Source organism: Triticum aestivum, chromosome 6A (assembly GCF_018294505.1).
Source record: "Triticum aestivum cultivar Chinese Spring chromosome 6A, IWGSC CS RefSeq v2.1, whole genome shotgun sequence".
Taxonomy (NCBI): domain Eukaryota; kingdom Viridiplantae; phylum Streptophyta; class Magnoliopsida; order Poales; family Poaceae; genus Triticum; species Triticum aestivum.
Window position 1 is genome coordinate 29,726,279 of NC_057809.1, and position 72,089 is coordinate 29,798,367.

At 44.8% G+C, this 72,089-nt stretch overlaps 2 protein-coding genes and 1 pseudogene across 2 annotated transcripts; all 3 read right to left on the reverse strand.

Annotated features, from left to right (window-relative positions):
* Positions 1–16,482: 16,482 nt before the first annotated feature.
* On the reverse strand, positions 16,483–32,348 carry LOC123129360 (disease resistance protein RGA2-like; annotated as a pseudogene).
* Positions 32,349–41,827: 9,479 nt separating this feature from the next.
* On the reverse strand, positions 41,828–49,337 carry LOC123131811 (disease resistance protein RGA2). The gene is made up of 8 exons (XM_044551493.1): positions 48,818–49,337; positions 48,609–48,730; positions 48,360–48,443; positions 47,101–48,156; positions 44,166–46,293; positions 42,781–43,797; positions 42,589–42,688; positions 41,828–42,223 (listed from the first exon to the last, which is right to left on the reverse strand). The coding sequence occupies exons 4-6, from the start codon at positions 48,139–48,141 to the stop codon at positions 43,352–43,354; spliced, it is 3,615 nt and encodes a 1,204-aa protein (XP_044407428.1). The 5' UTR covers positions 48,142–48,156; positions 48,360–48,443; positions 48,609–48,730; positions 48,818–49,337; the 3' UTR covers positions 41,828–42,223; positions 42,589–42,688; positions 42,781–43,351.
* Positions 49,338–58,832: 9,495 nt separating this feature from the next.
* On the reverse strand, positions 58,833–68,916 carry LOC123131812 (putative disease resistance protein RGA4). The gene is made up of 6 exons (XM_044551494.1): positions 68,524–68,916; positions 67,261–68,316; positions 63,845–65,990; positions 59,675–60,688; positions 59,493–59,582; positions 58,833–59,161 (listed from the first exon to the last, which is right to left on the reverse strand). The coding sequence occupies exons 2-5, from the start codon at positions 68,299–68,301 to the stop codon at positions 59,497–59,499; spliced, it is 4,287 nt and encodes a 1,428-aa protein (XP_044407429.1). The 5' UTR covers positions 68,302–68,316; positions 68,524–68,916; the 3' UTR covers positions 58,833–59,161; positions 59,493–59,496.
* Between the last annotated feature and the right edge of the window lie 3,173 nt (positions 68,917–72,089).

Sequence of the window (72,089 nt, forward strand, 5' to 3'; positions counted from 1 at the left end):
ACAAAATGGAAAACGCAGAAAAAAAAACATCCCTGAAAAACGGCGCAGTCTTTCGCTCCAGTGAACAGTCAACCATTGTTCACTCAAAATGGTAGCTCCTTGGTTAGGGTAAACTCTGTTTTTCCACAGATTTTGAGACTTTAAAAAATCCTGGAATTTAAAAAAGAGATTTTTTTCTAAAATGTTAACCAACATGATTTTTTATTTCCAAAAACTATTTAATTTTTTAATATTCGTGAACTTATAAAAACGTATATTTTAAAATTGTTCGCAAATATGAAAAAGTGTTCACGAATTAAAAAATTACTCGCGAAGTTGATTGAATACGTTCACAAACATGAAAAGAAGTTATTGAATTTTCAAAGTTCATGATTTTCAGTATTGTTCCTGAATTAAAATGGGGAAAAAATATACAAGGAGACGAAAAAAACAGGAGATTTTTTATATAAAAAATGGTTAAGACAAACTAAGAAAACGCAACAAAAGGGATAAAAGAAAAAACCAGGCAGAATCTTTCAGAATCTTCCCGAAGCCGGGAAAACCTATCCCATACATGGACCGGCCCATTACAGCCAGGGGTGCGTGTTTTGTACAGAAAGTACCCTATTTTATGCAACGGCGGGAAATAGGAATTTTTTCCGTTAGTTGCACTATTTTAAAAATGGAAACTCGGGTTGCACATTTCTGAAAAATGTGTGAGCCGACCAAAAAAACATGAACATATATAGCTCTTGATTGATCCAAATTTACAAAAAAGAACGCTTTCTATTGTAACCAGAAATAATATTTTTTTTTGCGGGGGACCAGAAATAATATTTGCTGAGGCTATGTACGAAAACTGAAGAATACCAAAAAAGGACGAAGAAAATTAACCTATTGGGAATATTGGCTTAAGCCATGAGACATGGCTGCTGGCGTTCTGGTAATCCTTTTTACCCCATGGAATTATATTTTTAAAATAATTATTAGTTTAGTAGAAAGTGGGACCGACTTACTTGCGTATTTCCAAACCTTATTACATTTTTAGTATGATGCTTCTTCGATTTCTTGGATTCTCATAATTTGGGTTGAACATTTTGATAGGGGTAAAGGTATCATTGAGCAATTGTGAACTAATTTCTGAAAGTACATTTTGATAGGGGTAAAGGTATCATTGAGCAATGTACCTTCGATTTTATTTTCTACAGTTAAATGTAGAATTTGCATAGTAAAAGGTATCAAGGTGATGCATATATTCTGAAATGTACTCTTATTTATCTAGCATAGTCTTGGTTTGAGTTTGATGAATTACAGCTCGATCCTGAGTAGGATGGTTCTTTTCTCCTGCTCTAAGCTTATTTCTGAAATTGTTGTTTTGTACGGATTACCTGGAGCAATTATAATTCTGTTGTGTTGTTTGTTGAGAGATTGTAAGGGGATTATTGATGAATTCTTATGATTGTATCCGGCCCGCTACTGAAGATCTTAAGAAGAAAGGAATTGATTTCTTCCTGTGGTTCAAGCCTGACAAGTAACCTACCAAGTTTCTCTGCCAAGCAAAACCAAGTTTTTTTTTTTGCTCAACAACCATGCATTTAGACTGACAATACATTTCCAAGCCCTTTGAGTCAAGGACACTAAAGTCGAACTTTACAGAAAAAGGAGTATCCGAAATTGAAGTCTGCAAAGAGCTTCACTCACTCGATTCCTTTTGCTTTAATCAAATGTTTTATCCCAAATTAATGCCTGCAAAGGGCATTGTTTGCATAGTGTCTGCCCGTCGTACTCGGAAAAATATGACTGGCATCTGGCAATTTTGTCAATCATGAATAATAGCAGAATTTCTGGAGATCAAGAATTTGTCACTATACCGAAAGATAAATGTGCCGGCGCTGTCCTGCCATCTTCTTTTAACACAACAGGTTTTGTTTCTCCTCTAGTCCTATGAGGTGAATAGAAGCTTGTGGTTACGAACGACCAGCATCTTTGTTTTGCATATTGGGCATATTACGAACGTGCTTGGATGTAAACTCAACAAAGCAAAATTGTCGCAACTCCTCTCGAGTGAGTTCCTCCTAGAGTTTTGATTTCTCAAGTCAAAGCATGCAAACCGACAAGGCAGCCAAGGAAGAAACAAAGACAGATGACTCTGTGTTATTGAAGTTTTATGGTAATTTCTTTACCATTTTTTCTATCAATTGATTCTGTAGTAAACACTGTTAAAAGGTCCTCGTTTCTTCTGAAAACACTGTTAACGCAACTCAACCCATGGAAAAGGAAAACAACGAATGGAATTTACTGCTACAGTTTAACACTGTTCTCCTTGAGTGCACATGATTCAGATTGGGATTTCCATTTTCGTAACTGGTAAATTGCTAATCACTGTTCGCCTTGTGCAGTCCATCCGTATGTAGTAGTATCTCTTGCCAATTACCAGATGCATGATGCGGTGCGATTCTCTGACTCCTCCCTGAGTTCCTTCCTCCTAGATTTTGACTTGTCAAGTCAAAGCCAGCAAGCTCCTCCTGTCTCCAACCAATCAACCACTAAAACCCTTAAAGTTGAGAAATGCCAGTTTTTGGTACTTTTAAAGATTGAAAAACAGGGGCAAAGACTAGAACCCTCAAACCAATTCTTAAATTTAAGGGTTGGTTTGAGGGTTCTAGTCTTTGCCTCAACCCCAACCTTTAAATCTATCATTTGACATCTCACAATCTATGACTACAAGAACACAATCAACCTCTAAACAAACTATCAAATGACAATCATTGATCATGGTTTAATAGTTTACATCACAAAATCATCATCTTTCCCCTCTCATCGGCACCATCACCAAAAAGTTGCACCTCGGCGCCATCTCCTAGACCACATGCGGGCTCCATCAAGCATCTCCATAGGCGCCGGCGGAGTCGTCCACACCGCCATCGCCACAACTACTCATCGGAGTGTCACCTCGAAAAGTAGAGGACGCACCACGGAACATCCTCTTCCTCTCCGCGATGTCCTCCTTGTAGTCGTTCCACCATTGCAATTGGTCTTCATCCATGTCCTTCTTGGACATCATCATGTGCTCCTTCTCTTCCACCATGAGTTCTTTCCATACCTTTGCCTCTTTGAGCTTGATCATCCTCTCCTCCAAGTCGGCCTTGCGCTTTGCTTCTTCACGCTTTGTTTCAACTTGTGCAAGCTTGACCTTTTTCTTCTTCTCGGTGATAAGAAGCTTCGTCTCCAATGTCTTCGTTATCAATTCCTCTCTTGCCTTCATCATGTGCTCCATCTTCTCCCTTGGGCTTGACGCCTCTCCTTCCATCTTCACCCTTAGCTTGCCCTTCTTGGTTCCCTCGGGTTTGCCCAAGTTCCTCTCCTCCTCATCTTCACTATCATCCATCCTAAGCATTGCCGGCTTCTTGGGTGTGGTCTCTTGATCCCTCAACTTCCACTTGTCAAAGGTTTGAAGAATTGCCCAAACATGCTTAAATGGGAATGGCTTGCCCTTGGAAGCGGCCATCTCCTTGTACCTCATGTCGACAATTGTCTCCTATCAACCACACACAATCACATAAGAACCCACCAATAGCATAGTACACACACATAATCAAAATAGTGAAGAGATATGTACTCACATAGTCACTCTCCACGGTTCCACTAGGTGGTGCATCCCTCACTTGGTCCATGGCCGCACTCCAACGAGCACAAGCGGGCTTCATCAACTCCCACCGGCCTTGAAGCGACCGGTAAGTGCGAGAGATGAACCCACTATTCTTTGGCTTGATCCTACAATAGTTGTCCTCGATCCTTTGCCAATACCGTTTACCGGTTTGATCGGTGCCGGTGCTTGCATCCATCCCCACAGCTGCCCAAGCACGAACCAAGAGGATATCTTCCGCCTCGGTGTAGTTTGTCGACTGCGCGTGTGGGCGGGAAGCGGCGGTGAATGCCTCCTCCCCTATCTCGGCCACCTCCTCCTCGTCATCCCCTTCATCCTCCTCATCTTCCTCCAAGTCGTCACCAACCCTAAAGGGTTCTAGAGGCGGAGCCCCGAGGTCCACCTCCGCGTTTCGGAGGAGGTCCATGAACGAGGATGGGGTTGCCATTTCCTCGAACACCTCGTGCACGGCGGGAGGAAGTTCGGCGACGACGGCGGCCGGGGCCGCGGCCGGGGCCGCGGGCTTCTTCCGCGGCTTCTTCACGGCCGGGGACGAGCCGACCACCTTGGAGGAAGCCCCTCGCTGCCCACGGGCTCTACTATACTTGCTCTAAGAAAGAGCACAAAGATGAACCTGTGTGTTTTACTACTACCACTAGAGTTCTGCCAACATCAAGGTAATTTTCTTCACCTTTTTTTCTCTCTTATTACCAGTTACCTCTCTGGAAGTCTGGAGTTTGAACTGCCGCACTGTCTTCTAGTTATTTTAATATATTTTTTGCATCAGTGAGTACATCAGCAGTCCTTGCATTGAATAAGATTCCTGGCCAAACATACACCTGTCATAAAGACACAGAGGACACTGGTAGAAAAAGAGGCTTCCGTCCAGCCCCATTAGTCGCGAAACGGTAGGAACCGCGACTAATGAAGTCTTTAGTCGCGGTTCGGCAGACGAACCGCGACCAAAGGCCTGGGCCCAGGGCGCTCGGTGGCCAGCTGGTGCACGTGAGGGGCTTTAGTCGCGGTTGGCCAGGCCAACCGCGACTAAAGGTGCCCAAAGGCCTTTAGTCGCGGTTGGCCAGGCCAACCGCGACTAAAGCTCCTCCCCTATATATACCAGTTCAGCACACTCACTTAGCCATTTGGTGCCACTTCTCTTCGCAAGCTTCACAAGGGGGTGTAGGTTTGCTTTTGGTTCCTATTATGCACACAAGGTGTTTGATGAAATGCCCCAAGAGCGTGAAACAAATATGATATGAAGTGTTGGAGCCACACTTGAGGTTCCTCATTTATTTTTTCCTCCTCGATCGCGGTTAGCAACTTGAACCTTTCATGCATGTGTGTCATTGATAAAATATGCATGTGTGTTGTTCATTGTTTAATTTCTATTGTTTATAGCTAGTTAGTTTAACAAATGCATGATGGTTAATTATATATTTTATATTATAATAATGCAGATGAATCGGCAATGGATGTACGGTAACCGACTCTCCCGCGAGTTCACTACGGGTTTGAAAGATTTCCTCGTAGTGGCTAATGCGAACAAGCAGAAGGGTTTTGTTATCTGTCCATGTGTTGACTGTAAGAATCAGAAGGGTTACTCTTCCTCAAGAGAAGTTCACCTGCACCTGCTTCGGCACGGTTTCATGCCAAGCTATAATTGTTGGACCAAGCATGGAGAAAGAGGGGTTATAATGGAAGAAGATGAAGAAGGGGATGATTTCATCGATGAAAGCTATCTTGCTCATTTCGGTGATACTTTCATGGAGGATGCTGAAGGTGAAGGGGAAGGTGAAGGGGAAGGTGAAGGTGAAGAAGAGGCACGTGATGAGACCGTTGATGATCTTGGTCGGACCATTGCTGATGCACGGAGACGCTGCGAAACTGAAAAGGAGAGGGAGAATTTGGATCGCATGTTAGAGGATCACAGAAAGTCGTTGTACCCCGGATGCGATGATGGTCTGAAAAAGCTGGGCTGCACACTGGATTTGCTGAAATGGAAGGCACAGGCAGGTGTAGCTGACTCGGCATTTGAAAACTTGCTGAAAATGTTGAAGAATATGTTTCCAAAGAATAACGAGTTGCCCGCCAGTACGTACGAAGCAAAGAAGGTTGTCTGCCCTCTAGGTTTAGAGGTTCTGAAGATACATGCATGCATCAACGACTGCATCCTCTACCGCGGTGAATACGAGAATTTGAATGAATGCCCGGTATGCACTGCATTGCGTTATAAGATCAGAGGCGATGACCCTGGTGACGATGTTGAGGGCGAGAAACCCAGGAAGAGGGTTCCCGCCAAGGTGATGTGGTATGCTCCTATAATACCACGGTTGAAACGTCTGTTCAGGAACAAAGAGCATGCCAAGTTGTTGCGATGGCACAAAGAGGACCGTAAGTCGGACGGGGAGTTGAGACACACCGCAGATGGAACGCAATGGAGAAAGATCGACAGAGAGTTCAAAGATTTTGCAGCTGACGCAAGGAACATAAGATTTGGTCTAAGTACAGATGGCATGAATCCTTTTGGCGAGCAGAGCTCCAGCCATAGCACCTGGCCCGTGACTCTATGCATCTACAACCTTCCTCCTTGGTTGTGCATGAAGCGAAAGTTCATTATGATGCCAGTGCTCATCCAAGGTCCGAAGCAACCCGGCAACGACATCGATGTGTACCTAAGGCCATTAGTTGATGAACTTTTACAGCTGTGGGGCAGACCTGGTGTCCGTGTGTGGGATGAGCACAAAGAAGAGGAATTTGACCTACGAGCGTTGCTTTTCGTAACCATCAACGATTGGCCTGCTCTTAGTAACCTTTCGGGACTGTCAAATAAGGGATACAATGCATGCACGCACTGCTTACATGAGACTGAAAGTGTACATTTGCCAAATTGTAAGAAGAACGTGTACCTTGGGCATCGTCGATTTCTTCCGAAAATTCATCCAGTAAGAAAGAAAGGCAAGCATTACAACGGCAAGGCAGATCACCGGCCGAAGCCTGCGGAACGCACTGGTGCTGAGGTATTTGATATGGTCAAGGATTTGAAAGTCATCTTTGGAAAGGGTCCTGGCGGACAATCAGTTCCGAAGGGAGCTGACGGGCACGCAGCCATGTGGAAGAAGAAATCTATATTCTGGGAGCTAGAATATTGGAAAGTCCTAGAAGTCCGCTCTGCAATCGACGTGATGCACGTTACGAAGAATATTTGCGTGAACCTCCTAAGCTTCTTGGGCGTGTATGGGAAGACAAATGATACAAAGGAAGCACGGCAGGACCAGCAACGTTTGAAAGACCCTGATGACCGTCATCCGGAATGGTTTCAAGGTCGTGCCAGCTACGCTCTGACCAAAGAAGAGAAGGTCATCTTTTTTGAATGCCTGAGCAGTATGAAGGTCCCGTCTGGATTCTCGTCCAATATAAAGGGAATAATAAACATGGCGGAGAAAAAGTTCCAAAACCTGAAGTCTCACGACTGCCACGTGATTATGACGCAATTGCTTCCGATTGCTTTGAGGGGGCTCCTGCCGGAAAATGTTCGAGTAGCCATTGTGAAGCTATGTGCATTCCTCAATGCAATCTCTCAGAAGGTAATCAATCCAGAAGTTCTACCACGGTTACAGAACGATGTGATCCAATGTCTTGTCAGTTTCGAGTTGGTGTTCCCGCCATCCTTCTTCAATATTATGACGCACCTCCTGGTTCACCTAGTCGAAGAGATTTTCATTCTCGGTCCTGTATTTCTACACAATATGTTCCCCTTCGAGAGGTTCATGGGAGTATTAAAGAAATATGTTCGTAACCGTGCTAGGCCAGAAGGAAGCATCGCCAAGGGCTATGGAAATGAGGAGGTAATTGAGTTTTGTGTTGACTTTGTTCCTGACCTTAAGCCGATTGGTCTTCCTCGATCGCGGCACGAGGGGAGACTAAGTGGAAAAGGCACGATCGGAAGGAAATCAACGATATGTATGGACGGCCATTCTCTGACTGAAGCACACCACACTGTACTGACCAATTCCAGCTTGGTGGCTCCGTACTTTGAGAAACACAAGAATATTTTACGCTCGGACAACCCGGGGAAGCCTGAATCCTGGATTAGGAAGGCCCACATGGAGACTTTCGGCAGTTGGTTGAGAAAACATTTAATGAATGACAATGATGTTGTAGATCAGCTGTACATGTTGGCCAAGACACCATCTTCGACTATAACGACTTTCCAAGGGTACGAGATAAATGGGAATACATTTTACACGATCGCCCAAGATAAAAAGAGCACCAACCAAAACAGTGGTGTCCGCTTTGATGCAGCAACCGAGAATGGGCAAAAGGTCACATATTATGGTTACATAGAGGAGATATGGGAACTTGACTATGGACCCTCCTTTAAGGTCCCTTTGTTCCGGTGCAAATGGTTCAAGCTAACAGGAGGTGGGGTAAAGGTGGACCAGCAATACGGAATGACAATGGTGGATTTCAACAATCTTGGTTACCTTGACGAACCATTCGTCCTAGCGAAAGATGTCGCTCAGGTTTTCTATGTGAAGGACATGAGTAGCAAACCGAGGAAACGGAAAGATAAGAAAACGATCAGTACATCATGCGATGATCCAAAGCGCCACATTGTTCTTTCAGGGAAAAGAAACATCGTGGGAGTGGAGGACAAGACAGACATGTCAGAAGATTATAATATGTTCGCTGAAATTCCGCCCTTCAAAGTGAACACCGACCCAAGCATTAAGTTAAATGATGAGGATGCTCCATGGATACGGCACAATCGTAAGCAAGCAGGGACACAAGGGAAGAAATGATGTGTAATAATTTATTGTACCAAACTTTGTTGAATGGATCATGTGAATTATATTACCCGTGATGTGTTTGGTGTCCATTTTCGAATGATTCGAGATACCACTGATGATACATGAAATTTGGAGTGATTTAGTCATACTCCTGCCTAGGCGTATAATATGCATACTCGTAGTCTTCATAGCCGCCGTCGTCGTCGCTGCTGTCGTCGCCTTCTAAGTTGCCGCCGTCGTCGTCGCTGCTGTCGTCGCTGTCGTCGGGCGGCGCTCGTGGCTCGAACTGAGGGTAGCGCAGGCGGGGGATATCGCCGTCCGTGATGTAGTCCATGACGCTCTGCAGAGTCCGGCCGTACCACCATAGCCGACGGCCGGCCTCGTGGAAGTTCCCAGGAGGCAGACCGTCCTCCTCATACCTGGCGAGCGCCCTCTCACGCCGATTGATGAAGAAGGCGTCCCAAGTATGCTGGTTATCGGGATGCCAGCGGGGATTCATCCGCTGCTCCGGCGTGAGGTCGAGGTAGTAGTGGTTCGTGATGGCCGCCCGGCGCGCAGTACCCTGAGGGACGGGAGGGACCGGCACGCCGCCGGCGCTTAGGCTCCAGCCGGTGGGGACGCGGTAGCCCGGTGGACAAGGGTAGTTCGAGGCGCAAAGCTCCTCCACCTGCTGGTAGGTTAGAGTGGGTGCGGTGGAAGCCATGAGAGAGTGATGAGAGATTGTAGAGATGTGATAATGCTGGGCAAGCCGGGCTACATATATGTAGTGAGAAATGGCGGGAAAAATGGGAGCGGGAAGACAGGAGGCGGGAAGAAAGTGGCGGGAAGAAAGAGGCGGGAAGACAGTGAAGAAATGGCGGGAAGAAGAGGAATCCAGAGCTGGTCATCTAACCTTTAGTCCCGGCTGGTTGGTGCAACCGGGACTAAATGTGGTTTTTTTGTGTCATCTGAGAAAACTGTCGGTGGGATAAGGACATAGGCGGGAAAGAACTGGCGGGAAGATAGAGGCGTGAAGAAATGGCGGGAAGATAGAGGCGTGAAGAAATGGCGGGAAGACATAGGCGGGAAAGAACTGGCGGGAAGACTGGCCGGGAAGAACTTGTGGGAAGACAGAGGCGGCCGGGAAGAACTTCTCTGAATTTTTTAACATATTGAATTGAATTAGTTCTATTTTTCTGAATTTTTTGATATATTATTTGTATTTTTAAAATATTGAATTGAATTAGTTCTATTTTTCTTAATTTTTTGATATATTATTTGTATTTTTAGAATTTTGAAATGAATTAGTTTTATTTTTCTGAATTTTTTGATATAATATTTGTGTTTTTAACATATTGAATTGAATTAGTTCTATTTTTCTGAATTTTTTGATATATTATTTGTATTTTTAAAATATTGAATTGAATTAGTTTTATTTTTCTTAATTTTTTGATATATTATTTGTATTTTTAGAATATTGAAATGAATTAGTTCTATTTTTCTGAATTTTTTGATATATTATTTGTATTTTTAAAATTTTGAATTGAATTAGTTTTATTTTTTTGAAAAATACCTTTAGTCGCGGTTGGTCTGGCGAGCCGCGACTAAAGGGTAACCTTTAGTCGCGGCTCGCCTCGCCAACCGCGACTAAAGGAAAACCTTTAGTCGCGGCTCGCCTCCCCAACCGCGACTAAAGGTCGTTGCGCGCGGGAAAAAAAACCCTTTAGTCGCGGTTGGCGAGGCGAGCCGCGACTAAAGGTTACCCTTTAGTCGCGGGTCGCCTCCCCAACCGCGACTAAAGGGGGGGGGGGGGCTATAAATACAATGGCCCGACGCCTCCATATCGTCTTCTCCGATTCTCTACCGCCCTCGCTCGACGCCGCCCGCGTCGCCGTCGCCCTCGACGCCGCCCGCCGTCGCCGTCGCCCTCGCCCTCGCTCGACGCCGCCCTCGACGCCGCCCGTCGCCGTCGTCGCCGTCGCGCCCTCGCCCTCGCTCGACGCCGCGCGCCCTTGCCGTCGACGCCCCTCCGGTTGGTGGCCTCCCTCGCCCACCGCCCGCGCCGCCTCGCTCGCCCACCGCCCGCGCCGCCTCGCTCGCCCGCCCAACGCCGCCGGCCTGCCACGGGAGAGGCTCACCGGAGCCCTCGCGCCCTCCGGTGAAGTGCCCCCCTGGCCCACTTTGACCACTGTTGACTGGGACTAAAATCAGAATATTAGAAAATGAACCAAAACTTTGAAAATTAATAGAAAATAAACCGTAACTCGGATGGGAAAACTCTGTACATGAAAGTTGCTCAGAACGACGAGACGAATCCGGATACGCAGCCCGTTCGTCCATCACGCATCCCTAGCATAGCGAACACGCAACTTTCCCCCTCCGACCCATCTGTCTGAAAACGCGAAACACCGGGAATACTTTCCCGGATGTTTCCCCCCTTCACCGGTACCACGTCGTACCGCGTTATGGTACACCTAGCAAATAAAAAACTTGCCATGATGAATTACTAAAATTTGCCATGGTTCATACAAAAATGTGTAAACCGTCTCCCACCCCTTCCTCGCCCCCTCCTTTTGCCACCGCCCTTTCGCCACCGCCACCGCCACCGCCCCCCTTCTTCACTTAATTAATTTGTTTTTACTACATGTTTTCAGGACTGACATAATGGCGGATGATAGAGCTGACCCGATTATGGACAACTATGATCCGGACGGTGAAGCACATATGTTCGGCATCATAAACGGCGATATTCTATATGTGCCGACCGGACAAGAAGAAGATGATGTCTCTTCTTATCTGAACCTTGACGGTGAAGATGAAGGGCGCCGTCAGCAAGATGATGCCGAACAAACGTCGATAAACGACGATCTTCAAATGGAAGTAGCAACCACCTCCGGCGCCGAGGTATATATATACATTGAGCCTCTGGTGATACAAACTAACTGATTTGAATAAATATGTGTGTACTAACGCGCGCGACTCTCTTTCTTATTTTAGCCCTCGGCCGGATCGTCGAAACAATCAAGTACGTCGTCAAAGCGTGGCGCAACCAAGACGATGAAACAAGGAGAAACATGCACCATCGAGGTTGTCGACAGTGCAACCGGCAGGCCGCTGGAGCCCCGCAAGAACGCCACCAAGTTTGTCAACCAATGCGGAGCCGTTGTTAGAGACAACGTCTCGATCACCGTCCAGGAGTGGAATGAGCCAAAGAAGGCACGAATTGCTGGTTTCACTTTTGTCGATAAGAGAACAAAAAAAGATTGCTTCAAGAAGCTTATGGAACATTTCGTTCTACCTCCGGAATACAACAAATTCGATGAGGAGGGTAACAAGATTGAGGAAAACAAGGAGAGGAGGAGGCTAGTCAAACAGTTCGCTCTTCATAAGATGGCCGACGCATTCCGGAAATTCAAGCAAAATCTAGCCCGTGACTTTGTCAAGCAGAACAAGACTCCGGATTTCAAAGGACAATATGAGAAACTGAAACATGATTGGCCAGAATTTGTGAAACAAAAGAAATCGGAGCAGTTCATTGAAATATCGAAAAAAATAAGGAAAATGCGGCTAAGAAGGAGTACAATCATATTATGGGGCCAGGAGGGTATCGCCTTTGGGTGCCTAGGTGGGAGAAGATGGAGAACGAGCTGAGGGCGCGAGGAATCGGTCCAGGTACGGAGGGATGGGACCCAAGGGCCAAAAGCTGGTGGTACGGGCATGGGGGAACGCTGAACCCGGAGACAGGGGAGTGTGTTTACCGGGGCAAAATAATTAAACCCACCCAAGCCCTTATTGACGCAATGAGGGATGCTCAAGAGGGGAAGATCAAGTTCAACAGAGAGAACGACGCGCTGACAAAAGCCCTCGGGAATCCTGAACACGGAGGACGTGTACGAGGCATGGGGCACATTCCGTGGAAAATAGGGTTCCCCCAGAACGATGACCCGTACGGTTACAGAAGCCGTAAGAGAAAGATAGATCGGGAAGCAGATGTTGTGGCGCGGTTGGCATCGGAAATGGATGTGATGAAGAAAACCGTGAGTGTACTAGTAGCCGAAAGAGATGCAGCTCGGGCGCAGCATGAAGATCATCCAGCGGATCTCGGAAGCCAGCAGCGGAGAAGCAGCGTGGCTTCCACGGAGGCCCCACCGGCTGGTGCAGATGCACCGACGATCGAAATTACTGCACCGGAGCCTCTGGTGGTGGAAATTACTTCACCGGAGCCTCCTCGCTACCCCGTGGACGATATAAAGGAGATGAAAGAATGTCATCTGTATTATCCTATGGGGAACATGTCCATGAAGGTAGCCATCGGCAGTGCTTTACCATGTTTACCTGGAGCACTCCACCACAACAACCCCATTCAAGATGGCTATGCTCGTGTCACGGTGGAGGACGTAGTCCAAGGGTTTGAGGACATGGAGATTGACATTGCTACACCTGAAGGGGAGAAAAGACCTGGAGATGTCAAGCGCCATTTCATTCTATGGCAAAAGAAGTTTATCAAGTTTCCAGGCGAGGCGCCAAGGACAACAAGTCCACCCCCTACGATGGTGGTGGTGGCGGTGGCGGTGGTGGTGGTGGCGGTTCACCTACACCTCCGTCACGTCAGCCGACGCCCCTCAGTCCACAACGTCCGGCGGGTGATCAGACGCCGCCCCCCAGTCCTCGTCCGGCGGGTGATCAGACGCCGCCCCCCAATCCACCTCCGGCAAAGAAGCAGAAGCAGTCCTGGATTATTAACCCGGACCCTTATGTACCTAAGACCACAAAGGTACCGGAGCCATCACTGAAGCCTCTCCCCACAAGGCCTTGGGAACGTACTGCCGAGGAAACTGCCGCGGCCGCGGCTGCTGATCATGACAAATGGAAGGCGGACTGCAAGAAGAAAAGAGAGCCCGAGCCCAAGCCAGTATTTTCTGATGAGCAAAAGAAGTGGGCTAAGTCATTTTTGAGCACACCGTCCCAAGCCGCGAAGAATCTGCCTGACGACTATGCACGTGAACTTCGTAGGCAGGCACTCATGTTGAAGGAGAAGAAAGAGCGGGCGGAGAACCAGGAGAACAAAGCCTTGGAGGAGGCCGAGAAAACGGAATTAGAAAGTAAAAAAAGCGGGAAACGAGTTGCCCAGCTCGGGGAACAAAGTAAACAATCGATTGCCCCGCTTATAGTGAAAGCCGCCGGTCCGGATGACCCCGATATCATAGCAGCTGCGGCAGCACATGGATTGACTGTAACGAGTGCCAGAGAACAAGCGGCCAACTTAGGTATTACTCTTCGTGAACTGTTAGGCCTTGATGAGGCGCCAGTGAAGGAGGTAGTAATTACATATGTGAAGAATGGGCCTCTCGTCGAGCCTGCGCAGGAAAAGGATCTACCTCCACAAATGAAAGGTCTGCTGAAATGGTACAAGGGTTACATAAAAATAAGAACGCCAAAGAATATATTTATGCGGAAGTTAGATATGAGCATCACTTCAAACATTACTATGTACAAATTCATCTGAGTGAATTGTTCCAGCTTTTCAATCTGCGCGAGCTCGACAAATCTATCATCAGTTGCTACGTTCTGTAAGTGATTTATTTCTACCCCATCTCGTTCATATTGCCTGCACTATATATATGTCCTAACTATATTGTTGTGTCCGCTATTATACATGCAGAATGAAGATTAAGGAATGCAGAGTAAGGAACATCCATGATGTTGGGTTCATTGACCCACACATCGTTAATGAATATGTGTTGGAGCATCACCCCGCCGACATGGAGGCAGACCTGTGGCAGTTTCTTACAAAGCAGGAACTCAAAAGTGATATTCTATTTCCTTACCATTTTGGGTGAGTGTTTCTGTCTTGAGCACATTCTCTTTTGTTTACTCCATGCATGGTATGTGGCCGGCTAATCGATGAGTTATGCATGACGTACTGTGCATGTATCGTGGCCGCAGGTTCCACTGGATTCTGCTAGTAATTAAAGTTGACACCTCAGAATGTCTCGTCCACGACTCTCTGAATAAGGATCCAAAGCTTTGGGGTGGCATGAGAAGAATGCTGCAGAAGTAATTATTTTCATTCATTTGCGCTCTATATCGATCGGCCTATTTCGTTCATTTCCTAATATCAAGTAACTAATAACTCTCTTGTTCATTTAATTTTCTTTGCCTCGTAGGGTTTGGAGACGGTTCGTAGATACAAAGGTCGGTGAATTCAAAAAAGAGCTAGAATTCAAAAGGTCAAAGCCTAAGAATGCTGGGGATATTCAGCCAGCGGGGACCAATCTATGTGGATATTATGTCTGTGAGATGATCCGGAGATACACCTCTGAGCGGGTTCCGAGTGATACCAATGCTCAGAGGAATAACCTCCGGATGATGCTTAGTCCAGAAGCTCGCTTCCGACCACTTCAAGAGGAACTAGCTGGATGGTTCAGCAGGGAAGTCCTCCATCGTAAAGGAGAACACCATTACGAGGACGTAGAACTTTATATGCATTAAATTATGTATGGAAACTTGTTCAAAATTGTATATGGTCATCCGATGATATTGAATATATATTGTATATTCCTCTTGAATTCTTTTTGGTTCTAATTTCAAATTTGTTTGAAATTGTACATTCATATGCATGTATGTAGTACCGTAGAATATGTGAAACTCCTTCAAAATTAAAATAAAGCACAAAAGAAATAAAACAATACAAATTAAACAGAAAACAGGTTTAGGGGGGGGGGGGAGGGGGCTAAAACCCTAAACCTGTGGCGGCCTTTAGTCGCGGTTGGCCAGAAGAACCGCGACTAAAGATCCTCCGCCCCGACGGCCGCCTGGCGCCCACGTGGACGGGCCTTTAGTCGCGGTTCTTAAGCAACCGCGACTAAAGTGGGGGTCCTTTAGTCGCGCCTATTTGATCGCGGTTGCGCAACCGCAACTAATGGCAGTTGCGAACCGCGACCAAAGGCCCTTTTTCCAGCAGTGGGACTCCCTGCCATTATGTTTGCAAATTCTTCAGTTTGCATCAACTGATGGATGGGGCCGCCATACTGCCGGTTTTTTTAACACATGAGAGTACAGACCACATGACAACACTTGTCTTCGCCAAATAGATGCAAGACCTAAATTAAAAAGAAAAATAAACTCATGCATCAGCATCAGAATAGTCTTTGGCTGCTCTGAGTTCATGCATTCAAATGTTCCAACCAGTAGGATCCATCTCGGCTGCCCTTCCATCTGATCAAATCAGTGTTTTAATCGTATCAGCTATGCAATCAAATTCTAACCGACACTGTGACATGAATAGAACGAACCAAGAAGCAGAGAACTGTAATAACAAGACTTGGGGCAGAGTGTTAGCGATAGTACCTAGAATGAAGATGTGGCAGAAAGAATTTTTTTTTTTACATAATGATGATCTCTCTCCCTCAATTGTTGTCTTTATATCCCCTTAGCCCGATGCCGCAACTCCATGGTCCTCCTCTGCATCCACCGTGCCGACTAAACAGATGAAGGATGTCTGCAGCTCAGTGTCAGTAGGAAACAGAACCTTCTTCCCAGCTGTTCATAGATCATGGATCGTGGGAGCACACATTGATAAGCTCATGCGTAATTGCGTATTTCCCATTTGCGGTGCATTTGGGACATGCTGCCACATGCTTCTATTCGTGTAGTGTATACTGATGAAGATAACCAAACGAAACAAACTCGAGGCAACATTCCCTGTTTCTACAGTAGCTGCCTTCACGTTTACCACACAAGAATGCCTGCCATTAACACACGGGAACCCCCTTCTGTTATGTTTGCAAATTCTTCAGTCTGCACCCAACTGATGGATGGAAAGCACAGATAATCTCCTTAGCGGCTACGCTGTATGCGTCGTGATTTTCTCGACACATAAAATGCTTACTCCACATACATAAAGTACAGACTACACACATAACACTAGGCTTTGCCAAGCAGACATATCACCAAAATAAACAAAATAAACAATGTTGAACTTCAGTTCATGCTGCAGCAACAAAGTAGTCTCTGGCTCCATTGCCAGGGCAGCTCGGCGTCCATGCTTTAAAAAACCTCCATTCCAGCAGAACGATGAAGGCTCCCCTACCATCTGATCACATAAAGGTTTCATAATTAGTTGTACATATATACGACCGTGCACCAGGATGTAATACAGCACCAGTCTACTAAATGAAGCATCGATTTCAAAGCAGTTGCCAGTATGATCGAGAGGAAATACATGAGATTATCAGTTAATATATAGCTACTGATGTTTGCGTAGCACGTTGCTAGTAGTTGTAACAAAAGAACAGACCACGGAGAGAACTGTGATATTATTGCTTCATTAAAAAAACTCGAAGCAGAGAATGATAGCTGTGGTACCTAGAAACAAGATGTGGCAGAAAGAAATATTTCTTAGATAATGTTATCCTGGTCATCATCATGTCTCTCTTCCTCTGATGTTCCTGTCTGTGCTTTTTTTCTTCCTTGTCTTCATCGCCTGAGCCTGTTGCAGCGACTTCAAGGTCGTTCTCCATATCCACCTGGCCAACTTAACAGATGAGGGATGGAAACAACAAGAGGACATAATTATGACAAATTAGTGGACAGGAAAATCAAATTAATAAATTAAGATGAGGGGCAGTTGTGTTAATTCACCTACTGATTCGGATGACATGATTTTCAAGAAGTACAGTGAAAGCATATCCCTCGCCCTGACAGCATCCTCATTTGCTAACTGACGCACTTCCCCATAATAATCCGGCTCCTCAACGCTTGGCATGGCCCCATCATCCTCCATATCTATGACTATGTTATGCAAGTAGCAGCAGGCATGGATTGTGGCAACCAGACTGTCCGGACTGACAGGGCACGACGTCTCTCCCTGCAGGTACTTCCATGTGTCTTTGAACCTTGTCAACGCCTTCTGAGCGCAGGTTGTGGCTGCGTTGTGTCTCCTATTGAACTCCGCCTTGGAGTCTGAGAGGTCTTCTTCATGGTAAGGTGTGAGTAGCCAGGGGAGAAGAGGGTATCCTGCATCACCAACTATATATTCCCCGACTTCTGATCCATCTACTGCAACCTTCAGCTTGCCGCCATTCAGCCAGGCACCCTTCTCGCACTCCTTGAACAAATAAGATTCATGCAAAATGCTTGACTGGTTCATGCTGCTTACTCGTCCCCACCAAATGGCCCTGAACCTCATCTCTGGATCAATGACGAGTTGTACTAGGATGCTGTCATTCTTCTCATGGTCCAAGTTTGGTCCAAATGGGATGTGAGTTGTACATATAACACCACAGCAGTTATGCATATTGTGGATCTTGTCAAACATGGATTTGATGTTGTCCATTTTACTGGAGTCTGGCCAGCGCCCATGGTTCTTTGCTCTCTTGTACACAGCATCAACGAACCTCTCACTTACCAACAAGACAGTTGACTCACTCACACTGACAGAGGATCCTATGGTCTCAGGTGGCTCACTAGAGTACAACCTTTTCAGAGCAATGGCTACTCGGTCTTCTAAAGATAGTAACCTCCCGTCATCAAAGGTGTAGCTGTTCATAACTTCCAATGATGGCACATAAACCAAGCTGCAGATGTAGCTAAATGTTTTTCTTGACATTTTGAAGACATACTCAAATCGATCTGCATCCTCGAAAGAGGTTAAGGTTCCTGCATGAGAAAAAATGATAAAAGTGGATGACGGACTAAAGCTTGCAAGTCAAGAACCCAACTGTGACAGAGTTAACACAGTGAGATGAAATAACGTATGAGTAGTAGGGAACAAGTGTGAACAACAGTAACTACGCAAATGATGGACTCGCCAAATCAGAAAATAGCATTGGTCAACAAAACGATAAAAAGCCAGCCATCTATTTCTAAAGAGAAAAAGCTAGTAATACATCTATGCAAACATTACTAGCATGTTATTGTTGTCCTACTTTAGAAGGGTGTATTCAAAAGGAATAGTTGGCAACATATTCAAACTCCAGCATACTGACAAAATGTACAAAACAAACAGAATAGTTCAAATAACCAGAATAGATAGACAAACTAAGATGAGCGAGCAATGTGAAATTACCTCTGGACATGAAAGAACGGCTGACATTTGTCTCCAAATTGTAGGGATCAACTATGTACAAGACATACCATTTCCTTGAATTACCTCCTTCGCGTGCATATGCCTTGACATGCTCAACATGGCTGCACTTGTCCCACTCAGGGCCAGATTGTCCCGCAGCTATGGAAACGAGCAGTGCTAGACTGCAGTATAGCTCCAAATGCCTGGGGTTTATACCTCCCATGTATTTTGGGATTGTTTCCATGTCGTTATACGCAAGAACGAACCTATGGAGTGCAGGAATGCCCTCCAACACCTTCAGCTTTGGGCAGTTTTCAATGGTAAGCTTCTGCAGTCTTAGAAGATTAGTGATCATCTCCAGGTCAAGGTTTTCATCCAGTTCCAGGTCAACCAGAGATGGAAAGTTCTCTAGAGAGATGAGACTGTGGACATGGTATATGCATAATTTATTCAAAGCCCTTGCCTGGGAGGCAAGGCCAGGGGGAAGACACTTCAATTTGCAGCGTTGTAGCATAAGTTTCTGCAAGACAGGAAAGGCTTGCATTTGCTCCTCCCACTCCCACTCCTCCCATTCCACCATTCTCACTAAATTCATGTTATGCAATCTCGGAAATGCAGCCACCATCTGGGAAGGACAGGGACCGTAGTGATGGTAGGACTGTATGAATTCAGGTCCAATACGCTTGATGGCTGGAGCACGATCGATCTGAATGATCTCCAAATAAGGGAGCTGACACAAGCCATCAGGAAGTTGTGTGCAGCAAGCCAGGTCAGTAATGAACAAAATCCTCAAGCTCTTGAGGGGCATAATTGATGATGACATCATCCACCTTGGGAGCCATCGGCCAAAATATCCTCTTTTTTTTAGAACGAAGGCTTCAGAGGAGCCCGGCTTTGAATTAACAAAGCCATCAACCGGCCAGGATAACAATGCAAGATTACAACCACACACCACATAAAGAAAAAGAACAGAAAAACGGTGAAAGGTACAGAGGCGCCGGGGGACAGCTCACAATGTTCACATACAACAAGCTAGAGATAAGACAAAGAGCAAATGCTTGGAGATGCCAGCGACCTCTTGCACGCACAGAGCCAAGGAGGAGGCGACAGCCGGCTCAGGAGAGGGAAACAACGACAAAACAAGGCATGCCGTTGCCAATAACTCCAGGACTTGGAGAAGACGCAGCCTACCAGATCCATCATCAAAGAAGGCCCCTGCCTCCTCGCCCGGCTCGAGGGCGCCGCATCGTTGAATGATGGGCGTGTTCACCCTAGAACCTAGATGGCTGGTATCGAAGGAAGCCACAGGAGCGGAACCAGGCAATCCCCGCTTGCCGCCGTCAACTCACCTAGAGCAACCAAACGCCAAAGACTAGAGCTCTGGCACGAAAGAGGGTGAGCAGCCAGGATGAACACGCCCTCCGCCCACACCGCAACAAAGCCCACATCCCATCCTTGTTCCCAAAACCAGCGCCTTCAAGAAGGTTACGGCCCCAGAGGCGTCGCCGCCATACAACAGAGTTGAGGTGTTAACCCGGGAGACAAGGGGGACGGGGGTGGGGAACAGGACCTGACCGACGCCTCCAGGAAGGTGAGCGGCGCCCGTGGGTGTCGCCGCCGTTGCAGCCGGCAAGGCTGGCACGGTTTCCCCCGGTCCTGCATCCCGGCACCCGCTCCCACCCAACGAAAACCGGAGCCGCACGACGGAGCAGGCCGGATCTGGGGGATGAGCTCGCTGGAGAGGTGTAGGAGTGGAGATGGCCAGATCTGACGCCGCCGAGGCCGACGCCGCCACAGCGCCCTGGCCCGCGTCCTCCGGTGGATTCGCCGTCCGCACGGCCGAGATCCGCCGGCCCGCGCCCGCGCCACCAGATGCCGAAAGCTGGGGCGCCTCACCAGCCGGGGCCGCCGCCCCGGAACCCAGGGCCCCCCGCGAGCGAGGCGGGGCAGCGAGGGCCCCGCCGCCACCTTCATCAGCAGCGCGCGGGCTTGCCCGGCGGCTGCTTCAGGCGGCGGCAAGGGGAGATCTAGGAGGGGAGGGAGACAACGTGGCTAGGGTTTCGCCCCTCGGGCCGCCCGAGCGGGGCAACGCGAGGGAGGGGGGGGGGGGCTCGCGTGCCGCCAAAATATCCTTTGATCTCAAGAACTTCTAACCTGGGCAGAGGGCAGAGCTCATCGAACACCTTCTCGATTTATTGTTGCTCTTTATCGGAGACACCATCTTCCTCTTTAATCAGCCCATCATCTCCCAATATGCTAGCACAATCTAAGGTTAGGTTGGTAAGATGCACCTTGTCACCAAGCTTTGCCTTTGCTGCAGACGAGGAAGCAGTTATATTCTCCAATCTGTCCAATTCAAGATGATTGAACTGAGAAAGAGAACCCAACTCTTCCAAACTACACCAATCACCATCCACATGGGCTGGAAACCCAACTAATACCCTCAAGTTCGTTAGAGCATGGAACCCCCTAGGTATGCCTTCTATGCTTGTTCCACTGAAGTTAAGGTACCTTAGCTGCGCTAACTTTACAAAGCTACGGGGAACTTTAACAAATTGCTCACATCCTGTAAGGCTAATGTACTGCAAGAATTTCATCTTTCCAATGCTATCAGGTAGACTTGATATATCAGTGTTTCCTAAGGACAAGTACCTCAGGTGCTTGAGTTCATGCAAGGATTCAAGCAAAGCTACAACATTTGCAGAATCTATATCTAAAGTTCGTAGACATGGAAAATGAACCAACGAATCACTAGGCTTGATATCTATATAACCAACTGACATTAGTACCCTCAATGTCTTTTGTGCTTGCAGAGAACTCCAGTTTAACCTATCTGATTCCAATGCTTTGCTTTCTAGAGATAACCGAAGAAAATCATGTGCACTAAGTTTACCAACAATACTAGTTTCTCCACTATGAGCTGCTAGTGCCTCATCCCTAGCAACAAATTGAGAAAATGAGCGAACAACATCATGCATGTTGCAAACAACTTGATCAACATAATTTGTATTTGGCTCTATAAGATTCCTCAGTATCAGCTCCTTATAGTACTTACTTCCTAGTTCTTCCAAGTCATCGGAAGTTCCGTGAAGAAATCCTTCACTAAGCCACATGCCAGTGATTTCATTGCAACAAAACACTGTGGTTTTGGGGAGAAGGGAGTAGTGTAGAAAGCATTGTTTGGAACAAGAAGGTAAATCTTCATAGCTTAAATATACTGCATAGTTCACCTCTTCGGGCAGTCCAGACATCGACCATATAGAATCATTCAGAACCATCTCCCACTCACGGTGTTTTCTGTCCTTCTGACACAAGACTCCTCCCATTACTTTGACAGCAAGAGGCAAACCATCACATTTTGCTACAATTTGCACTCCAATATCCCTGAGCATATCAATGTCACGGTCATCAATCTCACTTGATAATATCTGCAAGCAGTTGAACTGATAGTCAATAAGGAGTGATTTCCTTGAGAGAGAAAATAGCTGCTTATTAACTGGTAGTGTCAATTAAATATTAGTAAATAATAGGCTAGTGGAGAAAAGAGAGCCATGAAAGATCGGTTAATGTACACTATCAAGTGAATGAACTGCTAAGCAGGGATGTTGCTGCCAACTGGGTGCCTAGCATGTGAGTGACTATAATCATAACATGCTCAACCAGACAAGATGTTAAGTTTCTCACTCTTGTAGCACAAGATGCTTAGTTCAATCTCTCATCTCAGAAACTACACAGATTCATTCTCCGGAAAACAGAGTCGTATTTTTTTTCAAAAAGGAGGAATACCCCCGGCCTCTGCATCTCTTGATGCACACAGCCATTTATTAAAAAAGTATCTCAAAGGTTCCAAACAGAGGTCTCAAAATAAACAAAGGTCATACTAAGCAAAGAAAAGCCACAAGCGGCCAAAAATAAAAATCACAACCGGCGCCAGAAAGACTAGGAGACTAAACGTCTATCTTATTATTGGACCGCCATCCAAACCGGTTGTAAGTATCCCGTGCAACCATCTCCCATCGGCTGCACCCAATATCCATATGCTCCCTGTGGTCCGCACGATTGAGTAATGACCACGTACGGATCCAAGTAGACGCTCTGAAGATGACCTGCAAAAAGTTGGTAATAGTTTGTCTATTAAAGGCAACGTCATTGCGACAATTCCATAAAGACCAAAGTAATGCACATGCTCCCACTCGGATATGTGCCGCGGACTTTGGCTCAACTCCAGCCAACCAGTTATCAAACAAATGTGATATCGTGAGAGGTGGAGTTATGTTAAATGTAGCATGAATAGTTCTCCAAAGCAGTTTAGCAAGTGGACAATTGATAAATAGATGTTCTATTGTTTCATCCTGATCACAAAAGCAACATCTTTTACTTCCTTCCCACTTACGCTTAACTAAGTTATCTTTAGTAAGAATGACACCCTTATGCACAAACCACATAAAAACTTTTATCTTCAAGGGCACCTTAACTTTCCAAATATGAACCGTCCTCGGGATAGTCCCGGTATTAATCAAATCCTTGTACATGGATTTAACCGAGAAGACACCTGAGCTGGAAAGCTTCCATTGCATAGTGTTTGGTACATCCGAAAGGTTAACCTCCATTAACCTACGCACAAGATGTATCCACCTAGTCCAACGGTCACCAATAACAGACCGTCTAAACTGTATGTTGAGCGGAATAGTACCCAACACTATAGCAATGGAAACCTCTTTCAGTTGCGCAATGTTGTATAGGGATGGATACTGTAAGGCCAGTGGCGAATCTCCTAACCAAGTATCCTCCCAAAATCGAGTATCTCGTCCATTCCTGACGATCAATTTAATCCTGTTGAAGAAAGCCACTTTCGTCCTCATAATCCCTTTCCAGAATGGTGAGTCAATCGCTTTTGCCGTAACCTGGGCTAATGTTTTGGCAGAGAGATATTTGTTACGCAATAGCTGAGCCCAAACTCCATCTCTTTCTATGGATAGCCGGTATAGCCATTTGCTGAGTAAGCACCTATTTTTCACCTCCAAGTTTTCAATTCCCAAGCCTCCCTAGTCCTTTGGTCTACAAATTACATCCCACTTTGCCAAACGATACTTATTTTTGTTCTCGTCAATTTGCCAGAAAAATCTAGATCGATAAAAGTCCAATCTTTTCCGTACCCCAACCGGGACTTCAAAGAAAGAAAGGAGAAACATGGGCATACTTGTAAGTACAGAATTAATAAGCACCAATCTTCCTCCATAAGACAAGAGTTTGCCCTTCCAGCAACTCAGCCTCTTTTCAAACCGATCCTCGATACATTTCCATTCTTTATTAGTGAGCTTACGGTGATGAATCGGAATCCCTAGGTACGTGAAGGGTAGTGTGCCTATTTCACATCCAAATAACTGCTTGTAAGTTGCTTGTTCTTCTCTGGCGCGTCCAAAGCAAAACAGCTCACTTTTATTAAAATTAATTTTCAACCCTGATAGTTGTTCGAACAGGCAAAGCAATAACTTCATGTTTCTGGCCTTAACAAGGTCATGTTCCATGAAAATGATGGTATCATCGGCATATTGAAGAATGGACACCCCACCCTCAACCAGATGTGGGATAAGACCACCTACTTGGCCGTCCTGTTTTGCTCTATTAACAAGAACGGCCAACATGTCAACCACGACATTAAAGAGAATCGGAGACATCGGGTCTCCCTGTCTCAATCCTTTTAACGTCTGGAAGTACTGACCAATATCGTCATTTACTTTGATGCCGACACTACCCCCTTGTACAAATGATTCGACCTGCTTCCTCCAAGCCTCATCAAATCCTTTCATACGTAAGGCCTGCTGTAAGAATGACCACTTCACTTTATCGTATGCCTTTTCAAAATCCACTTTGAAGACCACTCCATCGAGCTTCTTCGAGTGAATTTCGTGTAATGTCTCATGAAGAACGACCACTCCCTCGAGGATGTGTCGACCTGGCATGAAGGCAGTCTGTGTTGGTTGTACCACCGAATGAGCAATCTGCGTCAGACGGTTTGTGCCAACCTTTGTGAAAATTTTGAAGCTTACATTGAGCAAACATATTGGCCTGAATTGCTCAATGCGAATCACTTCCGCCTTCTTTGGTAACAACGTGATAGTCCCAAAGTTAAGCTTAAAAAGTTGAAGGTGGCCATTAAACAGATCATTGAACATGGGCATCAAGTCGCCTTTAATAATACCCCAACATTTCTTGTAGAACTCAGCTGGGAATCTATCCGGACCAGGTGCCTTATTATTTTCCATTTGGGATATTGCGTCAAACACCTCCTTCTCAGAGAAAGGTGCAGTTAGCGCTTCGTTTTCTTCATCTTTCAATTGAGGAATGTCGTCCACCATGATCTCATCGAGGGCGACATAATTCTCAGCTGGGGCCCCAAACAGTTTTTTTTATAATAGTTGGTAATATACATTTTAAGATTTTCGTGACCAACAATCGTACCCTCATCTTGTTCAAGTTGAATGATTCTCTTCTTCCTATGTTTCCCATTGGCAATCATATGGAAAAATTGAATCTACGTGCCCATTTCAATTCCTCCTCTCTAAGAAGCTTTGCCAACATAACCTCGGCTTCTCTTTTAGACACTCGCTCATCCATAACCAGCGCAATGCTTTCAGCTTTTATGTCTAGGTCATTGATGATCTTTAACAATATTTCCTTCTGCTTTCTATAGACACCGCTATTGTTCTTAGCCCATCCTCGCAAGAACTATCTAAGATGTCTAATCTTATTCTGCCACCGATCAATGTTGGACTCTCCCCTTTGTTCCGCCGCCCATTCCCTTGCTATCAACTCAAGGAAATCTTCTCTCTCGAACCACGCAGTTTCGAAAGAGAAAACATTCTTGTTGCCATGGTGAGCCGCTTCACCAGAGTCTACAAGAAGGGGTGTATGATCAGATATTCCCCTTTGTAACGCTTGCACCGTCACATGAGGGAATTTTTGTTCCCATTCTATACTTGTGAGAACTCTATCAAGTTTTTCATACGTCGGATTTGGAAGATTATTTGCCCAAGTAAATTGCCTGCCCGTGAGATCAATCTCTCGCAGGTCCAGGCTTTCAATAATCGCATCAAACATGAATGACCATCTGCCATCAAAATTGTCATTATTTTTCTCTTCTCGCCTTCTAATAATGTTAAAGTCACCACCAACGAGAATATGTAAGGTATCATCCCCACAAATCCTAACTAAATCTGCGAGGAAGTCCGACTTTAGCTCAGGCTGTGCCGCCCCATACACCGCCACTAAAGCCCACCTGAACCCGTCAGCTTTCGACCGCACATGGAACTTAACTGCAAATTCCCCCCAGAATACATCAAGCACCTCCAGAGACTCGCAGTTGACACCTAGGAGGATCCCGCCAGATCTTCCCCGAGGTGGCAAACAGTGCCAATCAAAATCAAGACCACATGGGATCGTTCCAAGAAACTGCGAAGTAAAATTCGCCCTACCAGTCTCTAGGAACGCAATAAAATCAAGTTTGTAATCCCGAGATGCATCCGCCAAAAACCTATGCTTAGCCAAGTCCCTTAGACCTCTGCTATTCCAAAAAATGCCTCTCATGAATCGTCGTGAAATTTCTTCTTAAACTTAATCCTAGCACTTTGACGCGCCACTGAAAGGCCATACACCTTTTTTTGCCGTTTACGCGTTGGTGCCTGAGGGAGGATCAAACAGTCCGCATGACTAGTGTCCTCGGCAAGAACTACAGGTGAAGACAGAGAGGCCGCATGCCCCTCCTCTTCCAATGTCTCCTCATGTAGAAGGTTTGTAGGAACTAGATCTTCGCATAAACCCTCCAACTCACACATACCCAACTCATTTATCTCACTTTCTTGCATTGGTTTGACCGCCGCTAAATTTGTAAGCATAGCCATTGCTCTATCAGTTTCTAAGTCAAGAAGCTCATTGATAGAAGTAACTACTTCGCGGTTGTTGGCACCTAGAGAAATTCCCAATTTATCCGCTCTATGCAAGATATCATCTTCAGAAAAATGTAAAACGGAAATATCGGTATTTAAAGACAAACCTGTAGAAGCCTCCGTGTCGTGGATCTTGGCCATCCGCATGGCGTGACCAAGCTGAAACTCATCCGCATCCGGCAGTTCCTGAATACGCCGGCTGGAATGCCTCCCTCCCGACGCCGGGTCTAGGATACCCCCAAAGGCCACCACCTCTGGGATAGAGAAGTCCATCCCCCGTCCAGTGTGAGGTGTGGAAGGTAGCACCGGAGAGCCCACCATCGGTCCCGGTTCCGGAACCGTTCCCATAGAAGGCGCCTCCACCGTCGTCGCCTCCTGCGACACCTGTGTAGAAGCCGCGTCCTCCTATGAAATCGGAGCGGAAGAAAGCCCATACCCCTCCACGGCCATATCCGCCTCGTGCGGTCGTTTAGGCGAAGGAGTAGCATGCCGAGATGTGACGTCCGCCGAAGAAGGAAGAACTAAGGTCGCCTGCCTCGAGCCGCTTCCCTTAGGTGACATCGGCACCGCCAACGCATCACCACCCGCGAAAGAAAACCGGACAGGAGATAACGGAGGTAAGACATGCTCAACGGGGTCATCTCTCTCCATCCGATCTCCCCACAGGCGCCCAGGTGCCGAGACAGCTCCAAAGGACCCAAAGCGAAGACCTGTCTTGGGCTGAGATGTGGGGGCGGGGGTCATGCTCCTCGCAGCCGTAGGAGTGTGGCCATCATCCTCCATTGTTCTGTGAGTCCGAGATGGTGGCACCATCGCATCCAGCGCCTCACGGCGAAGACCTGCTATGGGCGCCGAACTGGAGGCCTTGCCCACTGGGGCTTCGGACTCCTTACCCTGCCCCTCGGGAGCATCAGACTTGTTTGCAGGCTGATTATGGTCCATGAGATCATCTTGGCTGCCATCACCACCGTCAGTCCCACCATCAGCACTCATGCCTTTGTCTGCATCTTGGATCATCGGAACTCCCTCAATCTCAATCCTCAGATCATAACTCATGCCCTCATAAACCCAATCTAAAAAGCACGGGACCGCATTCGCATCCAGAACTCCCACACGCATACGTGCAATGCCATGCATACGAGTAAAAGGCATATCGACCTCCAGAGTCTTTCCAATAAGAGATCCTAGGCTCCAAGTCTCCAAGTAATCATTAAGCGGTTCCGGGGGTAGCCCAAAAAATCTGACCCAAATCTGAACAAGCAGCACTCCCACCGGATCATTGCGCTTCCACTCATCAAACTCTAGAATACATGCACTGCCAGGAACTTTGCACATGCCAAACTCATTAATCCTGTCTAGATCAAATTTCGTGGGATAGTCAACCTTAAACGTCATCTCATCAATCTGGACGAGAGCCCACTGAAAAGAACTAGAGACTAATCTCTTGAGTTGTAAAATAATCTGGTCCTCTAAAAGAGTGCCCTTAGTCACTCGAATGATGCCAGTTCTAGCATTCTCCAATTGTGGTCTACAAGATCTCATAGTTGGAGTCTCAAAGAACATAAGTTTTTCATCACACACACCATAGAAGTTCACCACCGGCTTAGGAGCTGACAAAAGAGGACACACTACATCATGTTTCGGTCACAAACAAATGTCACAAAGCTCCGTCGTACAACCCACCGCATAGTGGCCAGGTTCTCCACAAAGATAACAATAGGTCTTCTTCCTCTTACGCTGACCTTTGCTCATCTTATCAATGTCACCTTTGTCAGAAGCATTCTCCACCAGAGTCTGCGCAGCCGGAACAACCACGTTCGCAAGCTCCCGAACCACCGCAGCCGCCTCCGCGGGAAGCCGCTTATCTGCCGGTGCGTCCGCTACCAAGGTCGAAGCAGGCACGCCGTCCTCCGCGGACGTTGTAGCCAGATCGGTAGTCGGCGTCGGATCGCGGCGAGGTGGTGGATCACGGCGCGGGGCACGGGGACCATTCCGGCCTAATCTGTCGGCTCCACCACGTCCACCTCTGAAGAAGCCTCCCCGGCGAGGTACATAATGCTGAGAACCTGCCGGCCCTTGGACGAAACCTCCGGTCGGGGCGCGAAAAGCATGTCTGCCAGCATCGCCACAACCGGTGCCGGACGATGCTCCAGTTCCATCTCCTGCAAACTGGCGCACTGCAGCCCGATAACCACCTCCGGCCGCCCCTCCGCGACCACAAAGTTGCCATGACCGCCGCGTCCATACTGCGCACCTCCACCTGCTCCGGCGGCGCGGCCGTATCCAGCTCCACCACCTCTCCCCGCAAAACCTCCACGAGCATCTGCTCTGCCGCGGTCACCGCCGCCAGTAACTCCACCGCGCCCGCCATTAGCAGCGATGGTAGTAGCCCGGCCTAGACCCGATCACGAAGAACCGGCGGCCGCAGCCTGATCCGATCCCCTCCCCGCCACGAGAACCACCGCAAAGGAAGCTCTATCGAGGGGCGGCGCGTTCGCTCGAACCCGCATCTGATCCCGCAAGATCGAAACCCAGGCTTTGCCCTCGTCGGTCGAACCCTAGACATGCCCATGTTGGGTTGGGCTGCGATTTTCAATTCGCTCGGCCCGTCTACCACCGGCTGAGCCGCATGCTCAGGAAAGAAACTCTGGGCCGCATGCCCTAAGCCAAACTGGCCCACGCCCGAATCCGGCCTAGTGTGGCCCAGCAGAAAATTCAAACGCTCCATCCGTGCCTCCCGGATCGAGATCTGACTCGTTTCCGCTTCCGGTGACACCGCCGGCCGCCGTCCTTTCCGTCGCCGTTGAACCTGCAACCAAGCACCTGGGGTTAGAAAATCACCCAAAGTCAGCGCTGGCAGTCTTACCTTGGGTATCGGCCCTCGCCATGGCCGAGCCGAAGTACGGCAAAGCACCATCCGCCGGATCAATTCCTTATGGTCATTGGCTGCAAGTCCGTCTCTCGCCGGATCAGACGACGACACTAGATTCTCCACCTCCAGCTGTAAATCATCTTCGTCATATCCCATGTTCAACAGCTCGCAAATTATCGTCGAATGAGATCCATCCGACTCCGTGAACATGGCCGCTCCGCCATAGACTGCGACCTTTCCTCCTCATCTTTGCCTTCCCCCCTCATCTCCCTCGTCGGCCAGCGCCCAGAACCGGCCTCCCACCCGCCGATCTAACGGCCTGGGGGTTGCCGGCGGCATCCCAGCGATCGCCTAAGGAGTTGCCAGCAAGCGCTCTCTTCTTTCGTGTCTCTGTCACCGTGTTTGATCTACAACTACACAAGGGTGGAGGCTTTCCTTACATGTTTAAATTATATACTCCCTCCGATCCAAAATAAGTGTCGCATCTTTGAACTAAGGTTAGTTCAACCTTAGTTCAAAGTTGCGACCCTTATTATGAATCGGAGGGAGTATATTATTGTATGTATGCAATTTTATATTCTGGACATCCATATAAGTAAAAGAATGTCAAGTACCAGCTCTTATTTTCATTCGTGTTGGCAGATCATGGGACCGGTTGGCTAATTAAACCTATTCATGGGCCTGGGCACGCTTTAGTGTCATTCTACCAAATACAACTTTTTCATATTATGGATTTGTGCTATAGTACTGTACCACGTATGCCAAACACGACCGGGTTTTAACCCAAGGATGGACTGTGTATTTGTGAATATGATGGAAATGGAAGAATAATACCACAGTTTTTCACCTTTTATAAATCAAAGAACATTTATACGATCATAATTATTGATTTTGTTTGGACTTACGTTTTGGGTGGCAATTACCTATATTCCAAAATTTTAGCTTTCTAAGGGGGAAAACAGAGGCAACATAGCAAAACATTCTTTGAGTCACAGTTGCAAAAAAATAATGAATTAATTACTCCTAATTACAACTATAATCAGAAAACGATACATGAGGTCTAGTGTTGATGTGGGAGCATGGTTGTCCAACTTTCATCAACCTAAATTTGATACAGGGTCAAAATATTGTGCCTTCTGTACACACAGTACACATGCGGCAGGTGTATGTGCTGTGGCATAAGTATATGTAGTGTCCGTGTTGTATGAGTCCATGTTTTAATCTCAAAGAAAAATACTACATAAAAGTGTGCCCAATTATTATTATCTCTACCCCCAAATTAAGAATGGAGCTAGTAATACTAAAAATACATGGAGTTTAGTTACACACCTGTTTCTTGAGCAATAACCAGCCATCCTCCTCCTCTAATTTGTCCACGTCGTGATAGGGAAGCACAGCTTTCATCCTTCGAGCTACTGTTTCATCTCTAGTAGTGGTGAGGACTCGGCTACCACGAGCCACAACATTAGCCAATGATGTTTTAAGCACATCATCCCATGCTCTATGGTTCCAAACATCATCTAGCACCAGGAATAGCTTCTTCCCTTTCAAGGTAGTGGCAAGGATTGGTTGAAGCACAGCCAACGCCTTTTCACCCCCATGTACTACTCCCCCGGCTTGCGTGATGATTGTCCTAAGCAACTCAACCTTGTCAAAGTCCTTGTTGATGCTCAACCATATCGGCTTCTCGAACTCAGCATTCAAGGCTTCATCATTGAAGACCTTTTGCGCAAGAGTGGTCTTGCCAATTCCGCCGACACCAACAATGGTGATCGACCACCATGATGTTGGTGTTGCCCTCCTTTTCAGTTAGCATGGTCTCAACCAGCTTTTTTGTATCTTGTTCGATCTTCTCTCCGACTAAACCCGACCAATCAAACTCCCCTGACGTCTCACGCCTGGTATCACCGGAATGAGAGCCATGGATCTTGCTGCTATGATCTTCAGAGGAACCAAGTGGTATGAAGCTCAAAGCAGAGCTTCGCTCCTTGATGGCATCAAGATTCTGGTTGAGCGCCTTGATGCGGGTGCTGATGTCATGGGCATGGGAGGGATTCCGCATGCAGAAGAGCAAGGGATTGAAGCACCCCACATCTGCAGTGGATGGACCGTGCTCCATGGCCTTGAGCTGACAGAGGTCAAGGATATCTGTAGCTTTGTACATGGCACACTTGAGCTGGGCCACCCACTCTTGCACACTCTCGTCGGTGATGTCTCTCTGGTCAGCGTCGGCGAGGAAGTTCTTGAGGTCCTTAAGCTTGACGTCCATCTTCTTGATCTCGTTCGTGACTCCAAGCAGCATGTGCACCTCTTCACTGTCACCATCTCCATGAGCATGTTTTGCAAGTAGGATGCGATGGCATCCAGGACTATCGTCATTTCCGCTTCCTTTTGCTATAACAAAGATGAACCAACACATCATCTCCAGCACTCATTGTAGCTAATTAAGATTATCAGCAAAAAGGAAAGGGAAGGGGTGCACTAGAATACTAACATGAGTACATGATGAACGAGTTATAAGCATGAGAAACAACAGAAATAGGCAAACACAAGGCGCTTAGATCGATAGATGCAAGCAAAGGCAGCTAAACAGAGGAAATATAATATTACCTTCAAGATGGATGGATGTTGGGTCCTGCTGCTCGTACCAGTACAAGTAAAGGTCTAAAACGTACAGAGCACTGTGTGTATACAAACGAAAGGGAAATCAGCTCTCCAAAGGCACAAATGTAGGCAGATAATCCAGAGCCTGGTAAGAGATTTACTTGGATCTGGGAGCATGAGCACAGAGTAAATCAAAAAGCCCTTGCTTGCGGTGATTTCTCTAAACAAAAGCGCACCACTCACCGATTGCTCTAAACAAAAGCACACCACTCACCGCATGCAGCATGTGACCATGGCGCAATAGCTGCTCCTCGTGATAGTCCGCTTGAGCAAACGCGTCCCTCTCGCACCCTAGACCAGAACGATGGGCAGAAAAATATCAATGGATGATGCAGAATATGGCTTGTTAATAGAGCTGGGCGTGTGTTCCCTTCATAAGAAGAGATGGAGCTGTATTATTAGGAGGGGGTGGGTAGTATGCAGAGTTCATTGAGAGAAGATGGCTTTACAATTTACCATTGTTTAAGATCACTTGGGTGCATTATCATCTAGATTCGCGCTAAAGCCGACAACAACAGGTCATAATTTGATATTAAACATTCTTGGATAGTTGATTAACTTTAGACTTTGTGCATGTGGTTGTTGTTCTTTTTGCTAATGAACTTTAAAGTAAGCATCTAGATCCACGCCTGCAGCAACCTGGAATCCTTGCTCGGCCCATGCGTGCAATGCAAGATTAATGGAGTAGGTAGGGGACTTATTAGAATCGATTTCAGTGCGATCCATCGATAAATAAATAAAGAAACAAATAAAAAACAACGACGGAGCGGAAAATGCGGGTCAGTGCTCACCAGCTCACCTTGCCGCCGTCGCAGCAGCCCGTTGCTTCTCCCGGCGGCGGCTGCATCCTCCTTCTGCTGCGTGTGAGATCCGCCCCCAGGGACCGGTCGGCCGTCCGAAGGAGGCGACGGAAGAGGAGGAAGCGGCGAGCGGAAGGAAGGAAGGAAGGAATTGGGCTGTGAGAGAGGAGGTGGTCGGCGGGTAGAAGCCATCGGAGGAGGAGTGCGCCGGTGACGGCACGGCAGATGGGGATGCGGTGGCGATTTCGTTTCGTTTCAATCGAAAAGGGAAGAAGGGCTCCCCACCCAAAAAAAAATACAAAGTTTTTCTTTTGACAGAAGGAAAAAAACAAAGTTTATAAATAGCACTCCCTCCATTGTCATTGAAATGGATGTACCTAGACATATTTTAGTGTCATAGATATAGATGGTTTTCACTTTCAGTGAGATTTCGGTGAAATTCATTGAATTTTATTAATTTCAGTAGACACTGAAATGTTACGTTTCAGCCAATTTTTTTAGCAATTTCAGTATAGCATAGGAATTCAAATATTTTTCAAAATATATTTCAGAATTTTCAAATTTTTAATTGAATTCAAGTGAATATTTCGGTCATTTGGCTGAAATGGAATCTGAAATTCACTGAATTTCAGTGATTACGATTGGTGCCGAAATTTTTCTGAAACTGAAATTGAAAACCATGATATAGATATATCCGTTGAAACGACAACTAATACAAGACAAAGGACATACTATCTCCATCCCAAAATAAATGTCATCCAGCATTGTTTCGCATCTGTTCGTGTGCCAGTTTAGTTGGCCAAAGAAAGAGGAAGCAATTCACATTGAGCAATTCAGGCCTATCTGTCTTTTGAGTGTGAGTTTCAAGATCTTTACGAAAGTGGCCACCAATAGATTGACACGGATTGCCCATTCGGTAGTGCAACCAAGTCAGACTCCCTTTATGCCTCGAAGACACATCCTAGAAAGGGATGTTGTCTTACACGAAACTCTATATGAAATCCATTCAAAGAAACTCGATAGGGTGATCTTCAAGGTAGATTTTGAGAAGGCATATGGCAAAGTTAAATAACCATTTTTGCAGCAAGCCATGTGCATGAAGGGCTTTAATGGGGCATGGAGGAATCAGGTGGATTATTTTGCCCAGAAAGGTAGTGTCGGGATAAAGGTGAATGATGACATTGGTCATTATTTTTAAACGCATAAAGGCCTAAGGCAAGGAGACCCAATGTCTCCGATTCTGTTCAACATTGTGCCAGACATGTTGACAGTTCTCATAGGTCGGGCCAAGGAGAAAGGCCTGGTAGTTGGTCTTGTTCCCCATTTGGTGGATAGGGGCGTCTCCATCCTACAATATGCGGATGACGCTATTATCTTCATGGAGTATGACCTTGCAAAGCCGAGGAATATGAAACTGGTGTTGTGTCTGTTTGAACAAGTGTCTGGTCTAAATATCAACTTCCACAAGAGTGAATTGTTCTGCTTTGGTAGGGCCAAAGAAGACCAAGACAGCTATAGGCAATTGTTCGGTTGTGAACTGGGATCATTAGCATTCAGCTATCTAGGCATTCCAATACATCATAGGAAATTAACTAATAAGGAGTGGAAATATATCGAGGATCGATTCGAGAAGAAACTAAGCTGCTGGAAGGGTAGGCTTATGTCATATGGAGGACGGCTAGTATTGATAAATTTGGTACTCACGAGTATGCCTATGTTCCTTCTATCTTTCTTTGAGGTGCCTAAAGGGGTACGAAGGAGACTTGACTTCTATCGATCTTGTTTTTTCTGGCAGTCAGACGAAGTTAAGATAAAGTATTGCTTGGCAAGATGGGAATTATTTGTCGACCAAAAGACCAGGGGGGGTCTTGGGATCGAGAACCTCGAGATTAAAAATAAATGCCTATTGAGCAAATGGCTATATAGGCTATGACAGGAATCGAAGGGTATGTTGGCACAAATCCTGAGAAATAAATACTTGCACTATAAAACTCTCGCTCAAGTTACCGTAAGACCCAATGATTCGCCATTTTGGAAGGGACTCATGAGAGCGAAAGAGACCTTCCATAGGGTGAAATTCATTGTTGGGGACGGAACAACAACAAGGTTTTGGGAGGATACATGGTTAGGCGACACACCGCTAGATCTCTAGTATCCTTCCCTGTATCATATTGCTCAACGTAAGGAGGATTATGTAATAACAGTTTTGGAGACGGTACCTTTGAATATCCAGTTCAGGAGGTGTCTGGTAGGGGAAACGATGGAATTCATGGCTACACTTAGTGCCGAGAGTGATTGACAAAAAACTACCACTTTAGGGGTTTGCGTCCTACAGAACTACCGCTTTAAAAAAAGTGACCGAAAACTACCAAAATTTTCTAATTTCGTGACTAAAAACTACCACTTTCAGATAATGTCCAGTTTAGACAATTTAAACGTGTTTATGACAGGCGGAGCCCATATATCAGCGTCAACCTCCTTCTTCTTCCTCCTCTCTCTATGGCATTTTCCCAAACACCTTGTGTGTGCACCTGCGCGCCACCTCCGCCGCCGTCCATCGGGCTCAGCAGGGAGGGCCCGGCGTCGCGCCTCCGCCTCGGCCTGCTGCTGCGCTCGCCTCGCACGCCTGCGCTGGCGCCGCGCGCCCCGCCAACCTCTCGCAGCCCCCTCGCTCACCCGCGCCCCGCCGTTGGCTGCCGTGCTCCCCTGCTCTCCTTGTTGATGCGTGCTGCTGCTGCTGCTGCATCGCAGCCCGCCGCCGCGCCACACGCGCGTGCCCCGTCGACGACTGGCCACACCTGCCGAGCGGCGCCACCGCCGCCCGCCTGCGCCGCTCCGCCCGCGATGCCTGCTGCTGCTGCTAGCCGCCGCCCGACGCCTCGGGCCTCCAGCGCCCCGCCGCACGTATAAGCCGCCCGGTTCTGGCAAGGCCGACGTAGCCGACGCAGCCGCCCCTGCCGGACGCCCTGTGAAGTTGATTTTGACGCCACGTCAGCGCTAACAGATGGGCCCCGCCTGTCATAAACACGTTTAAATTGTCTAAACTGGACATTATCTGAAAGTGGTAGTTTTTAGTCACGAAATTAGAAAATTTTGATAGTTTTCGGTCACTTTTTTAAAGCGGTAGTTCTGTGGGATGCAAACCCCTAAAGTGGTAGTTTTTTGTCAATCACTCTAGTGCGGAGGTTGATGGACGTTCAACTTTCAGATTAGGGGAACACCTTGAACTGGAAGCTAACGGGTAATGGAGTGTTTACGGTCAAATCGATGTACTTAGACCTTATTAATTCTGGCCCAATCCCAAGATCGGTACACATTTGAAAAGTTAAGGTTCCTTTGCGAATCAAATTTTTTATGTGGTTTGTACACAAGCAAGTGATCCTTACCAAAGATAACTTACTAAAGCGGCGATGGGTAGGCAGTTCATGATGTTGCTTTTGTGTTCACGACGAAACAATTCAACACTTATTTCTTGATTGCCCTCTCGCGAAGTTACTTTGACAATTCATACATATCACTTTTAATATTATTCCTCCAGTTAGCATTGATGCGTTGTTTGGGACATGGCTAAATGGAATGAATCCTGATATTGCGTCAAGTATTCGGATTGGAATATGCGCACTTCTTTGGGCTATATGGAACTACATGAATGATATGATTTTTGACAGACTTTATATGATTAACTTCTTGCAGGTTATCTTCAGGGCTACGGCATGGATCCGTACGTGGTTGCTACTCACTCCTGCGGGCTCCTAGGTGCAACCGGGGAAGATGGTTGCATGAGATATCTTCAACCGGTTTGGATGATAATCACATAGTAGGATAGGTCCTTAATGTCCTTTCGTCCAGCCGAATGTGGCTTTGAGTTGCCTTTTTTTTTGCTCCTTTTGTGAGTTGTACTTTGCAGACGAGACTATTTATTTTTTTGAACTTGCTTTAATAAAGTGGCCCCATGCATCTCTCCGATGCAGAGGCCGGGGGATGACCTCCTTTTCAAAAAAAAAAACATTAAGAAGCGAGCAGTCACCAGCAGCCAGTTTTTCTTTTTTGAGTAACCAGCAGCCAGCTGGTAAAGGAAAACTGTGCCTAGATACAATGTCCGTTACTACTCTTTTTTTTATAATTATATCCATTATTACTCAATAGTCAGTACTTACCCAAGTCAAGTTTAGACCAGTATGCCGTTTTCTTTTATGAATGAACCACCTGCCCCATCTGCAACCGAAAGGTTCATCGTTTCAAGTCTTCTTGAAATTTCTTCTTTTCGCTCTTGAAATATGAGAGTTGTGGACTGCTATAGAATTTGTTGAAATACATATAGGGAAGCACTATGATATTTACTGCTCCTTCCGTTCCATAATATAAGAGCGTTTTTGACACTACACTAGTGTCAAAAACGTTCTTACATTATGGGACGGATGAAGTATATTATTAGTTAACTACTTTATGAGACATACTACATCTATTCCTGGTGTATGTAGATATGCTATTCTACTCCTAGCCTCCTAGGTGCTGTACCTTTCTTTGTTTTCTTCCTTAAAATATGAACCTGATCAAGAAATTGAGGACTTTGTAGCAATAGCAAATCACACCTAATTTAATCATACACCAAATGATGCGGAGAGCAAGTGGTTTACTCTGAATTTGTCAGTATGTTCAGACGCTAGCCATAACCAAAAGACTTTGTGATTGGGTTTGATGGTTTCACATTACTACAATAAAGGCCTTTCTGGTGGGCATCCATTTGCTTTGCTCATAGAAGGTAGTACCAGGGGGGTACAGAAGAAGCAAAGGAAACAAAGGCACTAGCAGAACCTAGACAGCCCCCGTGATTTTGAGATGCTACCCCAATAAGAGAGAAAGAAGCTGGCAGCTATGAAGCAAAAGGCTTCCTGTAAATTGGAAAACTGAGGTAAGTATCTGCTATATATATGTGACACGGTCTCATTGAGCACAGCGAACTTGCCTGAGGTTCTGATATTTTGACTCGTGGCAATTTCCTTGGACTTGTTACAAGGTAATCCCGACGCTCCTTCAATTATTTGACCATGCTTGAAACTTTTTCACCATGTGCATTACCTAGGTTAAAGCTTTAAAGTGCCCTGTTTTCTGTGATCTCCGACTGGCAACCGATGTGAACTGCAGTAGATGAGATGAGGCACTGTTATCAAGGCTGTAGAAATTCAAGATTGAGATCCCTGAGTCAATTTCTGTAAGATCCTCATAGGCACTATCATCATGGGGAATCAAATACGTTTTTGCTTGACTATATGGTTGCTGTACTTACTTCTAAATAGTGGCGATGGCAGAACTGGATTTTAACGGTAGCTGTTGTTCAAGTAATTCAGAGCAAGGTTTTGGATCCCAAGTGAAATTTTTTTTCTCGCGGGGCAGCGGAATTCTCGGTTACCACGGTAACCGCAAAATACCGGAAAAATTTCGTACGGAATTTAAAATTTGAATTGAAATTCAAATTCTTTTACCATGCTATATGTTTTGTCTGAACCCTTTCGCATCTGCAATTACATGCTAGCGCATTGGTTAGGTCCTACATATCCTTCTCTTGCCTTGAGATCGTGGTAGCACGCGCAAACTAGTAGACCACTGCTACCCATGCGTTTTCTCTGAGTTTCTGCTTTATTTAATCAGGCTCTGCACGTTTAAATTCAAAATTTTCCAAAAGTTTCGAATTTTTTTTGCTCGGTACATAGATTTCTCGTGGGGTAACGAGAAACTCGGTAACCGCCCGGTATCCAATTTTTTCGCTCGGTACCCAAAACCATGATTCAGAGATATCAGTGTTGCAACGAATTTGAATACGACTTATAAATATGTCATTAGAATTAAGTATGTAAACACAAAGGCAGGCACTCCCAAATTTGTTTGACAGCGGTAGACCAGAGCGAGGGGCAAAAAAAAGGGGGGGAAACGAGAAAAAAGAATGCAAACCACACATGAACTGAATATGCTTTCAGTGATGATTAGGCAGGGACAAACGAATTACTCCCTACGATCCATATTAATTGTCGCTGATTTGATTTAGTACAACGGAGAGAGGTAAAATTAAGGATCAAATGGTGAATGGAGCCTGAGTTCGGATGCGGTGTTACCCGGCGGCGAAGATGGACAGACAACGGTGCCTGACGCTGTAGATGGCGGCAATGTTGCAACCACGGCTGCCCCGCCCGCAGGCTGTCGTCCTCGAGCATCGGCAGCCTCCGGTGCCACGACCTGTTGAAGCGGTGTCTGTCGGTGACGTAAGCACTTACTGGGCAGCGCCGAACGACGACAGAGAAGACGGCCATGCCGGCGCTTCCCCGGTACTGTTCACCGGACTGCGTGGCCGATGCCCTCCGTCCCCTATACCAATTCAACGTGCGGTGCTCCTTTGGGTGCGGCGTGGCGGCGCCCGCGCACAAGCATCCATCTGACCAAAGTCGGTCTGACGTCGGAAACGAAAAAAAAAACACGTTTTCTGTTTTTTTTTCTTTCGCGAGAGCCATGGTTTTGTTTTCGCGAGAGGCATGGTTGTACTTTCGCGGTCGTGCCTCTCGGAAAGAGAAAAACAAAACGCGTTTTTTTTTCTTTCGGGAGAGTCACGGTTTTGCTTCCGCGAGAGGCACGGTTGTGCTTTCGTGAAAGTCACGGCCGTGCCTCTCGGAAAGGGAAAAAAATACGCGTTTTCTGTTTTTTTTTCTTTCGCGAGAGTCACGGTTTTGTTTTCGCGAGAAGCACGATTGTGCTTTCGCGAGAGTCACAGCTGTGCCTCTAGGAAACGAAAAAACGTGTTTTTTATTTTTTTTTTCCTTCCACGAGAGTCACGGTTTTGCTTTCACGAGAGGCACGGTTGTGATTTCGCGAGAGGCACGGACATGCCTCTTTCGGAAAGGGAAGAAAACCATGCTCCCGGCCTGGTTTTTTCGCCCGGTTTTTTCGTCCGGTTTTTTCGTGGAAAAAAAGTTCGTCAAAATCTATCAACATGGGATCTAGTTTTGAGGATCTCGACGCGAGGAATAAACGATTCGAGATTTGGACGCACGGTTTAAGAGATAAAACGTTTTAAATAAACGGATCTACGAAAAAAGAGAAAACTCCCAGATTGCGACAAATGACACGCTGCATGTACAACATTTGTCGCGACATGAAAAAGTAAAATGCTTTTTGCAACGAATACTCCTTAATTAGTAATTTCGCCCTATCTCCAGGCCACGGTGCTCCAAGAAAGGGCGGTCAGCCCAGACCCAGGCCGATAGCCCACGCCGGGTGGAGCCTGACAGCCCGTGATTTGGTTTCATGGTTTCAGACTAGCTTAACTCTATACCCTAAAAAAGAAAAGAGTAGCCTAACTCCAAAAATAATTACTTAATTTTTAAAAAATGTTCATCCTGCATTTAAAAATAAAATAAAGGCAGTGTAATTTTTCATGCAACTTTTAAAAATGTTGGTCCAATTCAAAAAAAACTCGCGTTCAATTTTTTTGTAACTTTTAAAAACAATAGTTTAATAATGTTCGCATAATTTTAAAAATTGGTTCATACCAGTTTTAGAAAGATGTTCCATACCATTCTAAAAAATGATCGTGACATTTTTTTAAAATGTTCACGCATTTCAAAAATATGTTCGTGACCTTTTATAAAATGTAAAAAATGTTAAAGTAGTTAGAAAATTGTTCAACGTGTGTTATAAAAATGTTTAACATGTACTCCCTTCATTCCTAAACATTTGTCTTTCTAGAGATATTAAATGGACTACCACATACAGATGTATATAAACATATTTTAAAGTGTAGATTCACCCATTTTGCTCCGTATATAGTTACTTGTTGAAATCTCTAGAAAGATAAATATTTAGGAACGAAGGATGTATACTAAGACGTGAGCACGGCCAAGACGCGAGGCTGAGCTATAACTCGCAATAAGCTTCCACCCCTCCTATCCGGAAGCCAAAGTCGCGTTGTTCTCCACCCTAGATGATAACCATGATGTAGAAGCAAATGCACGAGATGACCATGTTGATTTGTCTCCAATAAGCATCGTTGTTTTGCATTGGCCGGGCAAATTAACATTCCTATCAGAATTCAGAAACCTGTTTGGGTGTAAACTCAGCAAAACAAAAGTCTCCACCTCCTCTCGATTTCCTCCTAGATTTTGATTTATCAAGTCAAAGCATGCAAGCCAACAAGACAGCCAAGGAAGAAACAAAGATAGATGACTCTGTGTTACTGGAGCTTCATGGCTGATCTTAGAAGAATTGACTTAAGATGTCAGTGTTAGTTCTGTCAAAAGATAATGGTAATCTGTGCACCATTTTCCTTATCAAATTGGTTTTGCAGTAAACACTGTTACATGGCCCTCGTTGGTTTAGGTCTGAAAAGGTTGATTTATTGCATGAGAGCTGTCATGACAATTCGAACATGAGGAGCTTTGTGTTTGGTTTTGCGCCGAATAAGATCACTACTGGCCCAAACAGGACTTCATGTTTGGAATTTTATGACTGCTATGCTTTGCCAACTCTTCAGTTTGGGCCAGCAGTTGGGAGCCTTTTGGCGTCTGATAATTGATCAAGGTGGTATGTCGGATTAGGATCTAAACTGGAGCGCCAATCAACGACTATAACAGCTGGGTGATCTTAACTGGATTGGTAATGGGATTTACTTTTTCGTAATTGGTAATCACAGTGACCAGCAGTATCACTTGGGTTCCATTCCATCGGCAGGTGCAAGTGTGGAAGTGCGGATGCTGCAAAATTGTGGATCACTTCTTCCATTCTACTACCACACTTCACTATACCCTTTTGCTGCATGTCTTGTGCACTTGTGCCGTTGTCGGTCCGGTCCATCTGTATGTACTACTAGTATCTCTTACCAATAAAAGGATGCACGTTTGCAAATTCTTCTCTTCAGCGAATACATCAACTCATGGACGCAGACACAGGTAGGCGGTGTCGCCCCTTTTCCAGCGCATAAGAGTACAGATTACATGTCTTTGCTTGCCAGTTGAGGATACAACGTCGTCTTACCATTGGAAATACAAAAGCAGTTAAGCATGGGAAGCTCTGTTTCGAGACTAGTACTGGAGTTTCATAGACGATCTCAGGAAAAATAATTGACTTAAAATACCACTCGTACTTCTTTACTACATTTTCTCACACCTCCAACCAACAAGCCAGATAATAAGAAAGAAACAGACAGACTCTGTTTTGCTACTACTGAAGTTCTGCTAAGATCGAATGTGTTTCTACTTGATCGTTTAATTCGTTTTTACAGACATACAAAAGCTTACTGCCCATCCACCAAGTACAGACTACATGACATCACTTGTCTTTGACACATACAATAGATGGGCATAACTTAGAAAGAATGTTGAGCTTCAGTTCATGATGCAGCATCAAAATAGGCTTCCCTTTCACCAGGGCTGCTCTGTGTTCGTGCATTTAAAAGCTCCAATCACATCCAGCAGGATGTAGCTCCCTCTTTCACCTGATCAAACCAAGGTTTTGATTATATCAGAAATATACGACCATGCACCCGGGTTTAACATGTCAAGAAGTTTCATGTTTCCACGCATAGTATATCTGCTAACTTTATTAACCAGATTACGCATGCTATTAAATGAACAGTCAGTTAAAGCAATTGCCAGTACAGAGTCTGAGTTAACACATTGCTAATAGCTGTCTCAGTTACCATTATTTCGGAGTTATCCAATTAATACATAGAAACCAAGGACGTTAAGCAGTTAAGGAATCTCACTACCATTACTGCCATATCAATACAAGAAACCAAGAAGAGAACTCTGGTATCTCACTAGCATTACGACTTGAAGCACAGCGTGCTAGCAGTAGTACCTAGTTCATACTGTTATCTCTTCATCTGCTGCTCCTGTCTGCGCTTCCTGTTTCTTCTTTTCACCTCCTGAGCCTGATACAACTGCTTCATCACCCTCCTCTGCATCCACCAAGAGGAAACAAATATGAAAAATTAGTGAAAAGAGCAACCAACGATCAAATTAAGATGTAGCAGAAGTTATGCTAATTCACCTCCCAGTTCGGATGACCTGCTGGCCAAGAAGTATTGCGACAGCATATCCCTCGCCCTGACAGCGTCCTCATTTGCTAGCTGTCGCACTTCCTTAGAGCGATTCCTCTGCTTGGCGCTCAGCATGGCTGCATCATCCTCCATTTCTATGACTATGTTATGCAACCTGCAGCAGGCATAGATCGTCTTAGATAGTGTGTCTGGATTGACTGGGCACAGCATCTCTCCCTGCAGGTACTTCCATGTGTCTTTTAGCCTTGCCAGTGCCTTCAGAGCGTAGGTTGTGGCTGAGGAGTGTCTCCTAGTGAACTCTGCCTTGGAGCCCAGCAGGTCTTCTTCCTGGTAAGGTGTGAGTAACCATGGAAGAAGAGGGTACCCTGCATCACCAATTATGTACTCCCCGACTTCTGATCCATCTAATCCCACCTTCAGCTTGCTGCCATTGAGCCAACCGCCTTTCTCGCACTCCTCGAAGAGTTGAGAGTCCTGCAAAAGGCTCATCTGGTTCATGCTACCTGCTGGTCCCAACCAAATGTTTCTGAACCTCATCACTGGATCAATGACGACCTGCATCTAAATGCTATCATTCTTGTCATGGTGGCAGTTTGGTCCAAATGGGATGTGCGTTGTACATATTACCCCGCAACAGTTATGCATATTGTGGATCTTGTCAAACTTGGATTTGATCTTATCCATTTCGCTGGAGTCTGGCCATCTCAAGTGGTGGTCTGCCTGCTCCCACATAGCTTCAATGAACCTCTCAGTTACCAACAAGATGATTGACTCGTTCACACCAACAGAGGATGCTATGCTCTCTGTTGGCTCACTGGACTGCAACCTTCTAAGAGCAATGGCTACCCGATCTTTTAAAGACAGCACCCTCCCGTCAACAAAGGTGTAGCTGTTCATATCTTCCATTGACGGCCCCATCACCAAGCTGCAGATGTAGCTAAAGGTTTTTTTCATCATTTTGAAGAGAGACTCAAATCTTTGTGCATCCTCAAAAGAAGTCAAGGTTCCTGCATAGGAAGAAATAGTAAAAGTGGTTACAGAATCCATAACCAGCAAGGCAAGAGCTCAAATCTGACGGAGTTCAAGAAATAACATATGAGCAGGGGAAGTGGGGAACTTGTGGGAACAATAGAAACTTAGCCAAATCAGAAAGTAGCATTGGTCAACAAATAGCCAAAACAAAACGATAAAAAGGCAGTCATCTATTTTCTCTTAGAGAAAAAGCTAGTCATACATCTAGAAGGAGGGTGTATCAAAAGGAATAAAGGAATATATTCAAACTCCCAACATACTGATGAAAGGTAGAAAAGAAAGGGAATAGTTTAAATAACCAGAATATAAATAGAAAAATTAAAATGAACGAGCAATGCTATACCTCTCGACATGAAAGAGTGGTTGTTGATATTTGCCTCCAAGTTGTATGGGTTAGCTGTGTACAAGACATACCATTTCCTTGGTTTATCTCCTTCACGTGCATATACCTTGACATGCTCAATATGGCTAAACTTGTCCCACTCAGGGCTAGATTGTGCCATGGCCATGGAAGCAAGCAGTGACAGGATGCAGTAGAGCTCCAAACGCCTTGGGTTTATACTTCCCATGTATTCTGGGAGTGTTTCCATGTCGTCATCTTCGAGCATCAGCCTCTGTAATGCAGGAACACCCTCCAGCACCTTCAACTTTGGGCAATGGGTGACGGTAAGCTTCTGCAGCCTGGGGAGATTAGTGATCCTCTCCAAGTCAAAGTTCTCAATCACTTGCAGCTCAATAAGGGAAGTAATGTTCTCTACAGAGATGAGACCCTCGACCTGTTGTAAGGATAGTACATTCAAAGCCCTTGCATGGGAGGCAAGGCCAGGAGGAAGACAACTCAATTTGCATTCAAACAGAATAAGCTCCTTCAAGGAAGGAAAGGCTTGCATTTGGTCCTCCCACTTCCACTCCTCCCATTCCACCATTCGCATTAACTTCATCGTGTGCAATCTCAGAAATGAAACCACCGCCTGAGAAGGATAAGGATTCTGGCCATGGTAGGACAGTAGGAACTCATGTCCAACACGCTTGATGGCTGGGGCATGGTAAATCTGAAGGAACTCTAAACATGGGAGCTGACACAAGCCATCAGGAAGTTCTGTGCACCAAGCCAGATCTTCAACCATCAGAATCCTCAAGCTCTTGAGGGGTACATCTGATGATGACATCATCCACCTTGGGTGCCATCGGCCAAAATAGCCTTCGATGGCAAGAAAACTCAAGTTTGGCGGAGGGCAAAGCTCATCAAACACATTCTTGATTCGTTGGCTCTCTTCCTCGGGGAAGACGTCCCCGAATTTACTACCGCAGGTTAAGCATAGGTTGGTAAGATGTGCCTTCTCAACAAGCTTCGCCTTTGTTGCGAGCGAGGAAGCAGTTACATTCTCCAACCCTTGTATTTCGAGATACCTAAGCCGAGAAAGAGAACCCAACTCTTCTAAGCTGCACCAGTCACCATCCACCCAAGCCGGAAACCCATTTACTTTCCTCAGATTTGTCAGAACACAGAACCCCCTAGGTATGGCACTTATACTTGTTTCATGTAGGTTAAGGTACCTTAGCTGCCCTAACTTTACAATGCTATGTGGAAGTTCCACAAATTGTTGGCATCCTCTAAGGCTAATGTGCTGCAAGAATTTCATTTTTCCAATGCTTTCTGGCAGTCTACATATATCAGATTGGTCTAAGGACAGGTACCTCAGGTGCTTGAATTTATGCAAAGACTCAACCAACATAACATGTGCAGACTCTACATGTAGAGTCCGTAGACATGGAAAATAATTAACCAATGAAGCACCCGGCTTCCTCATTGTATAGCCAACTGATATTAGCGTTCTCAATGTGTTCTGTGCTTGTAAAGAACTCCAACCCAACCCCTTTGATTCTAATGCTTTGCTTTCTAGTGACAGCCGGAGAAACTTTTGTGCACTAAGTTTACTAACAATATTAGTTTCACTGTGAGCTGCTAGTGCCTCATCTCTGGCAACAAATTGAGCAAATGACCGAACGACATCATGCATGTTGCAAAATAATTGATCGATGTACTTTGAATCTGGCTCTATAAGGTTCCTTTGTATTAGCTCCTTATAATACTTTATTCCTAATTCTTCTAAGTTGTCTGAGGGTCCATGAAGGAATCCTTCACTAATCCACATGCCAATTATGTCGTCTCTTAGAAATGTTCCAGATTTAGGGAGAAGGGAGTACCATAGAAAGCATTGTTTGATGCAAGAAGGTAAATCTTCATAGCTTAAATATACTGCATGGTTTAGCTCTTCAGGCATTCCCGATACTGACCATATAGAATCATCCAGAACCATCTTCCAGTCATGGTGCTGATTATCCTTTTGACACAAGAGTCCTCCCATTACTTTGAGAGCAAGAGGCAATCCATCACATTTTGCTACAATTTGCAAGCCAATATCCTTGAGCATATCAATCTCAGATACATCTGTCTCACTTGAGACTATCTGTAAGAAGTGTAAACCCATTGAATTAGTAAGCAGCAGTTTGTCTTAAAAGAAAATAGTGATCTGATTAGCAGCCAGTAGCAACTCAGTTTTAGTTAATATAATCAAACTTCATGGTTAATTATGTGAATGAACATTACAATATATACTCCATCGGTTTCTTTTTAGTCCGCATATAATATATGTCTTAAGTCAAACGTAGTAAAGGTTGACTAAGATTATAGGAAAAAGCATCAACATTCATAATATAAAATCGATATCATTAGATGCATCACTGAATCAACTTTCATATTGTATATCTCGAGTATTGTAGATGTTGATAATTTTGTATATAAATTTGGTCAAACAGTATGAGATTTGACTTAGACAAATCTTATATGCGAAGTAAAAAGAAACAGAGGGAGTACATCCATACTTAGAAAACAGAGTAATATCTGTCATACAACTGCGAGAACAAACCATAGGTTTGGAAGCTAGCGGATGTGGTTGTACCCCAAGTGGGATCAAACCCAAGATTTGACATCGCATGTGTGTCTGGCCTAGGAGGATTATTCAGTCCAAGGCAAAGTTCCCGTCAATAGAGAGACACATGTGGGGTTTTTGTTTTTGTCTTTTGAGGAATAGCAGGACAGACTTCGTAAATCTTGAAGATCCGCTACTCCAGTTTTAATATGGTGTTGTGTGAGTGCGTGCATATGCTATAAACAGTACATGGTTTTTCTTAGAAACATACTTATTTGCCTTGTTATAATCTGGACTTGCGAAAATAAGCAGAATTATTGATGATCATGGAGCCTGAGTATGTACCTGTTTCTTCAGCAATGACCAGGCATCCTCCTCCTCTAATTTGTCGACATGGTGGTAGGGAAGCTCAGCTTTCATCCCTCGAGCTACTCTTTCATCTCTAGTAGTGACAAGGACTCGGCTACCTCGAGCCACAACATTAGATACAAGTGTTTCAAGCACATCGCCCCATGCTCTGTGGCTCCACACATCATCAAGAACCAACAATAGCTTCTTCCCTTTCAAGGTAGCGGTAAGGATTGGCTGAAGCACAGCCAACGCCGTTTCACCACCATGTACTCCCCCAGAGAGGGTGATGATTGTCTTGAGGAGCTCGACCTTGTCAAAGTCCTGGTTGATGCTTAACCATATTGTCTTGTCGAAGTTGGAGTTTATATTTTCGTCATTAAAGATCTTCTGGGCAAGAGTAGTCTTACCGATCCCGCCGACGCCAACGATCGCAACCACCATGATGTTGTTGTTACTTTCTTTTTCTGTCAGCATGATCTCAACCAGCTTTCTTGTGTCTTCTTCGATCTTCTCCCCAACTAAACCGGACCGGTTAAACTCCCCACCTGTCTCACGTCTGGGATTACCAGAATGAGAAGCTTGCTCCTTGCTGCGACGGTCTTCAAATGAACTGAGATTAATAAGCTTTAAAGGACCGATGCGCTCGTAGATGCTATCGAGTTTCTTGTTGAGCACCTTGATGCGGCTACCAATTACATGTGCATGATGGGGATTCCGCAGGCAAAAGAGCAAGGGGTTGAAGCACCCAACATCTATGGTGGATGGACCACGCTCCATGGCCTTGAGTTGGCAGAGGTCGAGGATGTCGGCAGCTTCGTACATGATGCGCTTGAGCTGCGCCACCCACTCTTGCACACTCACTTCAGTGATGTTTTTCCTATCAGCGTCAGCGAGGAAGTTCTTGAGATCCCCAAGCTTGACATCCATCTTGTCAATCTCATCTCCTACTCCAAGGAGCATGTGCACCTCTTCTTTTGCCATCTCGGCCAGCATGTCTTGCACATAGGATGCAAAGGCATCCAGGACCATCGCCATTTTTGCTGCGTTTAACTGAAAGAAGAGTTAACCATATATCCTAATCATCCCCGCCATTCGTTGCAGCTAAAGATTACCAAAAACAAATATTGAAAAAGGCAGCACTAGAATGCTAACACGTGTACATGGGGACAAGTTTTAATTTATAAGTATAGGCAAACTACCTAGATCAACAGATCCACGCAAAACCACCTAAACATGGAGTGATCCAAAATTACCTTCAAGATGGATTGATGTTGGGTCCTGCTCTAGCTCCTCTTGAGGAACTCAGAGTAGTGGGAAAGGGCTAGCAAGGGCAGGACCTTGTATATATAAGCCAAATGAAAATTAATTAGTTCTCTAACTCCATCATATTACTAGATTACAAGCAACTTGTATGTGATTATTATGTTGGTTAATATGTCTTAGTCTCTATAATTATCTAACGCACGCATTGTGAGTTGCGACCAACCAATCTATCGACGTACATGTTATACTAATTTCCACAAATAAAATGACGTGTGAGTGTTGTTCCGTTGTGATTGACAGCGCCATGGCAGGGAAGATGAATCACACCAACTTTGATCAAGCATAAATTAATAATCAGGGCCTGCAGACATGGAATATTATTCATCAGATAGATCTGTTAGCTGTCAGCCAGCTAGCTTGGTGAACGGTATAATACAATCAATACCACCTGTTGGCTAAGATCCTTGTACGCCGATGCTACCCGTTGAAGTACTTTCTCAACAAGGTTCTGGCCAGTGCTATTGGCCACAGCAACACGCGTAGATAGGCAAAGGCTCGCTTGGCAACTTAGAACTAGAGTAGAAGGTATAGTGGATAGGTTTCAAAGAGAAAAAATATTTCTGTCCAGAGAGATTAAGCCGTGAGAATACTAGATACAAATTAGAACTAGAGAGGAAGAAATGGGAGAAATGACCACTGAAACAGAGAAAATAATATCTAGAGCCTAGAGGGAAATGATCATGCTATTTGTGCCATTAATGCCTCGGTAACAAGAGAGAAATAAATTGGCAGGTATGAAACAAAAGGCACACTGTAAACTGGGAACCTCAAGTAAATTCCTGCTATATATACGTCAATCTCTCATTGAGTACAGTGAGCTTGCCTGAGGTTCTGATATTTTGATTGATGGCAATTCCTGGGACTTGTTACAAGGTAATCCCGACGCTCTTGGAATTCTTTGACCGTGCTTGAAACTGTTTCACCATCCACATAACCTAGGTTCAAGCTTCAAAGTGCCCTGCTTTCTGATGACTGGCAAACGATGTGACCTGCAGTAGATGAGGCACTATTATCAGGGCTGAAAAACTCAAGACTGAAGATCACTGAGTCAATTTCTGTAGGATCAGCAGGCACTGTCATCATTGTATATCAAATAAGTTTTGCTTGACTATATGGTTGCTGTACTTGCTTTTAAATAGTATACTGATGGCAGAACTGGACCTTAATGGTTGCTGCTGCCTAAATAAAATATGTTTAATAGCTGGTAGCCCGGTGAACCAACTGAATTAGATTGATGCTTTTCAGTCATGATTAGACACAGACAAACGATTTAGCAAAACCAAGGGTCAAAAGGTGAAGGCAACAAACAAAGTGTGAATATATAATTTCATCGTGTTGTGCGCCTGGACATATTTTTACGAAAAAACATGACCATTGTGCATAACAGTTCTAGTTGTTGTGCTCCATAAGGGCGGTTTGGCGCCTTGGTGAAGTCTTCACCATTCCAAGCTGACTCAGCATGCCGTGCGTGCAAAATCATCCGACCTAGCCTCATCCGGATAAGATTTGGCCTAAACTGAGCACGTTGAATGTGATTTGTGAGTTCATGGACTAAGGTGAGCATGCAAAACAAGCTGTTGTATCTCCGCTGCGTTTCACTCACGATAACAAGTAATTAGAGACCTGTTTAGTGGGCACCCATTGCTTGCTCGTAAAAGGCAGTACCCAGGGCAAAGTTAGGAAAATGAAGGCACTCCCGGAACCTAGACAACCCCCAACCCCCATGGTTTTGAGATGCTAGTCTAATATAGCCTTGGATACGTTGATATCAAGCTTGGTTAATTAGCACTAATTGTCACCATATTTTACCTGCACCCGCCTCCCAATTGGAGGAATAGGAGAAGGTAGTCTACAGATTGCAAACAAAATTATTTCTTTGCATAGATTAAGCTGTGAGAATACTGGACACAAGTGAGAACTAGAAAGGATGCTAGAGAGAAATGAGACGGTGAACTGTAGCTAACAGAGGCTGAAGATCCCTGAGCCAATTTCTGAAGGGATCTTCAGAGACAGGTGAACTAGACCAAATGATTGTTGTTGCTTAGGTGGGAAAGTTTTAGGTGATACGGGACTTCATATGCTACCATGATACGGGCTTCTCGACCGCTGGATCTCAGATCCAACGGCACCCAAGGAGCTGTTGTACCTGTGCGCAATTTTGGGACTCTTGGATGACTTTTCTGCAAAATGTTCAAGAGCTTTGGGTAGCCGTTTGATCTGAGATCCAACGGCTCCCAAGAATCCGTATCATGGTATCATCTAAACCTTTGTAGCACCTGATATTTCCCCTTGCTTAGGTATATTCAGAGATATTAGTATGCATTATACTACTAACAGTGAATTCGGGTATTTATGAATACATTATTATGACTAGCAAAAAAGCCCGTGCGTTGCAACAGGACAGAAAAAACACACGCTCTTAACCCAATAACCACGACTCGAGACCCTGATAGGTAGACGTTCTTTATTTAAAATGGCATCACATTTGTGTTCCCGACGATGGTCTCACTGCTCACACAACGAAAACACATTTGAATGTGGTCAGTCCTAAGGCGTCTCTCTCTCACACACACACACACGCGCGCACGCGCTCGCACGCACATAATCACTCAGAATAAGATGAGAAAAGTGTTGTTTTTTCCCGCGAGGTTTTTCAGAGTTGTGCATGCGTGGTTATCAATGTTTTGTCCCACTCAATCTGGTTTTAATGTGTGTTTATTTGCAATTTGGATCGCCGCCGATGCGAAAGAAAAACAGATCGTGCACTATAGATTAAGTTTGCACCCAAATTAATAGTTTAGAAATATTTAACAGCTAAAACTAAAAGCATATTTAGATTCTACACATTTTTCTAATCAAATTTCATATGTAATATGTTAAATTCGGAGTTACGGTTTAAAAGATATGGATAATTTTGTTTTAGATAAACTGCGGATTGATTAACCGAAAGGTTAGGGGGTTTTCTGTTAAAACACAAAAAAACGATTCATATGACTTAAATATGGACGGCGGGTTGATTACCTAAAACTTCAGGGGGTTTTCTGAGAAAGTTAAAAACGGTTCATTATGACTTATAGATGGACTGCGGGTTGATTTCAACAAACTGCAAGGACTTTTTGCAAATAGGGATGACGGACGGCCAAAACCCGCCGTGCTTTATTATTAGGTAGAGATTATTATGATGCTGGAGCGAAACAGGAGGGAGAAAGGGAAAAGAAAAACACATAACCACAGACAAACTGAATTAGAGTGACACTTCCAGTTGAGCACGGCAAACATGGATGTACCAACAAAATGCACAAGTTATGAATCAGCAAAATTAAGAATCAAAGGGTGAATGGAACAAACACAATGAGAATGGTCCGGTTCTCTAACCTTATCATGTTACTGGATTACAAGCAACTTGGATGAGATTATATGTTAGGTAGCCTGTCTTAGTCTCTACAACTATATTAACGCCCCAATTGTGATCAACGGGTCATTGGATCCATCCACATGCACGCTATAGTTCCACATACTAAACGACATGTTGAGTCTTGGATTATTCATCGGATTGATATGTTAGCTGGCAACTAGCTAGCTGGTGAACGGTATAATCCATACAATTGATGTTGCCTCTAGTATATATTGAGAAGCAAGTGGACACCAGCAGCCAGTTGCAGTGGCGGTGCCGTGGGTGCCCTGGCACCCCCTCTAAAAATACAAAACACTTTTTTTATCTAGGACTAGTTAGTCTAATCCTCTGTGTATTGTAGAGTAAGAAAGGTACACTGGCAAATTTTTATGGTTATACAAGTCATTTCTATTGTCAGTAATAAGGTTGGCACCCCCTTTGGTCAAGCTCTAGGTCTGCCACTGTGCCTATATATAAATCAGCGCCATGGCAAGGGAAAATAAGCCACACTAGCTTTGATCAGGTATAAATTAATAATCAGATCCTGCGGGCATGGATTATTCATCAGACTGATCAGTTAGCTGGAAGCTAGCGGGCTGGTGAACAGTAAAATACAATTGATGTTGATGCCTTATGTCTTATTAAGAAGCGAGCAGTCGCCAGCAGCCAGTTGGTAATAAAGGAAAACTGTGCCTAGATACAATGTTCTATATGACTCAGTAGTCAGTACTTACCCCAGTCAAGTTTAGACCAGTATGGCCTTTTTATTTTTTGTATGAACCACCTGCCCCATCTGCAACCGAAAGGTTCATCGTTTGAAGTCTTAAAATTTCTTCTTTTCGTTCTTGAAATACGAGAGTTGTGGACTGGTACATAATTTTTGAATTACATACAGGGAAGCACTATGATATTTACTATATTATTAGACCATTAAAAATGCACTAATTAATTAACTACTTTATGAGATAAACTATATATCTATTCCTCGTGTATGTAGATATGCTATTCTACTCCTAGCCTCCTAGGTGTTGTACCTATCTTTGTTTTCTTTCTTAAAATTAGAACCTGATCAACTTGTTCAAATATAGAAATTGAGAACTTGTAGAAATAGCAAATCACACCTAATTTAATCATACACCAAATAATGCAGAGAGCAAGTGGTGTGGTTTACTCTGAATTTGTCTGTTTGTTCAGAGGCTAGCCATAACCAAAAGACTTTGTCATTCAGTTTGATGGTTTCACATTAGCCTAATTTGCTGCACAACACCTTACTATAATAAAGGCCTTTCTGGTGGGCATCCATTGCTTTGCTCATAGAAGGTAATACCAGGGGCACAGAAGAAGCAAAGAAAACAAAGGCACTCGCGGAACCTAGACAATCCCCGTGATTTTGAGATGCTATCCCAATAGCGTTAGATACTTTGCTAGCAAGACTGGTTAATTAGTACTAATTTTCATCATCTTCTACCTGCCTCACTTGGTGTAGGAGAAAGTAATAGCTGCTGCCTCCCACTTGGAGTAGAAGAAGGTAGTGCATAGATTACAAAGAAAAAAAATATTTCTCTTCAAAGAGATTAGGCCGTGAGAATACTAGATGCAAGTGAGAGCCAGAGAGCAAGAATTCGGAGAAATGACCGCTGAAACAAAGAAAAATAATAGCTAGAGCCTAGAGAGAAAGGATCATGCTATTTGTGCCAATAATGCCTTGGTAATAAGAGAGAAAGAAGTTGGCAGCTATGAAGCAAAAGACTTCATGTAAATTGGAAAACTCAGGTAATTTTCTGCTACATATAAGCACAGGGAACTTGCCTGGGGTTCTGATATTTTGACTCAGGGCAATTTCCTGGGACTTGTTACAAGGTAATGTCGACGCTCCTGGAATTCTTAGACCGTGCTTGAAACTGTTTCACCATTTGCATAACCTAGATTCAAACTTCAAAGTGCCCTGTTTTCTGCCATATCCAACTGGCAACCGATGTGACCTGTAGTAGATGTGGCACTAATATCAGAACTGTAGAAATTTAATAGTCAATTCATGTAAGATCCTCATTAGGCACAGTCATCATTGGGAATCAAATAAGTTTTTGCTTGACTATATGGTTGCTGTACTTACTTCTAAATAGTAGTGATGACAGAAGTGGACTTTACTGGTTGCTGTTGTTCAAGTAATTCAGAGATGTACAAATACATTATTATGTTGCTGGAATAAATAAGTATGTAAACATAAACTCAGGCACTCCCAAATATGTTTGACAGCCCGTAAACCAAAGATGGAAAGAAAATGCAAAAACAGCTGAAATCAAAGGGTGAATAGAGAGAACCCGAGTGCGGATGCGGTGTTACCCGGCGGCGCAGATGGACAGGCGACGGTGGCAGGTGGCTGACGGTGCAGATGTCAGCCTCCCAATGCCAGGATCCTTCGGGGCGGCGTCCGTCGGTGACATAGGCGCTTGTCCAGGACGTACGGTGACTGGGGCGGCGCCGGTCGACGACGGAAGAAAAGGCAGCGCTGTCCCCCGCCCTATTCGCCGCCGGAATGAGCCACCGCGCGCCCCTCCTTTGGCTGCGGCATGCCGCCATGGCGGCGCCCGCGCGCAAGCATCCATCCGACCCGACCAGAGTCGCTGTGACGGCGCCGCCGCCCGCGACTTCCTGCCGTCCTCGGGCCGGCAAGGGCAAATCCAAGCCGCAGCGGCAACCCCATCCAGGCCCACGTCGTGCTCCGAGAAAGAGGCGGCAGCCCAGCACCAGCCCAAGCCCGACAGCCCGCTGGTCTGTGCGGTGGAGGTGGGATAGGGCTCACAAACTATCCCGTCAGCCCGCAAACTAGCAAATGCATTCGAAAAAAAGTAAAGTAAATAAATAAATTGCTGATCTGGTGGCTCACATGTTGTGTTCATTGATATTAAAATCGCATGAATGTGTGTTCCTTTTTTGTATGTTTACTTCCTAAATGTGTAGTCATGCGTGATTTTTCCACTAATCCCGCACTTTCCAATGGTGGTTCTGATCGGAAGCATCCTCTATTACGACCTTCATATACCCAATTGGACAAATAAGCATGGAAAAATATGTATACCCAATTGCTCTTCTCATGATAAGATAGTTACACTTTCATCATACCGTAGTTTCTACTGAGAACATGAAAGGAGTCGCATGTAGGATGTTGGTTGCGGCAGCTCCTTAGAGTATAACAGAATGCAAAACACCCGAAGCGCAATCGTATGGGACGGCCTATTTACCTCCATACAAGACTCCTCCGCTTCCCAAAAAATCGGCATGGTCCTTCACTCCAAGAAACCTTCAACTCATGCTCGCCCAAAATGTCTAAAAATCGGTAGGTCCTCGCTTCCGGAAGACAATCTGATTTTTGCCAGATTTAGCCAAATGTTGGTATAATAAAAAAGAATTCAAGATTTTTTTTAATGTAGCACAAACTAATATTTTTTCGAATATGTCCAAAAAATGTTCACAACTTTGAAAGAAGTTTCAAATCAAATTGGGAATTCAAATGTTTTTTACAAACATCAAAATGTGTTCATGAGTTCGAAATTGTTTGCAATTTTTTATGATTTTATTTCACAAGCATGAAAAACTGTTCTTTGATTTTAATACTTCACAAAATTTAAAAAATCTTCATGAATTGAAATGCAAAAGCTAAAAATATAAGAAGAAACAAAAAGGAACGGAAATGTTAACGCCCACACGTGTGGGCGTTGACCATCTCGACCACACGCATTCATCACCGTCCAGTACTATATGCACGAATCTTGACACAATCTGGCTGATTTTCTGTGCCACGTAGGACAAGGCGTGTGTGTGGTGTGTGACATAGTTCGCCCACACATCCGTTTTACCACACGGAGGGCCCGGTGTGTGGGCGTTTAGCAGTTCACCCACACATCAGTTTTCAGTCACGCACAAGGGCTGGTGTGTGGGCATTTGCCATCTCGCCCACACGCCCGTCTCCTCTCCCACATGTAAGTTGCTAGTTCCATGTGTTTTTGCAGCGCACATGGCAACTGCCTCTATTGTGCTTTATAAGCAGGCGGCAACTCTCTTTTTTTACCTGAGTTGCCATGTGTTTTTACAGGGTACACGACAACTGCCTAGTGTGCACGTAAGCAGATGGCAACTGTCTTTTACCGAGTTGCCATGTGTTTTTGCATGGTACATGGCAACTGCCCCAACGTGCACGTACATGACAACTGCCCTAACGTGCACGTAAGCAGATGGCAACTCTTCCTTTTTACATGGCAACTGCCCTAGCATGCTTGTGAGCACATGGCAACTCTCTCAACTGCCTAGTGTTAGTATGTGGAAAGTCCTAAAGTTATGAAATCATGGCAACTATATTAGATCAGACCATACATGGCAACTGCAGTTGAGCAACCATGGCAACTGCAGATAAACGAACATGGACGAGGGTCTGAAACATGGCAACTGCGGGCGCGCGGTGGGCGTCACGCGTCGCGTGCGGGACCAGAAGGATACGAGGCCTGATATACGGGCGTGTGGGCGATCGCCCACACGCACGCGTGTGAGAGGGTTCAGGAGGGAAAAAAGATGTGTGTAGGCATTAGTTGTTTTGCCCACACGTAGGTGTGTGGGCTGGTTGCTGTACATGCCACACGAGGCATGTGGCACAACTATCCGATACACCACACGTGTGGCAGTTATCGGGACCCAAAAGAAAAAGAACAATAGAAAATGAAAATTAAGGAAAGCCGGTTACAACCAAATAGAACACAACAAAAGGGAAAACGCAAAAAAATATATACCCAATAAAACGGCGCAGTCCTTCACACCAGGAAACCGTCAGCTGATGTTCACTCTTCTCTTGGGCTAAACTCCGGTTTTCTATAGATTTAAAACAATGTTTGTACAATAAAAATCCATGTATTTTATAAAAGTGTTCACGATTTCTTAAAGATGTTCGCCAATATTTAAAACATATTTAAGTATTTTTATATATAATTTTTTACAAAATTTAAAACTGTTCATCAATTTGATAAAAAATTGTGAATTTTAAAATTGTTCGCAAATATGAAAAAGTGATCATGAATTATTAAAATGCCTGGGAAATTGATTTAGTTTTCAGAATTATTAGAACATGTTCTTGAATTTTAAAAGTTCATTAATTTTCTGTATAGTTCCTGAATTAAAGTGGGTGAAATGAAAAATGAAGGAGAAAAAATAAACAGGAAAATAAAAAAATTAAACATTAGAAAATCCTTAAAATCAACAAAGAAACGTAGCAAAAGGATAAAATAAAAAAATACAAAACTAAAAACGATTTATTCAAAATGTTCACAGTAAGAAAAACATATTTATTTATATCTAAAGAAATATAAATATTCGTCCATTTGAAAAAAAACTGAATTTTCAAATTGTTCGCTAATATGAAAAGGTGTTCATGAAATTTTTAAATGCTCTCAAATTATGTTTAGTTTTTCAAAATATTAGAAATTGCTCTTGAATTTTAAAAGTTCATTAGTTTTCTGTATTGTTGCTGAATTAAAATGGGAAAATAAAAAATGGAGAAGAAAAATAACAGGAAAATAACGAAAAGAGAATGAATTAAAATCGTTAAAACCAACAAAGGAAACGTAGCAAAAAGGATAAAATAAAAGAAAGTAAAGACACTTATTTTGGGGCAGAGAGAGTAGCTGTCAATTTTGTCAATCATGAATAATAGCATGATCTCTCGAGAACACGGATTAGTCACTACTGAAATAGAAATGTGTTGGCATTGTCCTTTGATAACAATGATGAATTAATCTCCAGTAAGCATCTTTGTCTTGCATTGGGCATATCAAAATTTGTATTAGAATTCCAACAAAACCCCCCGAAAAAAAAAGAATTCCAACAAAACAAAATTTAGAAGTCTAGTAAATGTACATACATTTATAGCAAATCAATCAGATGTAGACAGTCACCACATCATCCTGTTACTACATGCCTTGTGCCGGTGTCATCCATCTATAAGAATGTATCTCTTACCAAAAGTCTTCAAGTCCTCTAGGTTTTCCTCCTAGATTTTGATTTCTCAAGTCAGAGCAAACCAACAAGGCAGTAAAAGATGGGTGACTGACTCTGTATGCTACTGCCAATGGAATTACACGGCTGCTCTTAGGAAGGATTGAATTAAGATGTCAGCCTTAGTTCTGTTAAGATCATGGCAATTTCCTTACCGTCATCTTTCTTATCAATTCGAACAGGATTACTGGCCCAAACAGGACTTGATGTTTGCAAATTCTTCAGTCTGCGTCAACTGACCAATGCAAATTATTACAGCCATGTTTTGCGAATTCTTCCGTTTGATGAAGGTGATATCTCTGATTAGGATCTTAACTGGAGCGCCAATTAACGCAACTGAACCCATGGAAAGGGAAAACAATGAATGAAATTCGCTGCTACAGTTGTCCTTGAGTACTACACCTGATTCAGATTGGGATTTCCATTTTGGTAATTGGTAATCAGCAACTTGTGTTCCGCGCGTAAATCAGACCGGGAGGGATCGGTTCTTCCATTCTACTACCAGTCTACCACAGTCCACAGTCATACTTATACAGACCACACACTCCAGATACCTTCTTTATTACTACATACCTTGAGCAGTTATGGCGATGTCAGCCCATCTGTACGTACTAGTAGGAGTATCTCTTCTCAATTACCAGACATGAATGATTCATGTTTGCAAATTCTTCTCTTCAGTGAATACATCAACTGACGGACGGAGATACAAATAGGCCGTGTTGCCGTATCAAAGGACAATCTCTCTGTTGTGCACATAAGAGTTGTTGTTCTGATTCTGATGTGGTGTGTGTGTCAAGAGGAAGCAAGCAAGCAATTTCTGTGCACCCGTATTTGAGGATGCAACGTCTTACCATTGGAAATACAAAAGCGGAAAGCGGAAAGCATGTGAAATGGCCCTCGTTGTCTCTAAACAAGTTGATTACTACTACATGGGAATTGCCATCACACCTCCAACCAACAAGCCAGATAATAAGAAAGAAACACACAGGCTCTGTTTTACTACTACTGAAGTTCTGCTAAGATCAAATGTGTTTCTCCTAATAACAATTGCGTGGACTCTGACCATTGAATTCGTTTTTCCAGACATACAAAAGCTTACTGCCAACAGCCACGAAGTACAGACTACATGACAACACCTGTCTTTGACAAATACAGTAGATGGGCATAACTTAGAAAGAATGTTGAGCTTCAGTTCATGATGCAGCGTCAAAGTAGGCATTCCCTTTCACCAGGGCTGCTCTGCATTCGTGCATTTAAAAGCTCTAATCACATCCAGCAGGGATGTAGCTCCCCTTTCACCTGATCAAACCAAGGTTTTGATTATATCAGATATATATACGACCGCACACCAGGACTTAACATATCAGGAATTTTCATTTCCATGCATAGCAGGATGCTAACTTTGTTAACAAGAGCACACATGCCATTACATGAACCATCAGTTAAAGAAACTGCCAATACAGAGAATCAGCAGTTACTATATACTAGCAACCAAGGGAGTTAAGCAGTTAAAGATTCTCACTAGAGAACAAACCAAGGTAGTAGGACTTTAACTTGTGGGAACAGGACTAGGATTCTCAGTAGCAGTTTCAATAACAGGACTTGAAGCACAGTGGGGTAGCAGTAGTACCTAGTTACTCTTCATCTGCTGTTCTTATCTGTGTTTCTTGTTTCTTGCCTTCACCTCCTGAGCCTGATGAAGCTGTTTCATCACCCTCCCCTGCATCCAGCAGGAGGAAATAAATACGAAAAATTAGTGAACAGAGCAACCAAAGGATCAAATTAAGATGTAGGAAAGTTATGGTAATTCACCTCCCGATTCAGATGACCTGCCAGCCAAGAAGTATTGTGATAGCATATCCCTCGCCCTGACAGCATCCTCCTTTGCTAACTGGCGCACTTCCTTAGAGAGATTCCTCCGCTTGGTGCTAAGCATGGCTGTATCATCCTCCATTTCTATGGCTATGTTATGCAACCTGCAGCAGACACATATTATTTTAATTCTAGTTTCCAGATCGGTTGGCCACCATGTCTCTCCCTGCAGGCACTTCCATGTGTCTTTGAGATTTGCCAGCGCCTTCAGAGCACAGGTTGTGGCTGCGGAGTGTCTCCTATTGAACTCTGCCTTGGAGTCCGAGAGGTCTTCGTCCTCATATGGTGTGAGTAGCCACGGGAGAAGAGGATATCCTGCATCACCAATTATGTATTCCCCGACTTCTAATCCATCTAATGCTACCTTCAGCTTGCTACCATTCAGCCAACCGCCCTTCTCGCACTCCTTGAAGATTTGAGAGTCCTGCAAAAGGCTCGACTGGTTCATACCTGCTGATCCGAGCCAAATGTTTCTAAACCTCATCTCTGGATCAACGACAACTTGCATCAGTGTGCTATCATTCTTCTCATGCTTGCAGTTTGGTCCAAATGGGATGTGCGTTGTACATATAACCCCGCAACAGTTATGCATAGTGTGGATCTTGTCAAACTTGGATTTGATCTTATCCATTTCGCTGGAGTCTGGCCATCTCAAGTGGTGGTCTGCCCGCTCCCGCACAGTATCAACGAACCTCTCAGTTACCAACAAGATAATTGACTCGTTCACACCAACAGAGGATGCTATGCTCTCTGTTGGCTCACTGGACTGCAACCTTCTAAGAGCAACGGCTACCCGATCTTCTAAGGACAGCACCCTCTCATCAACAAAGGTGTAGCTGTACATATCTTCCATTGATGGCCCCATAACCAAGCTGCAGATGTAGCTAAAGGTTTTTCTTGTCATTTTGAAGAGAGACTCAAATCTTTGTGCGTCCTCAAAAGAAGTCAAGGTTCCTGCATGAGAAGAAAGAATAGAAGTGGTTACAAATCCATAATTTACAAGGCAAGAGCCCAAATGTGACCGTGTTAAAACAGTGAGATCCAGAAATCATACATGAGCTTATTGATATTTAGGTCATGAGGGATTTAGGGCATGAGGGAGTGCAGTCAAATCAGAAAGAAGCATTGGTAAACATATAGCCATCACAAAGCAATAAAAAGCCATTCAAATATTTTCTTCAGAGAAGAAGGTAGTCATGTCAATGTTGTCATTTCTACCATGTATTTGATGTCCTAGTGTACTACTCTGGAAGGGCATATTCAAAGGGAATGCGGATGTAGCTGTTAGAGTTGTGTCGAATATTGTGTACAAGGTAGGTTACAGTTGGACTATGAGTTGTATTGTGTTTACATAGGATGTGGAGTCGTGTCCTAGTAGGACACTTATATCCTAGGCCTCTCTTATATAGCGGGGGTAGACACACAATGTAACCTATGCCAACATAATAGCACCGGAACGCAGGGGAAGCCGGCGGCGTGTGCCGGTGTCCAGGGCGACCGGGTGCGGTATTGTGACGGTGTCACGGGGAGAAGCGCCCGTAGTCAAGCCCTGGGGATGTAGCCATATCGATGAACCTCGTTAACAAATCTCGGTGTCGTGCTCGTGTGATTGCTTGGTCCTCGGATGATCGACGGTATGCCTCAGATTTATTCTAACAAGTGGTATCATGAGCTAGGTTGTTCGGAGGCTGTGAAATTGTTGATCTAAAGGAGAACATGTGGAAGCTGTTGATGGAATCTAGCGAGATGCAATGAGTATGATTGGAGACATGGCAGCAGATGTTGTCGCGTTGGTGGATCAAGGTTGCTCTTGAAGATTTGGAACGACGGCGTCGTGTTTGGAAGAAGCACAAGGCGATGCACGCGTATGTATGGCAGTCCCGGCGATCTGTTTAGGGCAACGGCGGCGTAGCAGCAGGCTTGGACGACGCGTTGCAACACGTGGCGTGGCAGACGGCAGGAAACCCAAGCACCGCTATGGTGGGCCATCATGGTCTTGCGCGGAGCGGCCCTTGACAAACAGTGGCCTGGCGACGTGCGCGTACTGGCGTACAGGCGCGTGGTGCAGTACGGTCAAAGCAATTCAGTAACAGACAGTGATTTGTTTGAAAACAAAAGGGATCGAGTCCCAAGGGGAGCCGTGTTCTCCTCGTCTCAGTGGCGGAGACCTGCACGCTGGTTAATTTAGCAGCGGCGGCAGCCGGCAAGGGAGACAAAGGCACGAGAGGCAGCAGATCAATCAACGGAGAAAAATCCATTGATACGTATACATTGGAAAGCAGATTTGACAAAGCAAAGCTAGCGTCAGATACTGAGCCAGGAGCATATCACGTGAAAGACCAAGTTTGATTGGATTTTGCTATTAGTACATGAGGGTGTACCACGTCAGGTTTTGCTTGTGTACTTGGGCATCACGTGAAGGAAGCTTGGATAATTTTTCGCCGGGTCAGCTGTACAAAGAACTGTGGCGCCATCGGGTACCAGGTTTGAGGTGGAGGAGTTCGACGGGACTGAAAACCTTGAGTTATGGCAGACAAGGGTGAAAGATTTGTTGGCACAACAGGAATGCTTGAAGGCGTTGCAGGAAGTCATGTCAGCAGTGATGGAACTATCGTGTGATGGATGGAAATTCATGGAATGATTTGGGAGCCTGGGTCGGACTAGGCAGTCTGACGGGATCGACGCAAGTCGGTTGGTACAGAAGACGGTGGTGGGATCGGCGACGGCGACATAGGAGCGTGATGCTGATGGTGACCGACTTCTGGGCGTGGAAACACGTGGCGCAGGCCCCGAGGGCTTGTGTGGCTTCGACAAGACTATGGCACGGGGTTGATTCAAGGTGGTGTATACACGGAGCTTGAAGTCGATGAGGCGCATGGGTGGACTGATCATCTACCATGAAGTCATGTTGAAGGTGGAGCTGGATTGAGGGGCTACGGCGTAAGTCGACAGAGAGTCGAAGCCTATTCAGCGGGGAAAAGCGAGGGACATGTAATTCGGACTGGAGCCCAGTGGTCTGATGGAAGCGTGAAACTCGTCATCGGTCGGTGATGATCGGTGGTACTCTGCAGTGGGGGTTGAGTGTTGTGGTTTTACGACCCTTGAGACTCGACCGGGATAGCGGAGGCTCGACGCGGTAATAGCGGCGAGGCGTGCGGTACGCACGAGACATGGAGACGGGCCAGGGCTCTGGTGGTCATACATGTGGTGAGACAACTGCGAATTTGACTCGGGATGACTACAAGCAACGGTGAAATTTCTTCAAGTTTCAGACAGGCGGTCAAGAAAGGAGCGGTGATGTTGAGTTCAGGTAACTCTTATGTGTGACACCCAATATGTGAGTTGTTCACTTTCACGCAGGTCAGTGATCGGTGTGTGATGATGTTGACGGATACTCTGGAAGTTGGGAGCACAGACTAGAGTAAAGAGAAACTTAATTTTGCTCGAGTGTTGACTGTGGTCAGGAAAAGGAGGGACTACAAGTTGCAGGTGGAGTCACATGGAGTCTTTGGAGTAGCAGCGGTTTCATGGGATAAGCTCAAGTCCAATGTACATGGAAGTTTGACGCATGGACGAATTCAAGGTGGTGGAGAATATTCGCCAAGGTGGAGTTTGTTAGAGTTGTGTCGAATATTGTGTACAAGGTAGGTTACAGTTGGACTATGAGTTGTATTGTGTTTACATAGGATGTGGAGTCGTGTCCTAGTAGGACACTTATATCCTAGGCCTCTCTTATATAGCGGGGATAGACACACGATGTAACCTATGCCAACATAATAGCACCGGAACGCAGGGGAAGCCGGCGGCGTGTGCCGGTGTCCAGTGCGACCGGGTGCGGTATTGTGACAGTGTCACGGGGAGGAACGCCCGTAGTCAAGCCCCGGGGATGTAGCCATATCGATGAACCTCGTTAACAAATCTCGGTGTCGTGCTCGTGTGATTGCTTAGTTCTCGGATGATCGACCGTATGCCTCGGATTTATTCTAACAGTAGCAAATATATTCAAAACTCTAGCTTATAGATGAAAGGAAGAAACAACCATAAGAGATCAAACCAAATAAACAGAGCAAACAGATAAATTAATTAAGATGAAAGAGTAATGATAATTACCTCTGGACATGAAAGAGTGGCTGACATTTGTCTCCAAGTTGTAGGGGTTAGCAGTGTACAAGACATACCATTTACTTGGATTATCCCTTTCACATGCATATGCCTTGACATGCTCAACATGGCTGAACTTGTCCCACTCAGGACCAGGTTGTCCCGCGGCTATGGAAACGAGCAGTGCTAGGCTGCAGTATAGCTCTAAATGCCCTGGGTTTATACCTCCCATGTATTCTGGGATTGTTCCCATGTCATTATACGAGAGAACGAGCCTCTGGAGTGCAACAAGACCCTCCAACACCTTCAGCTTTGGGCAGTCTTCGATGGTAAGCTTCTGCAGTCTGGGAAGATTAGTGATCCTCTCCAAGTCAAGGTTTTCAGCCAGACTCAGCTCAACCAGAGATGGGAAGTTCTCTACAGATATGAGACCCTGGACATTGTATATGATTAATTTATTCAAAGCCCCTGCCTGAGAGGCAAGACCAGGAGGAAGACACTTCAATTTGCACTGCTTTAGCATAAGATGCTGCAAGACAGGAAAGGCTTGCACTTGCTCCTCCCACTCCCACTCCTCCCATTCCACCATTCCTATTAAATTCATCTTTTGCAATCTCGGAAACGCAGGCACCATCTTGGAAGAATGAGGACTTTGATGGAAGGACTGCATGAATTCAGGTCCAACACGCTTGATGGCCGGAGCACGCTCGATCTGAATGAACTCCAAGTAAGGGAGCTGACACAAGCCATCAGGAAGCTGTCTGCAGCAAGCCAGGTCAATAATGAACAGAATCCTCAAGCTCTTGAGGGGCACAACTGATGAAGACATCATCCACCTTGGGAGCCATCGGCCGAAATATCCTTTGATGTCAAGATATTCTAACCTGGGCGGAGGGCAGAGCTCCTCAAGCACCTTCTCGATTTGTTGTTGCTTTTCCTCAGAGACACCACCTTCCTCCTTAATCAGCCCAACATCTCCCAATATACTAGCACAGTATAAGAATAGCTCGGTAAGATGCACCTTGTCGCCAAGCTTTGCCTTTGCTGCAGATGAAGAAGGTATATTCTCCAATCCATGCAACTGAAGATGCTTGAGCTGAGAAAGAGGACCCAACTCTTCCAAACTACACCAATCACCATCCACCTGGGCTGGAAACCCAAATACTGTCCTCAAGTTTGTTAGAGCACAAAACCCCCTAGGTATGCCTTTTATACTTGTTGCAGTGAAGTTAAGGTACCTTAGTCGCCCTAACTTTACAATGCTATGCGGAAGATTCACAAATTGTTTGCATCCTCTGAGGCTAATGAACTGCAATAATTTCATCTTTCCAATGCTATCAGGCAGACTAGATATATCAGTGTGCTCTAAGGACAAGTACCTCAAATGCTTCAGTTCATGCAAAGATTCAGGCAATACTACAACATGTGCAGAATCTATATGTAAAGTTCGTAGAGATGGAAAATGAACAAACGAATCACCAGGCTTGATATTTATACAACCAACTGATATTAGTGCCCTTAGTGTCTTTTGTGGTTGCAAAGAACTCCAGTCTAACCCCTCTGATTCTGATGCTTTGCTTTCTACAGATAACCGAAGAAACCCATGTGCACTAAGTTTACTAGCAATATTAGTTTCTCCACTATGAGCTACTAGTGCCTCATCTCTGGCCACAAATTGAGCAAATGAGCGTACAACATCATGCATGTTGCAGACACATTGATCAACATACTTTGTATTTGGCTCTATAAGATTCCTCAATATCAGCTCTTTATAGTACTTGCTTCCTAGTTCTTCCAAGTCATCCAAGCTCCCGTGAAGAAATCCTTCACTAATCCACATGGCAATGATTTGATTGCTAACAAAAACTTCAGTTTTAGGGAGAAGAGAATAGTGCAAAAAGCAATGTTTGGCAGAAGAAGATAAATCTTCATAGCTTAAATATACTGCATGGTTTAGCTCTTCGGGTAGTCCAGAGTTCGACCATACAGAATCATCGAGAATCATCTCCCACTCACGGTGGTTTTTGTCCTTCTGACACAAGAGCCCTCCCATTACTTTGACAGCAAGAGGCAAGCCATCACATTTTGCTACAATTTGCAACCCAATCTCCTTGAGCATATCAATTTCACGCTCATCTGTCTCACTTAAGATTATCTGCAAGCAGTTGAACTGATAGTCAATAACGAGTGGTTTTCCTTGAGAGAGAAAATAGTAGTAGCTTGTTAACTGCTTGTGTCAACTCAATATTAATCAATACTAGGCTAGTGGAGAAAAGTGACTCGTGAAAGTAGTTTTACTACCTAATTGAACTATCAAGTGATGAGCAAGATGTTGCCGTCAACTGGGATACCAATAGCATGTCAACAACTATAATCCTTACATGCTCACCCAGACAAGATGTTAAGCTTCATCTCAGAAACTAAGCAGATGCTTTTTTTTTTGAACCAGCAGATGCTTAGTTTAATCTGTCATCTTAGAAACTAAATAGATCACATGCTTAATTATGGTTCACATACTACAATACACATACTCATCCTCAGAAAAACAGAGTCATATTTTTTGCGGGGAAAACCAGAGTCATATTTGATCTACAACTACACAAGGGGATAGGCTTCTTACATGTTTAAATTATCTATAATTTATAATTCTACATAGGAATTTTTATAATCTATACATCCAAATAAGTAGAAGAATTTGAAATGCCAGTTTCTATTTTTATCCATGTTGGCAGATCATGGGACGGGTTGGCTACACCTATTGGTGGGCCTGGGCACACTCTAGTATCATTCTGCCGATTACAATCTTTTCATGTTGTGGTATAGTATTGTACCACTTAATGTGAATAAATTGATACCTCCAGCCAAACATGATGGAAATGAAATAAAGATACCACTGTTTCTCACCACTTATAAATTGAAGGACAATTCTATGATACTAATTATCGATTTTGTTTGGACTTGCATTTTAGATGATGACTACGTATATTTCAAAAAAATTGCTTGCCAAAAAAAGGAAAATATTTGTTTACAGAGACGCTATTAATTACTCCCAGGTACAACTATATATTAGGAAAAGATACATGTGAGAATATATATGAAAATGAGGTCTAGTATTCTTGTGGGAGCATGGTGTCCAAATTTCATGAACCTAAATTTGATAGTCAGGTCAAAATATGCCTTCTGTACACACAGTACGCATGCGGTGGCTGCATGTGTTGTGGCATAAGTATATGTAGTATCCCTGTTGTATGGGTCCATGTTGTAATCTCAAAAGTATATGTAGTAATGTAGTATCCATGTTGCATGGGTCCATGTTGCAATCTCAAAGAACGGTGCATAAAAGTGTGTGCCCAATTATTATATATCTGCCCCAAATTAAGTATGCAACTAGTAATATTAAAGATGCATGGAGTTTAGTTACAAACCTGTTTCTTGAGCAATAACCAGGCATCCTCCTCTTGCAACTTGTCGACATGGTGGTATGGAAGCACAGCTTTCATCCCTCGAGCTACTCTTTCATCTCTAGTAGTGACGAGGACTCGGCTACCTCGAGCCAAAACATTAGCCAAGGGTGCTTTAAGCACATCATTCCATGCTCCATGGTCCCAAACATCATCTAGCACCAGGAATAGCTTCTTCCCTTTCAAGGTAGCGGCAAGTATTGGCTGAAGCACAGCCAATGCCTTTTCACCACCATGTACTCCCCCAGCTTGCGTGATGATTGTCCTGAGCAACTCAACCTTGTCAAAGTCCTTATTGATGCTCAACCATATCATCTTCTCGAACTCAGCATTCAAGGCTTCATTGTTAAAGACCTTCTGGGCAAGAGTGGTCTTGCCGATTCCGCCGACACCAACAACAGCGACCAGCATGATGTTGGTGTTGCCCTCCTTTTCAGTCAGCATGATCTCAACCAGCTTCCATGTGTCTTGTTCGATCTTCTCTCCGACTACACCTGACCGGTCAAACACCCCTGATGTCTCGCGTCTCTTATTTCCAGAATGAGAGGCTTGCACCTTGCTGCTACGATCCTCATAGGAACCAAGAGGGATGAAGCTAAAAGCAGCGCTTCTCTCCTTGATGATGCCGAGCCTCTTGTTGAGCACCTTGATGCGGGTGCCGATATCGTGGGCATGGGAGGGATTCCGCATGCAGAAGAGCAAGGGGTTGAAGCACCCCACATCTTTAGTGGACAGACCGCGCTCCATGGCCTTGAGCTGGCAGAGGTCAAGGATGTCGGAAGCCTCATACATGGCGCGCTTGAGCTGCCCCACCCACTCTTGCACGCTCGTGTCGGTGATGTTTCTCCTATCAGCATCGGCAAGGAAGTTCTTGAGGTCCCTGAGCTTGACATCCATCTTGTCGATCTCGTCTGTGACTCCTAGAAGCATGTGCACCTCTTCAGTCACCATCTCTGTGAGCATGCTCTGCACATAGGATGCGAAGGCATCCAGGACCATGGCCATTTTCGCTGCGTTTTGCTGCAAGAACAAAGATAAATCAACACCACGTTGTTATGAATCCCCGCCATTCGGTGCAGCTAAGGATTAATTACTGGCTGTTACTAAAAAGGATTAATTACTGGTTAATAAAATAGAAACCGGCAGCAGGTTGAAATGCTGAACAGATAAACATGGGGAACGAGTTATAAGCCGCAAAAGAAAGAAAAATCGGCAAGCAGAAGCTACCTGCCAGATGGATAGAAGCACGCAAGCCCACAAGAGAAGAGCCTATGTGTCACTGAAATGTCTTCGCCGGCGTCGCCGGCTCTAAGTCTCAACCATGCCGCCTCCGTGGCGGCTGCAGCTCTGCTACCATTGCCATCACCGTCGTGTCGCCATGGAGCAGCAGCTGGCAGGGACGAAGCACGGTAGAAAGGGGAAGGGTAAGGGGAAGCAGGGCGGCGGCGCTTGGAGGAGATCTGAGCAGGAGGGACGCTGCGATTGGATTGGATCTGAGAAGGAGGGGCGCGGCGTTGGCAGAAGATCTGGGCAGCGGCCAGCGAGCGATTAGTGGAGGCAGCAGGGAGAGACGCGAGGCGAGTAATGGCCAGGGAGTGAGCAGAGTGGGGCGGAGCGATGAATGATTGAGAGAGAAAGAGGGTGTGGACCGAGCCGGCCCAAACAATAACTACGAGTAGTACTCCCTCTATTTTTATTTACTCTGTATATTAAAGTTGACTGAAGTTAAACTTCGTAAAGTTTGACCAAATTTATAGAAAATAATATAGAGATTTATCATAATAAATCTATACGATGTGGAAGTACATTTAATAATAAATCTAATGTTGTTGATTTGTTATTGTATATCTTAATATTTTTGTATATAAACTTGGTCAAAGTTTGTAAAGCTTGACTTTGACCAAAGCTAATATGCGAATTAAATAAAAACAGAGGGAGTATCAGTGTACCACTATGCCAACTGCAACCTGCTCCTCTGCTCCATGGGCGCAGCAAGCAATAATGCTGAACACAGGGCTCTGGATTAAAGTAACTTCAGCCGTTCGACCCTTAGAGACTTGAAATAGCGTCGTCTAAAGACAAACCAGCGATAAATTCAACATAGAGACAATAGATTTTCTAGCCGCTGCCCCTAGATCACCCCACACGCCTTTTTAAAAACCCATATTCGGCCAAAATTCCGCCAAACACAACACATAATTCGGCAAAGTTTAGGTGTTTCATTGTTTTTTACATATTGAAAACATAATTTAAAAAAAAAGTAACTACTACTACTACTGTGCCGCCGTGCCGTCCGTCGCCGCGTCTACACGCCAAAGAGCTTGCCGAAGGCGCTGTAGTCGCTGCTGTCGTCATCATTCTCCTCCTTCACGCCGGCCTCTTCCTTGCTACAGCTGTTGTTTCCCATAAAAAAGTAATTTATACTCCTACTAGAGAGAAACGAGCATTGAAACAGAGAAAGGCTAGCTAGAGAGGAGAGGAGTGTGGTTTTCTGTAGCTCAGGCTACATCACTAGTGCAGAACCGAGCAATAGCACCGGTTCGTAAGGCCCTTTAGTGCCGGTTATCTACTAAAGCCCCCCCCTTTAGTACCGGTTCAGCACGAACCGGTGCTAAAGGGCAACCACGTGGCACGAGCCAGCTCCGGGGGCCGGGAGCCCTTTAGTACCGGTTGGTAACACCAACCATTACTAAAATGTTGGGGGGTTTTTTGGTTTTATGATTTCTTTTTCATTTAATTTTGTGTTTTCCATTTTAATTTTTTTTCGTTTGCTGGTATTTTACGGTACTACACATTGTACATGTTATGCATATATATATATATATATATAAAAATAGAATTTTTAGTAGAACCAATCATATATATATCATCAATCATGTCTCACAAACCACCATATTAATTCACATATACACACATGTATAGCTATATACAATTTCTCCTACATATGCATGTTGCTTTCGGAGCCAGTGGCATTAGCCTGATTGGTGCCTTTGGAGCACGATGACAATTGGAAGTGGTTCATGTCTTTTTCGATGGGGGCGGTAGCGGGTAATAGTATTCTCTTTTGGATTTATGACCTGGTCGAGCAAAAATCCCGCTATTTCCTCTTGAAGTGCTTCTACGCGCTCCGTTGGTAGGAGCTTGTCCCGCACCTCTTTGAACTGTTAAGAAGGAGATCAATATGCATGTGTATTAGTTGTGTGACTAGATATCGATAATGGTGTAAACATTGTGAATATTGTTCTGACAAACGTACACATTCCTGTCTTTGAGATCTGCTCCTTTCGGACGCCATCATGCGAATGTTCTCGCAAACGCAATATGCACACAGATCAGTCACCGACGCCTGCTTCAGGGCCTTTATTACGAGAATGGAATTTAATTTGATCAGATAATAATTAATCAAGCATGATAATTAAAGAGATGGCAGCTAGCTAGCTAGCTAGTACTACTTAATTACTTACCTTGGCTCGAAACCATTTCAGCTTTGGTTTCCATTCGCCTTCCGTGACGCTGATGAACCTTGCCCAAGCCCTGCCCGCCGACAAAGAAAATGAATAAAGGGGTTATTAAATAGTTCATATCATGAAATGACGAACTAAATAGGCCGAGATATATAGTTAATAATGATTGAAATTACCTGTTGACTATCCCAAACAAGATGTTATAGTCACTATTTGCTTTGAGTAGCGAGTCCAGTATTTTAACTGTTCCGGCGTCAACTTTAATGATATACAAGATCCAGTGAAATCTGCATGCACACACGTTTGCATGTCTTAATTAAGCGGGCAAAAACATGTAGCTAGCTAGTAGGCAAAACAGAGAATTTGTAGTACAAGAAAGTGTGACTCACTCGAAGTTGTAAGGAAGTAGTATATCTTCATTGTATTTGAGGCGCTTCAAGAACTCTAGCATGCTGGCCTCCACCTCTTTTTCATAATATGCATCTAATTTCCATGTGTATTCATTAACGGTGTTTGGGTCAATGAACCCAATGCCATAGCGTCGACCTTTTCTCATTTCATACATCTTCATCCAGCATAATACCACAGAAAAGAATATAGTGAGGATAATTACACGTAATGATTGATTAAAAGGATCACTACAGCTAGCTTGAGACTTAAATTACAGAAAGAAATCACTTACAAACAATAACAACTGATGATAGATTTGTCGAGTGCGTCTTGATTGTATAACTGAAACAGTTCAGAATACTCAACGGCCACAACTTTCTCATGGTAGTAATCATCCTTCTTGACATACATCATGAGGGACTCTCGATAGGATCTCTTGGTAATGTCCATGTGCATTGATGCAATTCATACATTTTCGTTGGGAGCTTCTTGACATCTTCTGGCTCGACCAAAGGTTGGCCCCGGACAAATTTCCGTTTTATTTCCTCCTCTGTAATTGGAGGCATGTCCTCGATCTCGAGGAGTTGTCCAACAGTGATCTTGAGTTCTTCAGCCTGCATTATATGCTCCTGGGTTATTACCACATCGCCCACCTCGGGAACGTAAACTGTTTGGCCACAATAATATTGGGCGCGCGTACTGTCACGTGTTGTTGGCGGCACAACAAGCGGGGGGATCGATTGCGCCACCTGTTTTCCCAGCTGGGCAACGGTTTTCCCGCATTTTTTGACAGCTGCTTGTTGTTTGCTCGAGCTCGAGCTCGCCTCCTTCTGTAGATGTTGTCGATGTAACTTCCTGATGTGGCGCTCATAGTCTGAGTCAACAGGCTTAGGAGCTGGTGGTTGAGCCATACGAATGAAGTGGTTAACTACTTCCACA

What these genes read in the sequence shown, in the direction of transcription:
- LOC123131811 (XM_044551493.1), bottom strand. Translation starts at nt 48,141, where the DNA reads ATGGCGATGGTCCTGGATGCCTTTGCATCCTATGTGCAAGACATGCTG. An exon ending in GGTCATTGCTGAAGAAACAG is followed by an intron (nt 46,294 to 47,100) that starts GTACATACTCAG and finishes CACTTCTTACAG; the next exon opens with ATAGTCTCAAGTGAGACAGA. An exon ending in CCACTCTTTCATGTCGAGAG is followed by an intron (nt 43,798 to 44,165) that starts GTATAGCATTGC and finishes CTTCCTATGCAG; the next exon opens with GAACCTTGACTTCTTTTGAG.
- LOC123131812 (XM_044551494.1), bottom strand. Translation starts at nt 68,301, where the DNA reads ATGGCCATGGTCCTGGATGCCTTCGCATCCTATGTGCAGAGCATGCTC. An exon ending in CCACTCTTTCATGTCCAGAG is followed by an intron (nt 60,689 to 63,844) that starts GTAATTATCATT and finishes CTTCTCATGCAG; the next exon opens with GAACCTTGACTTCTTTTGAG. An exon ending in CAGGTCATCTGAATCGGGAG is followed by an intron (nt 59,583 to 59,674) that starts GTGAATTACCAT and finishes TGCTGGATGCAG; the next exon opens with GGGAGGGTGATGAAACAGCT.